This window comes from Rhynchophorus ferrugineus, unplaced genomic scaffold (genome assembly GCF_030347505.1).
Source record: "Rhynchophorus ferrugineus isolate W39M unplaced genomic scaffold, kcgeb_rfMv2 rfM8, whole genome shotgun sequence".
Classification (NCBI taxonomy): Eukaryota; Metazoa; Arthropoda; class Insecta; order Coleoptera; family Curculionidae; genus Rhynchophorus; species Rhynchophorus ferrugineus.
Window position 1 is genome coordinate 23,479,737 of NW_027472587.1, and position 60,937 is coordinate 23,540,673.

At 31.8% G+C, this 60,937-nt stretch overlaps 1 protein-coding gene and 1 pseudogene across 2 annotated transcripts; both read left to right on the forward strand.

Moving 5' to 3' along the window:
- Positions 1 to 4,287: 4,287 nt before the first annotated feature.
- Positions 4,288 to 4,378, forward strand: LOC143201824 (uncharacterized; annotated as a pseudogene).
- Positions 4,379 to 21,287: 16,909 nt separating this feature from the next.
- Positions 21,288 to 59,143, forward strand: LOC143200586 (dual oxidase 2). Of its 2 annotated transcripts, XM_076411056.1 has the most exons (20): positions 21,288 to 21,527; positions 29,378 to 29,503; positions 29,556 to 29,605; positions 29,663 to 29,783; positions 29,842 to 29,960; positions 30,015 to 30,206; positions 34,698 to 34,951; positions 35,019 to 35,221; positions 38,276 to 38,398; positions 40,682 to 40,887; positions 40,945 to 41,453; positions 41,504 to 41,743; positions 46,398 to 46,786; positions 46,836 to 46,920; positions 49,847 to 50,060; positions 50,125 to 50,245; positions 53,493 to 53,747; positions 53,799 to 53,884; positions 58,581 to 58,865; positions 58,918 to 59,143. In XM_076411056.1, the coding sequence occupies exons 1-20, from the start codon at positions 21,299 to 21,301 to the stop codon at positions 59,038 to 59,040; spliced, it is 3,930 nt and encodes a 1,309-aa protein (XP_076267171.1). In that variant the 5' UTR covers positions 21,288 to 21,298; the 3' UTR covers positions 59,041 to 59,143. The 2 variants fall into 2 exon arrangements, with proteins under 2 accessions (XP_076267171.1, XP_076267170.1); XM_076411055.1 differs by having other exon boundaries at positions 53,493 to 53,884.
- The last annotated feature ends 1,794 nt before the right edge of the window (positions 59,144 to 60,937 follow it).

The following is a 60,937-nucleotide window of genomic DNA, read 5'->3' on the forward strand; positions in this document are numbered from 1 at the left end:
TATAAACCAACATTGGACTATTTTTGATTTTATGCTACTTTATCATCAAGTTGAATTGGTTTTTGAATCGCACAGTGGTTATTATTGCGTCATGTAAAAATTATTATCGACAAATATTCAAATTGACTTATATTGAAAAATATTAACCGGATATTTAACCACATATAAAACATATGTAATGTGATAGTCATTGCTAATAGTGACACTGCTGTTCACAAGACATATAATAGTTAGAAACTATACCGCTATATTTTAATTACATGTTATCGTCTACAATAATATCTACATGTAGTAAGGAAGAATCTTTAAATATATTAGTTTTACTATTTTAGAATTGTACTTAAGTATATTTTCTAGGAAAGCTTAGGCAATTTCGGATATGACGGGTATTTCTAGACATGATTTTATCAAATATTTATTTATTCTTTGCATTTTCAAGCAGATCACAAATATTAAGCAGCGATTTGAAATTTACCATAACAAGCAAAGGGTCAAAGCAACGTTTGCCGGCTTATAACCGTTTATCACTAATGTTATGCAGAATTTTAGAGACATTTGACGATTGAACAACTTATGCAATACGCAATATGCAATACACTAAATATCTTGGTGACGTAAGTTCACTACTTCTTTGGATAGACTATAGTTATTCGGTTTTATTTAGTGTATCCTGTATCCCATTCGTGATTCAGCAGACCAGAGAGAGCAAACCCCAGAAGGAAACGTTAAGTTGGTTGATGCATCACCCATCGATTGCTATGAAGAAAAGCGCTATTCGCGAGGCCTGCTTCAGCTATATTGAAATTTTCAAAATGAAGAAATGTAGGCCTTAAGATAATGAGCTAAAAGTAACAGATATCGAAAACCCTATAAAAATTATTATATGTTAGAACCGATTTGTAGAATCGGTTTGGTAAAGGTGCCGGGCAATTTAAAATATTGTATTCAACAGGGTTTTTTAATATATGTAAGAATTTCATATAGTTTTTATCACTATACTTGTATATCCGTTTAAAGGTTAATTGATTTTCTGATTATTCGCGGACTTTCAACAAAAGAAATGTAAGTTATCGTTATTTTGTCTTCATTTGGATCAAGAAATTGACTATATATTATAATTTTTAACTTTATCTTCATAACACATTTCCCTAGTGTAAGCGTTGGAAGCTACGATTATATCCATATCTAGAGGATTACGATTAAAATACAGGAAAGGAGAAATACAGAAAAGTTTTTAATTTGTCTAAAAATGATGAATGAATTATTTTAAAGATAGAACCTTTAAACTGACAACAATTAAAGTCAACTGAAACATTCATTAGCTTTAAGTATATTCTTCTGCCATCTTTTCTTATGTTCTATCTTCTCTCTTCTAAGAAATAACCAATATAATCTGGATCAGTTCTCATCCGTTCAAACTCAATTTATAATAAATTTTGATTTGTTTAATCATCAATTAATTGATAGATATTTTGACAATTGAAATCTGTGTAGTTTCTTAAAAAAATGTTTTAATGATTTGCTATTTCATGTAATCATATATAAATTACAATTATTATATTTTCTATTTCAATAGTACTATCTTCAAGATTATTATAAAATTAGATTACCATTTTGATTTAATTTAAAAATATTTTAAATTTACTCAGCTAAACTATCCGTTTTGTGGCTCTATTTGTATTCATTTGTTCATTTATATCTCTTGTTTTAGTGGTAACATTGAAAATATACTAAAAAAATATTCTGTCAGAGTATTAATGCTGGTGTATAATATTGACTGACTATTTTGCAATCTTCATCAACCTACTTATAATATTTATTCCATCTGACATTTAAAAATTAAAGTTTAAAAGGTTTATTTATGTACATTAATTATCTTTTTTTTAATTTTAAATATTTTTTGTAATTGATATATTTTCTAGTTGAGTGTAAATTTGATAAATTGTATTATTAGCTTACATTTGACATATTGTGATGAAATGCTTAAAAATATTAGAATATTGTATAAAGTTACTAAAGTATATTCTTTCTAAATATAACATAGACCTTAATATAGTAATCTTGGATGTTAACTATGTCTTGTTTCCTAATCTTTGCATTATTCTTGACTAGTATTTGTCATTGGCTAATGTAGTAATAATGCTTAACTCCTATCCCCTAAGGTTTACTCAGATGCTATTTTTTGTAACAAGATCTTCGAAGTATCCCTTCAATAGTTTTCTTCGAATAATTCTTTTTCTTGTGTCCATGTAAATTTACCATATTATTTACTGGTTATGTGTTATTTTAATACCTCTATTTGCTTTCCTATATATATGCAAAATAAAATATTAATTAGTTTTAATCCCAACTTATGTGAACTAACTTCTTGCCTTTTCTTTTTTTGATGCACTTCCAATGATTAAAAACCAATATTTTCTAATATTGCCTCAGTTTATTAATTTTAGTACAGCAATAGGAATGACGATTTTACTTGTGTCAATTATGAGCCACTGTTGACTTTTTTTACTGACTGCTTGAACGGTCTGTTTGTTTAAGTCTACCTTGTTGCGGCCGGTTTGTTGCAATTTTGCTTTTAATAGTCTAAATAATTAACTCCATCATGTTGGCATCATGTTTTTTTACTAACTTTGATACTGCCTTATTACTACTGTCGTTACTAATTTGATGTCCCCCTTATTGGCGGCGTGTCTGCTACCATTTTGTTAGTAACGCGTTCATCTTGATGGCGCGCTTGTTAACACCAGCATGTTAGCGGCTTGTCTGTCAATTTTCATAATCTTAATAGCTTGTTTGTTGACCTTTACCCTATTTACATATGGTTGTTAGCATATATTTTGCAACCCCATTTGGCAGCTCAATTGCGGATTTGTTGGTGTACTACATGATAGAAACTTGTTTGTGGCCAACTGTCTAGTTGGCTATCCATGTATAGCTACTGACCCCCCTCATCTGGTTGACATGGTAGCTGGTGTTGCTCTCCGTGTTGTATCCTAACTGAAGTCTCATTGGTCTAATTATTAATACTCTCTGTGATTGCCACCCCCGTGTTGGTGGGCTGACTGCAGACATCTATCTGGTTGGGTCGCCGGGGTGGCTGCTTAACGGCAGATGTTCGCTTTGTCGACCTAGATGTTAATATTCACTATAATAGTGACTTGATAGACTATCTAGTCGCCATGGTTACGACTGTCCCATGCGGCTTGGTTGCGGATATGATTTTGGTTTGCATATATACTTCCGTCATATCATATCATCAAATAATTAATGATTGTAGATATATTATAAAATCTCGCTATTTTGTCAAAAATAAGGACGGCCAAAGTTTACTTTGATATGCTATAAAACTTAATTAATAAGATTACTCAAAACTAATTTCGCTTTCTTCGAGATAATTCTCTACTACTGTAAATTTGTGTTGGGTATCAATAACATCATTTTTTGAACTAGCATATTATTATTAGTTGTTACTCGCTGCTCTACAATGTATATTTATAGCTTAAAATCTGAATAAAGAACCGTAGAAAAGTGCCAAAATACCCTCTTTTAGTTAACAAAATAAATTTTGAAATAAATATTTAAATAATCATATTGCTAACAGAATGCCTAATTTCTTATCCCTTATTTCGAAAACAGGCTGGCACACGTATTTTATAATCACAACGGCTACTACACTGCGAGTTATTTATTTCCGGAGATCAAAACCGAAAGAAAAATGTCTCAAATCTACAACTAGGCAGCAGGATAATTTTGTGGAAATATTATCGAAGCGAAATCAAAGTTTAACTGTGTCTCAAATTACTGTTACTTTAACTCAAAACACGCAAAAAGCCGGCCTTAATTACAGCTACAAAAAGATGTTTAGTGTCCGCTAAGCTGAGAGAATGCATTACATCCATAAAACCGGGATCTAATACTCATAAGGGTAATAGATTAGAGTCGACTAAAACACATTGAACATGTAAAAAATGTCCTATTCAATATATTAGAATAGACGTGTTTTATTGAGGCACTCAAAAGAATGAATGCATTCACCTTTGGGGATATATGTGATGTTTGGAGTTATTTTGGTTACAATAAGCGCGGCTACATCATTAAAATTCTTAGAAAATTTAACAAAGGCTACTTTAGAAGAAATCTAAAAACATCAGAAAAATCCGATTGCTTTTGAAGTAAATTTAATTGGACGAAGTTAAGACACTAAGGGCGTAAAATTTCCTTAAAGCTTGGTCAGAAGCTAAAACAGAACGAAGAAATTTTAAAACTAATAAAATATCCTTCACAACTGCCAAACGGATTGGTTGGAATGATACTGAGAAAATTAGCATGGTCCCTGCGCAAGGATGACAGACAAAATCGTGAAGCGTTCCATATTTTTATCAAAGGGGTCGATGGATTGTTGAGGTGGTTGATGATAATGATCTGTATGTTATGAATGATCGATCGCCTACATTTTTATCCACTTGGTCAGGCACTTCATCACATTTGGACTTGAACCTGTGCTTTTCCTCATTAGTTGGACAGGCGAGATGGACAACTATGGCCGATATGCATGAGAGCGACTACTTTTCTACACTGGTTTAATTCACTGACTCATTTGACATATCACCTGCAACGATTGGACTTAATATTGGAAGCATTGGTTGGGACCAGTATAGGTCGCTGACTGAAACCACCCCAATCACTGATGTTGTGGATTCAGTTGTAAAAAAATTCACTAACTCCATTATCAGTGCAGCTGAAAATCCACTCCCATTAACACCAAAAAGTAAAACAAATTACCTGTACCGTGGTGTAATGAAGACTGCGCTAAGGTGATAAACGATAGGAAAAGAGCTCTCAACAAATTCAAATTAAACCCTAGGTTCGAACTTTTCCAATATTCGGCAAGCAAGGTTGAGCTCCTGGAAAAAATTTACTGGTAGCTTAACCCCAGAAGCCTCATTACATGCTATATGGAGAAAAGTAAACATACTGAAAAGCACCCCACAATTCAAAAAACCAGTAATGGTTGACGGAAGTCGACGTATTGAGGACTCATGTGAGATGACTGAAATTTTCGCAGCACACTATCACTCTATATCACATAAACATAAGGAGAAAGAGATTAAGAGCAGTGATGAGACAAGCAAGAATGTATATGATTTTATGGAGACTACATTCACAATGGAAGAGCTAAATAAGGCCATAAGTAGGGGCAGGAAATCATCACCCGGGTAGGACGACATCAGTTTTCCATTAATTAAAAATCCAACCCAATCACAACTTTCCCATTTGCTTAATATCTACAACAAAGTTTGGATAAAGGGATATTTGCCTATATCGTGGAAGCAGTCGCTATTGGTCCCTATATATAAGCCAGGTAAACCACGGCATTCAGTATCCGGCTACAGACCCATTGCGCTAACCAGCCACCTACGTAAAGCACTTGAGCCTAGGCTAATACATGTGATCGAAAAGCAGAGATTACTAAATAATTGTCAGAAGGGCTTTATTAGAGGATACTCTACACTTGATCACTTAAACGGGTTTCAGGAGGACCTTTGTGAGGCTTTTAATAAGGGACAAAATGTGATTGCAGTTTTTCTTGATTTAGAAAAGGCCTTTGATTCCATCAATACTAACAGCATCGTGAAACAACTATGTAACTAGAAAATAGGGGGCAAAATGCTCAACTTCATTGCATCCTGCTTGACTAACAGAAGCTTCCGCGTCAGGGTTAATGGAGTAATATCTACAATATATCACCAAACCAACGGTGTACCTCAAGGCTCCTGTATTAACCCATTAGTATTCATAATTGCTATGAACTCCATTAACGAAATCATTTCCACTTGTATCAACGCCCGAATCTATGCAGATGATGTGGTTATCTACCACAAACATACTAGCAATAAGTACTGCCAATCCCTATTACAGAATTGCTTTGATGAACTGCCTGCGTGGGCCGGACGGAGTGAGTTGAAGTTTTCAGCATAGAAGACCGTTAGTGTTCACTTTTGTAGACGGAGGAACTGTTCGCGAATAGCAACATTAGTGTTGGAGGGTAAGAACCTGATAAACAAACCAGAACACAAATTCCTTGGTTTACTGTTCGATCACAAGCTCAACTGGCTCCCACACATAAATTGTCTCAAGAATAAATGTTTGGCAGGCGTAGCTGTACTGAAGACCTTTTCCAACATCAGTTGGGGAGCACACAGAACATTGTTGAGCAATATATATCAGTTGCTGATAAGAAGCAAAATAGATTATGGAAGCCAGTGTTATATTATCGCGCCACCTTCGTTCGTGAAGAAATTGTATCCCAAATAAAATGCCGCTATGAGTATCATCCTGCGAGCATTCCGCACTAGTCCAGTTGAAAATATACAGTGAGAAGCAGAGATTTCATCACTCGAGTTACGGCAAGAGCTCCTGCTACTAAACTATGCAAGCTACCTTAAATTCCGTCCAGAGTTGGATCAGTTCAATACGTTTTCTCTACCTAAGACTAACTGGACCAATATAAGGAAGGGGCACTTAAGCCCCTCGTTAAACTTCCAGAGGATATGTAAACGATTAATGATTGTGATCCCAGATGCAAAATGTAGAATCAAAAATATACCACCATGGGAGTTCTCAAGAATATACATAGACCATTCTATGAAGGCTCTGAATAAGGAAACAAATAGTTCTTCTATAATAAAAAGCTTCTTTAGACAGATAATCGAAGAGAACTATTCAAATCATTTTACCATCTACACGGATGGTTCAAAACGTTGCGTATGCTGCTTATATTTCTAGTCTATTCAAGAGAAACTTTTGGCTTCCATTATTGACTAGCATTTTCACCGCGCAGTTGCTGGATATATATGGCTCTATCTGCGTTGGAAGAATCTCGAATTAGCGAATCCATACTACTAGTATCAGATTCTGTGAGTTCCCTAGAGAGTTTAAGATCGGCAAAGACAGTCCACCCTCTGGCCATATACATCAGAGATACAGACAAAGTTACACTTTAGGAGTGTAAGAATAACACACCTCTGAGTCCCCTCCCATAAAGGAATATCTGGAAATGAAAGAGCCGACCATCTGGTATGTAGGGAAGATGAGTCGATCAAGTTAAACGAACTGTTTAGCATAAAAGATGCCAAAGTCTATATGAAGCGGTTAAATAGGCAATTGAGGCAATTAGAATGGGACCTTCTCATAAAAAACAATAAATTATGGGAAGTCAAGAGGATCTTTTATCAATCTATGGACCATAATCAGTAGACACAAGTCAAGCGTCCTCGCACGACTGCGAATGGGGTACTGTAGACTGACATATCGATATTTGTTGAAGCGACAGATTCAACTTAGCGTCAGACATCCTACTGGACTGCCAAAAATATGATTATTTGAGGAGACTTGAGATACCGACAACAGTGGAACAATTCGTCCAACCTGAGCAACTGAATCTGCTGATTGAATATCTAAAGACCATAGACCTACTTCAAAACTTGTAACATACATTTATTATTATGTAATTGAAAAATTTTATTGTATATATTCTACTGTGTAGTATTGTAAGCGCTGTTAATGTTCATATAATGTATTGTAATTCACCCTAAATAACACCCAAGCGGCTGACGGTTTTAAATAAATAAATATATAAATAAATAAGACGATAATAAATAAGATATATATATATATATATATATATATATATATATATATATAGATATGTATATATATATATATATATATATATATATATATATATATATATATATATAGATATGTATATATATATATATATATATATATATATATATATATATATATATATATATATATAGATATGTATATATATATATATATATATATATATATATATATATATATATACATTAAACTTTTTATTTTTGATGCGTTTAAAATTTCCATATCGAAGACATATAATATCTTTTAAAGATTCATATAGCTACGAAAACTATTTATTTATGTAACAAACATTACTGAAAAGTGTCATGTCTGAGATGTATTGCCATAGGTGTTTGACTTGAATTAGAATAGATTAAGCCTGAGCATATTTCTGCGCTCCGTTTCTGCCATTAAACAGTCGCCACTTGATTTAAACTGTTTACGTTTCACAACTGGTACAGTATGTCCAAGAAAAAGCAAAACTTCAAATCGAGGGGAAACCATCGAAAAAATGGTTTTATAGTTGAACTAAGTGAACCCAAACATTTTCAAAAGACAATTATATCTAATAATCATACCTAACAATTTCTATATTTTAACAATTAGGAAAAAGATTTCGTAATAATATAATTTGAAATTAGAATACATATCAGTTATAATCGTAATCATGTAAATTATATCCCCTTCACGAAACATGAACTTGAAACGCACGTGAAAATATTCCTTTTTACAACTACATATAATATGAAAATACCTGTAATTTTTCTGTGAGAACTTACTTCGAATTTCTACATAATTATCACTCAAAATTAACTTCAATTCATTTTTCTTTTGCTTTTACTTTAGTTTAAAAGAGGCTATGGGTATATTCAATAATTTATGTTCCAACTACATTAATAGAAAACTTTATGGATCATATAGATCTAAGTATATCGAAAGTGTGCAATTATATAAGTATGAGTTATAACGCTGAACAATTAATGGGGAGCCGCAGATTTTATAGCGGGATTTAAAATAAAGTATATAAATTAGCAGATGACTTACTGAAGTGATTTAATACTTTGGATTTTGACTAATAAGAAATATTTGTTTCCCACTAAACAGATAGTTGATACCTAGGCTAACAAACAAACTCTATAACTATTGGTGTTTTTAAAATGATTTCTGATCCTTATTAGTGAAATATTTGTGTTCATTGCAAGTCAAAATTATACCAAGATATATGCCCTTAAAATAGTTAACATAAACAATTTTGAAGAAAGTCTTATAAGTTGTCAAGTAAGAAGGTATTTAAAATTTAATTTTCAAGAAATGAAGAAATATATGTTTAAAATAATCTTCATTAACAAAGATATTTTGAGACAAATAATTAAAAGTATGATATATAATTTACAAAGGATTCCATCCAAAATAAACACAAATTTAATTTGTACCTTTTTAACTGTTTCAATATTTTCTTAGTTTGATGGATAATGCAAACAACGCTGAGTCGTAACGAATTGCTCCACATTCGCAGTCGGCTACGTGTACTTTATAAAATATAATAACTATTCACACTCACAATACACAATAAAACAAATTTAATAATTATATGTACTATTCCGTTTTCACAAAAATAGCTATTAATTTATTGAATTTACTGAAATAGTCGATTTTTGGCAATCTATAGTCCCCTCAATAAAATAGTGAACTCATGTCATCTGAACGACGTAAAAACATCACAATATTGTAGCAACAATTCTGAGCTTTAGGCCGTTTTGGCTCTGACATATAACGAAATTCTAATATAAATAAAATAATTAAACTGTTAAAAATAAAAAATGTATTATCGAAGGACTTAAAACTACAATTAAATATAAACTTATACCACCTATGAGTTTGAGATCCAGGCGTATTTTTTTACATAATGATATCCCCTAGAAAAATAATCCACCTAATTAACAATTATATATCCAAGTAATATATTTTACTTTCATTCGAGAGTATGTTTACATTTTACACTTAGTTCTTGTTTCCTTCGCTACAGTATTTCCCTGTAAATCATTTTGATATCGCTGTATATCACGTTAGTTTGTTCTCTTACTACCTGTATACATCTTGCTTGGAAAAACTAGATTTAATCACTGCATTCTTCCTATAATTCCTATACCATATCTGCAAAAGAGTTACTATTCTTTCTCTCCTCACACATCTTAACCAAATACCCATGTACATTCTGAACAATTACACACATATCTGTGCCCAGAAAACTTTCACCTTTAGTTCTCTCCACTCTCATCACCCTGCCTTGGATATTTCAGCATTGAATCAAAATCCCATATTTTATGAATTGGTTTCATTCAAGTGAATAACTATACTGTTAATTTCCAATCTATCTATCATTTCTTCACAATTCCGTCATTTGTCACTTTCTTATTCATTATCCGAAGGGATTATTAACAACTTCTGTTTCTAGCATATTGAGAAATATATTTACAACGAACTTTTAAAAAATGTTATGACTAGTAAAACCTAATAAATTTTTATTTAACCGTTGACATTTTCAACCTACTTTTGTTTAAATACTATTTTTATTATCATTTTGCCATGAGTGACAACTAGGTATATTAGTCTCCTTCTGAAATATGATTGTCTCATCTGAATACATATATTGAAATAATAAGTCTTCCTTGATTTACTTATATGCTTTCGACTTTGTGGGTTATCTTTACACTATCAAAAGCTGCAAATCTCTAAGCTTTCTATGGATAATTTTTAGATTAACAATTTTCTCTTAAAAAATTGTATTAAATTAAGTTTATGTTGAAAAAACTACTCACTTTTTTTATACATTTCATATATTTGATTTCTGATAGAGCACAAGCATCAAGCTGATCTTGATTCGTCACCACCTTCTAATAAGGACGGTCTTTTTAGACGCTTCAAATATTATATTCTTCATATTTTGAGATATTTCAGCAAGCCTGTCTATACTAATATTCAACACACTAAAAATATTTTCAATAAAAACCGCAACAACTTGATAATTAACCCCGGAAATTCTTTAAATAATATTACTGTCAATTTTCTACCACATTATCTCGTTCCTGTTCGAAGTAACTGATTAGTAACGCAATCTGTCCTGTCTGGCTCCGGCATTTTGAATCATATCTATAATAAGCAGCGATTCAGTTTTGTTAAAACAAGCAAAATAAAACCTGTAGTTATTATAATTAATATTTTAAAGAATATTGCAGACATTTGACAACCGCACGAGTGTGGCAGGTTGATTCGGTTAGATGTTCAAACTTATCAGACAGCATTCTATTTCTTTTTAAATAGAATTAAATGAGAAAAAAATACTGACTGTCTCTAAAACGAATTTAAAACTTGCGACATTAACATATTGAGACTACAATTATAATACAGATTGCAAAATTCCTGATAAACGCTTATAGACTCACCTTATTGTGAAGAAACCAGCATGTTAGAATTCAGCTCAGGAAAAAATACTTGTGTTTGTTGATTAGGTCCAGTTACAACCGGTGATAACAACGGCATGTAAACCGGTGACTGAATTAATTATTATTAAAAGAATAAACGGCTGGTGCAAGAACTGTACCTCATTTGTTAGTAAAATCGGAGAAGGCATTACATTATTTGCTCTGACCTTGATAGAGTCCTTCTTAATGAAAGGCTCTTCCTCTGATATTCTACTTAGAACGAGTATCTAGAGTCAAATGTTTGTTTGATCTCTAGAAACAATGCATGCTTTTACAACATTTATGTTAGTTAAATATACATAATTTCCACACAAGTCTTCCCAATCCCTCATCGGCATTTATATACCTGGCCAACGAATGGTACAATTTGAGAGTCTTTAAACTTGCCGTCACTAACCTTTTAAATAACTAACATTTTCAATCCATTTTAATCTAATCTTTGTAATTAATCAGTTCTATTGTAAATAAAGTCGTTTAAACTATGTTGAAGATATTGTGAATATCCTTTTGGTTTTGGTTCCACTTATATAGTTGATATGAATAAATCCTACCCGCCTTTTGGTCTTGTACTTAGCTATAAACTCTTATTTAGAGACGAAGTATCCTTTATATCTAGGGGAGTAGTCCCAGTCCCAGTTGACACTAGTTAAAGGTGGTACACATTAAAATAATTATTTCATTATATTAAATTTTAAAATAGTTGAATAAAACCTCTCATAAAATCATCTTATTATAAGTATTTGTTACTTATTAATCAGTATTACTTTTTAATAAAATATTATGCACTGAAACGGAAACCCGATGACGAAAATTTGTGGGAAATGGATTATTGAGGACAACAACTTTTTTTTCAACGGCTATTTTTTTATAAAACACTAACTTGAACGCATAACATGACGTATTAGAAAAATGTTCAATAGGCTATCATCCTTACATATTTTCTGTCTTAGGAACTGTAGCACACTTAATCTCAATAATAGGCATTATTCAAATAGTTCCCAAATGATGATCATGCTATTTTTAGTACCTTGCCTTATAGTGTTTTGGAATACTCCCTTCCATTATCAATCCATAAATCTTCCGTCATTCTTTATAAAAATCTCATTTACTATCATTAACTAAATTATGACTATACGGTGGTGGTCAAGATCTGAAATAAATAATAATAGTAGAAATACTTTCATTATAGCTACATTAAAAACTTAACCGTAAACGTAAAATCACTTAAAAAACATGAGAATTGTAATTTAACCATAACAGGGCAGTTGAATAGTAAAGCACATTTTTTTGGCAAAATTCGTTTTTTTTTTATTCAACATATTTTCCTTCAAGGGCGATACACCGACTACAGCGACCCTCCACCTTTTCGATACCTGTTCATTCAACGAAAATGTCTTCCCAGGGAGCATTCTTTTGAGATATGAGAATATATAGTTACTGGGGGCCAGATCTGGAGAATACGGTGGATGAGGAAGCAATTCGAAGCCCATTCACTTTTGCCATCGTTTTCGCTGATTTGTGGCATGGTGCATTGTCTTGGTGAACATCCCTTTTCTTCAAATGGAGCCGTTTTTCGGCGATTTCGTCGTTAAAATGATCCAATACCGTACTATGTAATGTCGCTGTTGATGGTACTTCCTTTTTCAAGGTAGTCAATGAAAATTATTCAATGCGCATCCCACAATACAGACGCCATAACTTTGCCAGCCGACTGTTGCGTTTTCCCACGCTTTGGAGCGAATTTTTCGTGCCCAGTACACTCGGATGACCGTCGATTGAATTTCGGAGTGAAATGATGGAGCCATGTTTCATCCATTGTCACATATCGACGCGAAAACTCGGGTTTATTACGCTTGATCATCTTCAAACCCTACTCCGAATCATCAACTCGTCGTTGTTTTTGGTCAAAAGTGAGCTCGCGCGGCAGCCACTTTGCACAGGGCTTTTTCATACCCAAATACTCGTGAATAATATGGTGTACACGTTCAGTTGACATGTTTAGAGTCTCTGCTATTCCATTCAATTTCAATTTGCGGTCATTCAAAATCATTTTGTGGATTTTTTTAAATGTTTTCGTCAGTAACAATCTCTTCTGGACGTCCACTGCGTTCACCATCTTTGGTGCTCATTTCACCACGTCTAAACTTAGCGTACCAATCCTTGATGGTTGATTTTCCTGGGACAGTGTCCGGAAACTTCGCATCAAGCCAAGTTTTTGCTTCAACTGCATTTCTTTTCTTCAAAAACAATATTTTATCAACACGCAAAATTCCTTTTTATCCATTTTTTTCACAATATTTATCCGACAGCTATCAAATTTATACACGCATCTTTCGAGGATTACGGTTAACTAAAACCATATGGATATAATTTTATGGATATATTTTATTTATCTATGTGTCAGGCTGGGGGCTTTTCAATTGTCCTGTTTTATGGTGTTTTAATTAAAAATTAAAAGCAATATTTACTTAGAAGTCTTGATATCTCGATATAACTGAGCTATAACCACCATTTGATGCAAAGAATGCAATCGTCATCGACTAGATGATTATGGAAATATTTAGATTACTTGCCTTGAAATATATATGTGTTTCGTATTTTTGTGCAGTTTTTCCTTATTTTTATATATTTTACAGATTTATAGAAACAGATTTTGTATCTATGAAATGTATAATAAATTAATATTTACAATACAATACAATTTAAGTTGGATTGTAAACAAATGAACACGTAAATGGTGGTTAGAAAATGTTAACGTTTCGTAACGTATTTGGTTGGTGTTTAACTTTATATAGCGAATTTCTAAATTTAGCAATTCTGTTCATACTAAAATCTTAGTAATCATGTTTATGTAAGAGATAGTTTGTTTTTATTTATATTATCTCAATTTCTTTTTCTTAATGCGCAATACAAAGATATGTACTAATCAAGGAAATCATAAATCATTTCTAGTATTTATGGTACTTATAGTGCCATTCTAATTTAACATTTATGACCTCTTCTAATTTTCGATCATTTATGTTTAAAAGGGTTTGAACAATAATCTAAAGTGAACTAGGTGGTATTGCCTGGCAACATCCTTAATTTTGCAATATTTTTTGGCGCCATGAAACAGTACTTGCCAGCAATGACTATTAATTTCACTTCATATTAATTTCATAATTCATTACATTCTTCCAGACCATCCAGTCCAGTCCATTCAGACGATGTTTTTATAAACAATACTTCTTCCACATAACCAAATAGTTCTTACTTATTTATTATTCTCGACCTACATATACATTGTAGTTAATTTTTCACACTCCATACCAATTAGATTCGATATAATATGCAGTGTTAGGGAGCAACACATAATATTCTGCAACCATCTGATCTACAGTGTATCTTATGTCAGGCATACTTCTAAAAATTAAATTACATCAAATTCAATTAAACCTTTCAATTATATTAACCAAGTAACCATTCGAGTTCATTCTTTAAAATATTATTTTTATCGATCCACATGGTGTATTGTCCGTAACAATAATTTATGATTTCTCGTATTATAATCTAAACTTCTTTAAGAGCTGCTTTTAAAACCAAAGAAACAATATGTTATGATTAATTTATCCATGGTAACTGAGGAAAACACTTACACTGCTCCAGGAAAAAAACACTCCTGTTTCCAGCATAAATAACAATTTATCTGCAATGAATTCTTAAAAATATTATGACCAACAAAACCTAATGAAAGGTTATCTAAATTTTATCTTTGTCATCAACTTTTGTTATCGGTTTCCTCTAAAATCATTGTATTAAATTAGGTTTATAACGAAAAATTGACTCCCTATTTTTTATATATTTGATATCGAATAGAAAGAGCATTAAAGTGATCATAATTCGGCACTAGCTTAGCACGCGGGCGCTTTCTGATGGTGAATCCAACACTATATTGTTTTTCATCTTTTGGTAGATTTTAATCTCAGTGTAGCCCCATGTTAAATTCAGTGCAACTTGCAACACTCTAAATATTATTCACTAATTCAATTCAAATGCATTTACTTAATATGTAATAGTATAAAAACAATGCATTTTACCGTTTTTACTATACAAAAACACTAACTGATTTTAAATGGGCAGTATATTTGGCATCGTAAAAACATGAGTTCACTGTTATTTTGATTATACATTATCTTATGCAGCACATTTTAATTTTCACTGGATCCTACCTTCCATAATTACTAGTTGTAGTTGATTAATTTCTTCTACATCTACGTCGTCGAAATCGTTGTTTCGCCATTCACATGACTTTCCGTCTCTATATATGTATATATAAAACTAGCAGGACGACTAGATGCCATAAATTGCCGAATTAAATTATGAATGAGTAGAAAACTAATACTAAAACAAGAAACATAGAGTTCAACTCTATTAAATCAACTGTAACTCTTTACAGCTAAGATAAAATCAATGAGAAATAGTTCAGTTATGCTGAAAAAACACTAAAATGCTGGAATACAGGATTTAATGACGTTAAATTATAAGAGATAAAAAAGGGTCAATTACTAAAATTTGCCAATGATCCGTTAAAAACAAAACGGTCAAACACATGACTTAATAGAAAGTCTTTATATAAGAAGTTAAAATAAGCAAAATATCAAAATAATAAAGACAGAGAAAGGATATAGAATCTTCAAAACCACGTCTTTCAGCGACACTGATGGTATTTATCATATAAAAGCATACATTTTTAAAACTAGATAATAGTCAGCTAATGGAACGGATAACAAATCTCCCTTATTCAATTCAAAATATGTTAATCTTTAGTTTAACATAGTTTAGTTAGACTTTAGTCCATAAGAAATCAATTAATCATGATTTAGAAAATTGTTATACTTGAATATTGAAAACACGGAAACGTAAAAAAAGATAAATTGAAAAGCAATTTTGTCATCCCAATAAAAATCAATCAGGAAAATAGTATAATTTTTAATAATTTAATGTTTAATTTTAATTTTAATTGTCATAATATTCAATAACATTAAAGAATTGCCGATTTGTAATCCACATTTCATATAAGTAAATGTTTTTTTAGTAGGCATGCGTCAACAGGAGGTATTTTCCACTAAAAATTCCAAATTATTATTATTTTGTAATGATTTATACTAATCGAATTAACAATGTCAAACACTTTGTATGCCTGTTTTTTGTTAAAAATGTTATGCTGAATAAATAAGTAGTCTGGATAACTTAGATAAACTATTTGTAATCTAATTTCATCTTACTTAGATTACATATTCTTGGTTTATACTAGCTTTGGAAACTATCGACTGAAAACAATCGAAACAATTGATAGTCGCAAAACATTCGAAACAGTCGATAGTCAAAAAACTAGCGACTAGATGCACGGTTCGACTTTTTTTCAATTCGTGATATCAGACGAAGATGTACGAATACTTTCCTGTACAAATTGTGAGAGAGGAAAGAATGGAGATTATTGCTTGGGACAGTTATTTTATATGTAGTTATATTTTCAAACTGTAGTATAAGCGAGACCGGATGCATAAATTCCTTCACCAACTGACTTTAAAAAAGGAATGGAAAAAAAATAATTACTGAATACTATTATAACAAACATGCTATTAATAATATAATTTTAAACGACGTAGAATTTCTTTTATATTTCAATTTTCTGTGGATCTGTAAAAAGGAATGGAATTTTTCTATGGAATGGAATACCCAACAAATATTTTATTGTATTTTAATGTGTTAATTACTATTTCTATATAATATACAATATAAAATATAGAAAATACAATAGAACTTAAACAAAACCTAAAAACTAAAGATGTACAATAAACGATAAATAGTACATACAAATTAAACATATACCTGATCATAGAAAAGAAACTGATCCATGACATAATTAAAAATAATTGGATTGAAATGATATAGATGCTTCATTTATTATGGAACGGAAATATTTTTTAACAAAAATCGACCGAGTAATGGACAAATTACCCATTATTGCCATAAAAACAGTCAAAATATTTTACTATTTATCATCCAAATTTTAATCTATTTACCCTATTACATTAACCATCTTGAAAAATATTGTACCAAAATGTTATAATATTAATATACAATATATTATTATTTACAAGTAAACTACCCAAAAAATCATAAAACACATATATTGCATATAAATCTAAGAACGACAGAACCAGAACGTTAAAAATCAGTCGAATGAAACAAGTAGAACCAAAAGTAGTAGCTAAAAGTACGACTGAAACAGTCAATTGTAAATAATAACAAAATCAGTCGGACTGAAAACAGTCGACTGAAATAGTCACCAGGAAAAACTAGTGAAAACAGTCGAACCAAAAATAGCGACTGAAACAGTCGATAGTAAAAAGTAGTCAATTACTAAACAATCGATAGTCAAATTCAGTCGATAAATCTGAACACTAGTTTATACCATAACGTTTATTTCAATATAAAAAATATAAACAGATAAATAAAACAAATTATAAATTGCCATTAATGTTATGGTGTACGTTATAAATATTTGTTATATAATATATATATTTAACACAGAAGATGGACAAAATTATATAAATACCATGCAATGGAGTGTTAAACTCGTAGTACATCTTACTGTAACACCTCAACATGTAAACAGTGCGACCCGTACGTGTCACTCAATTTATATGCCAAGTTTTCTAGGTCGTATTTTATTGTATTATACGCTTTCTTCTGCGGCGACTAGAACAATATTATTTCTTTAATACAATCAAGCATGGAGGAGGTTCAGTTATAATTTCGGCGGAAATATCATAGTATACAGCTGGTGCTCTCATTCGCATCAATAACCGGATTAGTGTAAATGTACACCTTAGTTCACTTAATGATGACATTCTTACTATGAATAGCATATTACTGTCAAATACTGCCATATTCCAAGATGATAATGCGCCCATTGTACATAGCCAAAAAAATTCAGTCAGGCTTTGAAGAGCATTAAAATGTCATCAAACAGCTTCCTTGGTCAGAACAAGTTTCAAATCAGAGAATGGGGAGTAGAATCCCATCTCTAACTTCATTGAAGCAATTGGCTGATGTTTTGGTGCAATAATGGGACAACATTTCGTTGGACATTCTACCAATCTATTCCACGAAGCTGCTACAGCTCTTGTAGCACCATTATAACAGCAAATGGTGACTCATCACCTTATTATTAAATAAAGGTTGTGTACATGTCTGGTTTATATTATGTAGTCCTTGTATTTTAATTCTGCGTAATTTGTCTGCTCCGGACAGTTATAAAAACCAACGTCAACATTCTCAATATTTCCAATTATCGAAATTGTAGTATATACAAATATGACCGATCGCGAGTTTTACTATAATTTGTTTATATTTTTGTTTATATATTAATTATATATTATATATATTTTTTTCTAAAACACATACAAAGAGTTCGATATTTTTGTCCTTTTAATTTTGAGTCCTTTATGTTTTCTTTAAAAAAAAAAGCTTTGATCGTTAATGTAAAGGAACCTGGTGTTATTAGCCTTTCTTTTTCATTTTAAGATTTGTCGCCTTTGAGAATACCTATCAAAATATGTAATTATAATGAATGGCCACATTGTTGATGTTCTTCAAGGGCTCTATTTGTCAAATGTGATATCTTAACACATCTAAGGTACGTTAAAACTTCATAAAAGTTCATTTCTAATTAGGCGATACTCAGTGTCATTATCTTTCTGATTATTTATTTGATTTTAACGTGTTTTGCGACACCCAAGCTGAGTTTCATGAAATGGTGTGTATATTCATAGAGTATTCCCGTTTTCTCTTTTTAACTTCCATTTATTATTTATTAAATCTCCAGTTAGTATGTTCTTATTTATAATTATTCATTTATTATTCTCTGTTTGATTCAGTTCTAGCATGTGGTCGCCAGCTGCCCCATAGCGGGTTGTGGGCATTGAAGTCGCCACCAATTATTTTGGCGGCATCGTCCTCGAAAAGTGCCTCTAATTCGTCCCGATTTTGGATGTTAAAGCATCTCCGATAAATAGAAGAGATAACAACCTGCCTGTCAAAGATGGATATGATTATGGAAGTAGCTTTCGAGACTGCTGTTCTGTGGAGATGGGATTGAAGGATGACCTTTTAATTAGGATTGCGGTGTACCGCTGCCGGAGATACGATCGTTTCTATATACTCTGTAATTCGGAATTGTGAACCTATTCGAGGGTTTCAGGAATAAGCACGATGTTTCCTAGTACTTATCCAGTTTCCAGGATAAGTACAATGTCAATGTTGTGACTTACCAGTGCTTCGATGAGCTCCTCCCTTTTATTGCGCCCTGATTGTGCATCCCAGGACATGATAGTTACAGATCTTGGGTGGTTATTGGCCATTCACAGACATAAACATAGACGCAAATTGCTGTGAGAGTGTTTGGAGACCATTTTCTTTATTTCTTCGAGCTGGGCCTGCGGTATGCAGATTTCTGCTTTTGTGGGTTGCGGTTGCGATTGCATCGGTTCGTTGGTGTTTGCCAATTTCATAATAATTTTCTTTCTCCCGCCATTATCCCGGACAGGTTTGTGGAGCGGGTGGTGGATTGTTGATTTTTGGGCTGGTTTTTGGTTGTCTATCGCGGGTCTGCAACTGCATCCGAAGAAGTTGCAGGTATGTGGTTCTTCGCAGTTACTGCACTTCGCTGGGGTTGTTCTTTCTTTTGTACAGGATCTTGTTTCATCATTGCCTGCACACTTCATGCATTTTGAAGATGCCCGACAATGGTTGGTGGAGTAGGTGCGTCTCTATTTTCACTCTCTGGTCCATGAAATATTTAATGTTGTAGATGTGCTTCTCGTCTCTGGGCACGATAACTTGAATTATTGGTATAGGTTTACCATCTTTCCTGTGCCAGCGTTGGATGAAGCGAGGATGGAACCCCTGAAGTTCCAATTCCTCTTTCGCCTCGTCTGGTTTTATCGGTTCTACTAGACCGCGGAGACTCCTGTCTTCTGGGGGTCAGAATGAATGATATTCATTTTTTTTGCTGTCCAAAATATTTGTGAGCTCCCTGAAGTCTTTGTCTGTAGCTGTGTAAAAGAAGCCACTTTTTTTAGTTTGGGTCCTGTTACAATCCTACTACAATGGTGTATATTTTGCAAATTCTTCAGAGGTCTGAAAAATATACCTTATTCCGCAAGACGACTGGTGGAACTTTGGTGGTGGTTGCTGGCGGTTGTGTTGTGGGTTGGGAACTCTGAGTGATTATGCTGGCTGTATTTCTGGTTGTCAGAGATAGAGAGGCATTGTTCTGCTCTTTTTTGGTTCCAAGAGCCTTAGCGGTTTTCTGAGATTTGGTGGATACTGGCACATTTTTGACGGTGGTGATGGGAAATATTTCTCTATGACTCGTCGTTGTTGTAAAGGCTGGGTTGGCAATGGGCTTTCTGTTTTTATTGTGGATGTGAATAACCTCGGTATCTGATGTGATTATTCCGTCGCTGTTGTTGGATTCCTGTTTTTTGGCAAATCGTTTAGGAGACTACGCCTTTTCCGTTTTGAGGTTGGGATGGTGAAACCTTCATCATCAATGGTGTCCGCCGTAGACTTCATGTCCATATCTTCTGTTAGTTTTCCTTGTTCTGGTTTGGACGGGGCGAGAGATTTCCTTAATTCTGACATTTCAATTCTTAAATCATCAATTCGTTCAACATAGTCGATATTAGTACTAGTAACCATAATGGCAGAGTCTCATGTGTCTGCTTCCCTTGATCTCATTGCAGGTTCATTATCTTAGAGACGTGTAATGCGTCGTGCGTTATCTTCCTATCATGCTGTATGAACTTGTCATACTTCATTTTAGCATAGTTTATCATTACTATCAGCTATCGTATATATATTGTGGACGTAGAGTGAGTAACTTACTTGTTGATAATTTTAATATGTTATTAGCATAAAAGAAAAACAATCGTTGAAAAATACAAATATTTAGATATTGCACATCGTATGAGTCTAAACATTGCAAATTTGGTATTAGTAACTAGCGGATATGTTAACCACAAATATATGTTGCAATCCAAAGTAATTCTAAACAATTCCGTTTTAGTCCAACTAGAGATTCGCATAGCTTGAGAACTATGTTGCTGTGTATTGTTTACTTAATAATATCTCAATGCTTTAAAGTCTTGGGTGAAAATGTGACAGTGCCTTCTAATACAAAACCAGTGTGGAGTGATGAGATAACAGCAAACGATAATATAATAATTGACTGGCTCTTAGCTGACATAAAAGAATCTACCGAAGGTGAAATACCTAACTATGACGGCTCGTTTAACAATTTGAATGGTTTTAATATGGGTTCCATAGGTATATTTATCTCTTATTACTTTTACAGATATAGTATGTTAAGTGCCTTCAGTAATTATTTTTCGTTTTATTTTAAATACACCATTATTAGAAAAAAGTTTTAATATAAGTTAATCAAAATTATTCTGACAATATGGCCGTATCGAATTGAACGAGTGAATCGAGAACATCATTCATATGGCAGAAATACATTGCTTTCAGCATTTCAAAACCAGACAAGTCATGCTTTATGGATTTGAACAGTAGTAATTGATTAATGAGTGTGGCCATATTTCTCATTTCAGCTGCAACAATGTATCCTTCATAACTCGTGCAACATGAAACCGAGCGTTGGCATGCTATAATGTGATTTTGAGTCAGTACTAGATATGGTTGATATTTTTTGGACTACACTCTCGTTTCATTTGTTCAATTAACTTCCATATACATCTGCAGTACCCGTTACTTTCAGTTTGGCAACTCGTAATGCTACATCTTCCTGATCCTATCATATACACAGCAAACATGTTTGGCCATGACTATTGAGCTTTCCTATCAATATGGGTGGTCACTCATAGTCTAACCCATCAGTTTCTGCTCCTAAAATGTTCCATATCGTCTTAATAAAGATTAACAAGGAAGTAACGAAACAAAAATGTTGAAACGGCTTGAAGTAGAATTTCCACAGGATTTATTTAGGTGACGCTTTCCTTATTATTGGATATTTCCCATCGCATGTCAATGTCTGAATACAGTTAATTCGCAATCTGACCACTTTATAATCATTATAACTAACACCTACAGTTGGCATATAACGCAGCCCTATAGCTTTCTGAAAGTATCTGATGAGCCTTAGTAGCCGATTTCTTCAAATACAACAACAAAAGCAATGAATATCACAAATGCCGTTTCAAACATTCTGCAAACACTGAATAACTTATAATATGGCTAGTTAATTCTACCAGATTGTACAACAAATATATTATTAATTTATTTATCAATGTAAAATAATTAATTATGTTTAAAAAAGAATCCGATTGTTATGAAAGTTCATGCATTATAATCATAATTAACTAATGTTTTACGTGAATCTGATCCTTCAAAATCAATAATTTACGGCTGAGCTTGTTGATTTAAAAATGGGTTAGCAAAGTTTAGTGGCGATCCATATAAAAGATGTTCAAAACTTCATGAACACCTGAGATCGTTCCAAGAATACAGCTTGACATTAATACATGACTTTAGCTTTTAGCGATCATCGCTTGGTCAAAAGAGAATTAATAGAAAGTATAAAAGAATATAAATTCACTAGGCACTGTAAGAATGTTCTAATTATCAACTATTCAATAAAAGCATAACTAAATACACTAACTTTTTAAAGTGCTAATGAAATTTAGTATGAGCTAGCATTCAGCTTACAAAAAGGCCCACATAGCTCAAAGATACCATTGCAAAATTAATTGATTAAAGTTCAATTCTTAATATAGGGTGGGGCAAAAGTGCCCCTACCATTTTGATTTCACACTAATGTGGGGGCAAAAGTCCCGCTACCATTTTGATTTAATTCGATTTAACTATTGTATTATGTAGGCTCTGTAAATCTAGGCTCTGGGATATGTTCTAGACGAAATACTGCACGTTTTTTAGTTCCATTTCTGGGAATTTTATACAGAAATCGCCCAGTGATTTGCTAAGGTTGATGTAAACTTTGAAAACATTGGTGATTTCTTTCACCACAACTAGTTAAATCGTTGAATTTTCACAGTCTATTTCGGGCAAATTATATCCAATTCCACTTTTGTTTGGTTTAATAGTATATCTTAAGGTCAGCAAATATTTGCGCTTTTTGTTGATTACTGTGTGCCCAATTTCCAAGTATGTCTTGTTGAACTGTGTAGACATGATCGTTCTAAAATTTTGGTGGCTTTCCCTAGCTAATAGCCTATTTCCGTATCATCTGTTCGATTTCACAGATAACACAACTATATACGGTATTGGCATTGAGCAATCAAAAACTTTTATTTATATGGATAACTGTAGATTACTGTATATGGTAAATTGGGAGGCTGAATCAGCAGCCCATTTATTTAAATTAGTTCTAGTTTTGGAAATATTTAATAAATTCATTATTATACTCGTTCTATTACATTAATAACTATTTATTAAACTAAAAGGTATATATCATAAATAAACAGAATCTTCAAGCGCAGCAGAGGTTAAACTGAGTCTTTTATTCCACTTCACTGCTGCTAGGATATATTTTAAGCATTAGGATCTAACATTAATGGTTCATCATTCATTCCAAGTTCTTTAGTATATCTTGATGTAGCCAGTCTCCTTGCTTGTAACTCATGTCGACGTCATGTGTAGTTTTTCCTGAAAAAAAAAGTTAGGAATACCAAAAATGTATTTTGACGAAACATTCGAGCTCCACCCTTGTAGTAATTTTGCAATAAATTGTCGATTATCTGCTTGTAATATGGTGATATGTGGTTACCAAGAATGATGTGAATAAGTAAACACTTTGAAAAGATGCTTATTCTGGTGCTTCATCGGGTGTTAAACATTTTGTAAGCTTTCGAATAACAAACCAAATCATACATTTCTCTTATAAAAATTAAATGTTTTTCGTCCATAACATAATAAAATCGCTTTAATTGCTCGCCGGTGGTGAAGACGATTTAGTTCTAATGCATTTTTTACACTTACACCTGGACAAATTGACAATAGATTAGTGTCCATACTTGGGATAGGTGGAATTTATACTGTACTATATTTTATATTTATACCGCCAACATTCATAGAGCAACAGCAGCAATCATCTACATGATTTTCCTGTTGGTACAGTAAATGTCTTTTTAATAAACAAACTTTATTTCAAAATACAATACTAATTTTACTGAGACGACAGTAAAAGACCTCTCCATCCATGCCTATACAAGCTTCTATTGGCTAGGACTGCACATGCGCACTTGTTATAATCTAGCCTGACAGTTTCATAATTCGTCCTTTTTTACCACGCCTTCCGTACCACAGTCTTAGTTGTGGTTAGATGTCATTTTTAGGTTAATTTTGTATTTTCATTTTTTTGAGGTAATATAATTATTTCATAGGCAAAATTAGCAGCAGATAATGCAAAAATAGGTGTATAAAGTGTGAATTACTAATAAAGTATTATCATTTTATAACACTAATTTTGTAGATTGTTATGGAACAAAGTATATATTTTTAGGTTAAATAATATGGAAACAGAACTTATCTGAAGATTATAGTAGAGGTAAGAATGAAATATGGTCATGCTTGTATACGTTTTCTATCTATTTGTTATTATAATTATATCTTTATGATTTTATAGATATTTCAAAAGAAGAAAAAAGCTATAACGAAGCTAAAAGCTAACGCAGTGTCATGAATTTTCAGCATAGTTTAAATATAAGGTGTACTTAATAGAAAGTGGTTGGAATAAATTGATAACATAATATCTGATCTATTATTTCTTTCGGGTTATATTAACTCCTCGGAGCCGATAAATACAGACGAAATATTACAAAAAAAAAAGAATATATATTAAAGGAACAATAATAAAAAAGACAGACAGCAGGTTATCCGTTTGTATACTTCTTTATTATATTTAGATTAAACTATCCTCCACACCACCTATGAGGTAGAATTCCAGGCACGTTCTTTTTAAGTTTGGGTAGTGTCCCCTGTAGGCCTAATTCGTTTTCCTTATAAATAACTTTTTTGTTGAAATCTCTGAAGCTGAACCTCAATGTTCTTAAGTATTTGGCTTTGTGATTGTTGATCGATTGATTTCAAAGTTTTAATTATACTGAAAACTCTATTGTCAAAGTCATTTTCTGCCATTGGTTCTTCCGCTTCTCCCTGTATATATTTTCCTTGCAAAATTCTTCTAGTTTCGTCTTTGTTCTGCGATTTAATCACTGAGCATAACAATCTACAAAATTAGTGTTATAAAATGTTATAAAATGTAAAATACCTTCATACACTTATTTTCGCATTATCTGCTGCTAATTTTGCCTATGAAATAATTATATTACCTCAACAAAATGTAAATACAAAACTAGACTAAAAATTACATCCAACCTCAACTAAGATTGTGGTATGGAAAGCGTGGGAGAAAAGGACGCGATTTGTGAAAACTGTCAGGTAGATTAGAACAAGTGCGCATGTGGAGTCTTAGCCAATAGAAGCAGAAATCAGTCATGGATGGCGAGGTCTTTTACTGTCGTCTATTTTACTGCTATATTTATAATATTGATGTGTTAGCAATATACTAAGTCTAAAGGTATATATATATATATACATATTAATTCCTAAATATTAATTCATATTCATCCATGTCATGTTCCAGTCTTCGTACTGTTTATTATTGCCGGTTACCTTTTTGGGCCTCTCAAAAACTGGTATCTCTTCAGGCGTTTCTTTGATCGGTAACTGTTAAAACTTAAATTTTCTTTAAAAACTCGGACTTATCTAGTTGTACTTTCAGGTTATGGAAAATTAAGTGTAGGGACGTCAAGCCTCTTCTTCTTATCTCGAACTGGCCACAGAATAAGATTGACCAAAAACGATCAGGGGCACGCATAAAATAGATAGCCGATGCATTCATCTTTCGACGTCCAAGCATCTTACATTCAGTCAGCAATCATCCATTCATTGATCAAACATTCATACATTTTCATTAGTTAATTATTTGTATAGTAGTTAGTGTTATTAATAATGTATTAAGGAAAACATAGTTTCATTCAATAAATTACACGAAGACCAACATAAGCAATCGAAAAATTGTCTTAGGGATTGTAGGTGTTCTAGTAAGAAACTAGAGAATATGGTTATGTCATCCATGTAAACTAGACATATTTTTCATTATAGACCACGTGACACGTTATCCATTGTTCTTTGAAAAGTGACTGATACGTTTTTTAAGTCCAAGGATATTCGCAAATATATAATGACCTTGTTCTACGTTGAAGACAGTTCTGCGTATGGACTCCGGATCCATTTCAATATGGTGAAATCCACTAGCGAGATATAGCGTAGTGAAGTATTGGGCTCTTCCAAGTTTATCAAGGATATCAGAAATGTTTGGAATGGGGTATCGATCATCTATGGTTTTTAATGAAGTTGTCTCCAGTTTTATGTAAAACTTATTACTTACTTTTGCAATAATAGGTAAATCAGTCATGGATGGCGAGGTCTTTTACTGTCGTCTACTTTACTGCTATTTGCTGTCTATTTTTAGTATAATATTGATGTGTTAGCAATATACTAAGTCTAAAGGTTTGTAAGTATTGAGTGGACATATATGAACATATAAGGCATATAAGAATATGTTCATCCAATAATGGATTATTTACCAGATCGATGCTTAAGTTCAATTTTCTAAAGTCTATAAATTCTAGGATTCCATCGAAGTAATCATTGAAGGAATATAATGCAAAGCCTATGGATTTGTTGTTTGCCTAAGCTAAAAAATAAATGATTATTACTTTTTGAGTTAACTTTTTGGCTGCTTATGTATATGAAGGGTTATCACATGGGGTTCGATTAATTCTGGATAGTAATTTTCAGCAATGTTTAAGAAGAAAAACATGTAAACCTATGTCGATTAGTATTCTTAAATCTAAGTTTGGGATGTAATTATATGGAAATTTTCTTCATGTTCAAGTTCTGGAGAAAAATTTATATAAGGATTATGTTCTTCTTTATATAAGGATTTCGATCATCATACGAGAAAAGATAATCATTTGTTTGATAGCTCGTGTCGGAGTCATCGTCAGTTTCTTTCAACATGAGTTAGTTCTTGTAGTTTAAACCGTTGTTGGCCTGAGGAATATCGATTTTTGAAATAATCGTGATTAAGATTCGACTGTTCTGGTTGGTTACGGTATTGATATTGAGAAATTGGTTGTTGAAGTGGTCTTATGAGGTAGAATTATGCTAACATCTGACGTAGGTTTTGGATACTGGGTTTGATGCTTTTGGAAATTTTTACACAAGCTTGGGGAACGTATGCCTTAACAGGTTGTCACTTAATAGGTATTGGTTGGCTAGGATACTGGTTTCTAGAATGTGTTGGTACATGTGTACGTGTATGTGTTATTGAAGGAAGACGTTATGCGTTCAATAACATTGTGACTTTTCGATTCAAAAATTCTGTATTGGATAATTTTTAAATCGACTTTAACCTATTAATATTTCGTAATTGGTTATAATATCAATAGCGGTATTTAAATTTTGCCGGTTTTGTACAATCAGTAATGTTCTTAAATCATTTGATATATTAGCAAATAAATTTTGAGCGGCTGTTCATTCATTGATTATTCATTGACTTATTAAAACATTGCGTGCTTCTAGGTTCCATATTTCTGTACAAATCTTAGTTTTTATCTGGGTGGTAATTCTTTTAAGCCTTTGTATGTAATCAAGATATATCCTATTTTTGTTTCTCACCGTGAAGATGAGCTGTTATTTAGTGATGAAGTTAGATCTAATGATCGGGTCACTAAATTTCTATTTTAATTCGATTCTTAAATTTTGATTGTTGATCTAGTTTAGAGCTTTCTTCCCTATTTCTAGTTCTAACACTCGGGTACGTAATGCATGCAAAATGTATATACAAGGTGTTTATATGAATTTCTTCTTTAATGAGTAATTGATTGATGATTACGCTCATTATGTATTATAAATAATATAAAATTATAATTTATAAGGAATGCACCAATAAGATTCTACTTTACTGGATAAATTATCTCTGGATTTCCTTTTACAATAAACACTTTCAATGTTTTCTTTCATAAATTTAATTCAGTATAATAATTTTCTAACTTAGTTAATCAGAATTACACCATTAAGTGACTTACTGTAAAGTATTCGTCCCTGGATCGCTCCTGATGTCGAAGTAGTAGAAGCCGTCTGCAATGAGATTTGCTTCTAGACTGGTGTGCTATTCGCCTTTGACACTAGCTATGCCAATTTGTCCTGTGTTCCTTATGCTAACTGCTACTCGTTGAAGTCCTTGTCCAAATCCAAAGCAGGAGTCCGCGTCCAAGTATTTGTAGTAACAGCGTTGAGCAGGGTTCGAACATCTTAATAGTACTAACGGTTTTCACAATTCACTAGGAACTATGTGATAATCTGGAAGTATCTGCGCCAATTATACTTGAAACTCGGAATGCCTTTATAAAAAAAACTTTATTTCAAAATGCAATAAATAATATACTTAACACTATCAACTAACTGATACGTTACAAACGAATGAACTAAAGAATTAAAAGCAAAATTTACTGTTATACTTATAGTATAATATTGACATGTTAGCATTATACTAAGTCTAATGGTTAGTAAAGTATTGAGTGGACATAAATGACCATATAACTGTACTCATGACTAGCGAATCTTTCATTGCAGTTGTCATAATTTTTCCACGTTACTGAGCAAATAACAAAAACATTTTATATCAACTTTCCAATATTGTTTTTGCGTTAGTAATATCAATAATCGTTCTCATCTGCTCGGGATTTGTTTGAATTAAGGCGCATTTTGTTTGAAAATCAATTTCTCTTTTCGTATGTGCAAAAAAATATTTCGCAGAAAACAATTTTCATCGAACACAGAAGAAATAACTGAGGTAGAGTGGTATTTTGCTTCAGAAAAAGCATTATAATATGAGAAAAACAAATCGAAAGAACGTTTGAACAAGTAAATCAACGTTTAACGAAATTATGCTAAAAAATAAATTCATTTAGATATTTTAAAACAAGAGCCGTCGTTTTCTAATTTTCACTCTGCGATCATATTACACATCCTAATATCAGTAGTAGACTTTTAATTTATCAATTTTCTAGGGGAACTTTTGGGAAGTTCTTCTCCATATGCAACAAATTTACCCAGGAATCTTGATGTAAATAAATTAATAAAATTCAAAGATTGTTTCAGTTTTTCTACAAATGGTGTAATGTATTTCTTTTTAGGTAAGAATATTAATAAATATATATTTAGGTATTATGGGCGATGTATTTTCAGGAAAACAAGCACTACGTGAAATCATGGATTTGGATACTTCTACTAGAGCTGTAAGTAAAACCAGGCTTATCAAAATAAATATCTTCGTATTCACTTTAATTTTTTAGCACAATTTAGCAACCCCTTATATAGATGGCGGTATAATTTATGGAAATAGCAGATATAAATGTATCCAATATCGCAAAAACGGAATCCATTTGGATGAAAATGGACAACTCATATCACATGGTAACAGATAAAATAAATCTACAATGTCAATGATTTGGAAATCATCATTCATATCTAGATTTGGAAGAAAAATCATTAAAGGACATTACCCAACACTTGACACGCGTCTGGCTCTTGTGGCATAACAGAGTTGCTTCCAAAATAAAAGGGATCCGTACTAAATTTACTTCCGAAGATGTACGTGTTAATACGTAACATATTGTTAATTACATATTATCATCTTATTTGCAGATTTTCAATGAAGCTAGGAAGTGGACTATAGCAATTCAGCAAAGCATATATTTGTACGAATGGTTACCATTTTGGCTTAATGAAACCATCTCCAATTATAGTATCTATAACTCACTTCTATTTCCTCAAATATCGCATTCCTTTTATGGTGGTATATATGGGCTAAATAATGCTAATTTTTCTGTCCTAATCGTACGTATATGTTTTATTATTCATAGAACATATACTAATTTGTTTCTATATATATATATATATATATATATATATATATATATATATATATATATATACATCAATATATTGTCTATTGGTTTTTATAGAACTTATATTATTATATATAATGTCTTACTATATGTTTGAGCGCTTGAGCATATATAATAGTTTGAGCGTACTGCGCCTCGCGAAATACAATAAAGAGAAATTTCAGTATTTTTTTCCTGTTCTTTCGGCCGGTATTGCTTTCATTATGTCGTAATATACTTTTTTTGTTCATCTGACCTGTTATATATTGCTTTGACAATATATATTGCTAAACATTTATTTCCTTATTTGCTTTTAGCGTGTATGTTCCTTCTTCAGTTTATTGTTAACCTAAAGTGTTTCTGATAATGTTTCTTTCATTCTTTTGAATTTCTACAATGTTCCACTTTCTGTTCAAAATGAGAGTTTCAGCTTCTTAAAGGCAATCCAGCTTGATCACAGTATTGTAGTGCTTCAGTTTTATATATTTAGAGATATATTTTTTGTTGTAAATGTATTTTGTAAGTTTACAAACTGTATCCATTTTTTTAACAGCGCATCATATCAGCGATCCTTTCCTATCCAACTTCTTGAATAGTTCCGCTATAAATATTTGAAAGGATAAACTATTTATGTTCCGTTATATTTAGTTTCTAAAAATAAAATTTATAGACCTAGTCTTTGTGCTATCTTTTTGAACCTGTATTTGTTTTTGAGCTCTATTTGTTTTGGAAGTCCTGAGTCCAAACAGTCTATCGTAATTTTGATTCTCCCTATTTTGATTGGTTGGTCAAACTGTCAGTTTAGCGTAGAGCGTAGAGCTAATGGTTCTCCATTAGCTCTCCATTAGCTCCGTTTCTGTAACCTGATTTTACATTTCTATAGAGCGAAGGGAGGAAAGAAAGGTATCCTGACTTTCTTGACTTTTTATAGAACGTATGCCTATACATTCCCAGATTCATGTTTCAACCTTTTCAAGGTCACCGCAATTTTTCGCTACTTATCTGTTTATTGTTATAATTAGGGATGACCTAGACTCTAGGATTCCGTTCTACAACTACTAAGTCGTTTTAAATTTATTCCAAATCAGCTACTAAGTTAAAACACTAGACTGTGTCCATGCTGAAATGAAATATTATCTGAACGATAAGAGGTTTAAAATTTATTAATGTATTACTACTAGTCGCTGCCGATTAACTTACACATATGTTTTGCTAGAAGGAGTTACTACTACGTAGTTATCTAGGAATATGTCTAGCCACAATAACATGTTATATTTGTGGTATATCACACTATAAATTAGGCAAAATACATGATCAAAACACTACCTTGCGGTACACCCGCTTTAATTTATTTCATTGCTGAATTCTTCTTGTTTAACTCGAATTATCCTCAATGAGATTAAGAGTGTGACGCATTGCTTCGGTTTCATTTAACATGAGTCCGTTATACCGGACTTTATCTACGATTTGACCTACGTCCAAGAGTACAGCTAAGAATTTTTTTCTCCTCATAGAATTTCCAAGTGGAATGTTTGAATACGATTTAACCTTTTTAACTGTAGTTTTTTCAAATACTTTGGATATTACCAATAGCAGTGAAATTTGGTGATAAATTTTTTTCTATTTGGGGGTTTTTCATATTCCAGAATCATAATAACTTCAGCCATTTTACATTTGGCATATTTCCAACATATTTTAATCTCTTACTATAAAACATTTAATAGTTTGGTTTAGGACTTTGTTCTAATGTTATATTGCTTAACATAATATTAATTTGAGTTAGTTTTCTATTTTGCGCCATATTTTCATAGTTTTTGTTTTCATTTGCTTTATTTATTTTGGAATGATTGAATTTTAAAAGTTATTATTTGCAGCAGCTTTCTAGCTGTCTAAAAGAAGTCCTAACTGCTTTCAAATTTAATTGTTCTATTGTCTTCAATAGTATATTCAGCTGAATGTGATAGCCGCGTTCTTCTGAAAATCCTTCGCAGCCTGTTTGCTTATTTCTTAGTGCTAAGTAAAAAGAAATACAACTGAAATATTGTTGCATCTCAATAAAGCCGACAGAGGTTGAATAATCTCACTGGAGATCAAGATTTATCGCAGAAGAAGACAATACTCCTAAGGTTAGAACTAAAATATTACAATAGCGAGATTCTCCAAGTACAAGGATTATAGAATAGAGATTTTTGAGAGTAAGGAGAACAAAATGCAAAAGCCAGAACGAATATAAATTGTTTCCTACCATATTCAAGATTTTAACCCAAAATTACTAAGAAATAATGAATATATTTAATTTATATTTGGACAGGGTAACCTGCAGCAATCTAAAGATCTGCGACCTTTGACCTAGGTTGTGTTCGATTAACAAATTTCACCTTTCAAGTTTCTATATATTTTATTATATTGCATTTTATTCCAAGGACAAAAACTTAGATTAAATTATCAAATAACCTTTAGACTGCTTAACAGTTGATCAATTAACTATTTCCAGACATATATATGCGATGGAAGAAATCCAAAAGAGTGAAAGGCGTCATATCGCATAACTTATCATATATTATATCTCAACATCGCAGTTTACTTGCTTTCCAAGCAAAATGGAGAAGTTTCCTTATGCTACGTACAGACCCAGCCATCGAAGGACAACGAATGACATTCGGCATTGGATACCGAACATTCGTTGGCCCTCGATGAAATGTGCATATTGTTGTTAGAAGCAAACGTTCGTTGGGTGTGAAACCGTACTTTTCAACGGTAACATCGATTATGGTGCATAGCTACGTGACTGGCAGTGATATAACCACTATATAGCGACAACCAAGTGTTAAAAGCCATGGGTTACTTCCGGAGAGCCATCCACATCGAGCCATCGAAATAAAATATTTATCATTATAAAGTTTAGCTATTCATATAGTGGCGCAGCTAGGTTTAGTGTACTACGGGCAACTACAACAGACCGAAACTTTTACTACATATATCAAAATTGAACAAAATGAACTATGTCTAACGACAAAAACCCAATTATTTTACTTCTATAATAAGATATATATAAGATATCGAAGAGAAACATCTAGAATTTGTATTAAGCATCGAATTTCAAATTCATCAAGTTTGATCAAGTAACCAAACCTCGGGGACATAGAGAGGAATTGGTAAGATAAGCATTCGAAAGTGTATTGTCGTATTTACCTAGATGTAAAAAAATAGCAAAATATTAATATATACAGCACCAGTTTTTATCTCTATGCACCTAACATTGAAGTAAAATTAAGTCATACTTTTAAGCAACTAAATTAATATAGCTGATTACAATTTAACATGAATAACAAGTGTACCGGAAAGTCATTACTGGTTTTTCGCCAGGTTTAAGTATACAATGTTATCATTCGACACATATATCATTTTATTCTACTGACATCAAGCTCCAAAGCTACACATGTTATATTTTGCGAAAGTAACGGCATCACAGATTTATACCTTTTTGAAAATGTCAAGTTTCGCACCTGGAATCCTGCATTTGCAGTATTCATTACATTTCTTACTTAATTATAAGAAAAAAGCCGCATAAAGTCATCGTTTGCTGGTAGAAACTTACGGTGGGCAAATTCTAACTTTAAAAATTAACTTAAAAAACTTTTAAAGTAATTTATATGTAATTTATATGCAAAACAAAAAACGTTCTGGTAGACTAAAAAAGTATGAAGATGGGATACTGCAAAACGTGTTGGATGAACACACAAAACAAACTCAAAAACAATTGACAAATGCACTAAATGTGGCCCAACAAACGATTAGCGATCGATCATCAGTAATGAGAAAAATTCAAAATATGGAAAGATGCACCAACTGATTGACAAGCAAATAAAAAATCGGAAAATCGTTTGTACAATGCTATTTCAAAGGTATTATCGAAAATCGCTTCTCCATCAAACAGTGATGAGTGATGAAATGTGGATTTATCATGAATATTCGAAGCACAAAAATCATAATTATCACCTGGCTATGATCGACTACAAATCGTCAGACAATGTTCTGTATTTCATAAGACCATTGTGGAGTGGTGTATTATAAACTTTTGTTATTGAAACCTGGTGAAATAGTTAATAGTGATTACCACCGTCAACAAATGATCAATTTGAGCCATTTATTAATCAAGAAACGTCCAAAATGTGCTTAAAGGCGCGGTAAAGTGATGTTAGAATAGGTATCGCGCCATCTCATAAAGTAAAACCAGCCAAGGAAGCATCGAATGCACTTAGATGGGACATATTATTGCACCCACCATACTCCAGGCCTTGTCCCGCCCGACTATCTAATTTTCGCATCAATGGGACAGACGTTTGCAGCACAGCCCAAAATGATAATGACTTTCCAGTACACCTGTTATAACATTCGATAAAACGGTATTATTTACTTAGGTCTTATTTACTTCCAATAGGACCCATCGGCAGTTGGTGATCTCCAGAAATTAATAACAAATATTTTCCGTACTCCCAGGGTTGACTATTTTGCTTTAAAAAGATTTGATGGAAATCTATTATCATCCGAAGCCTTCCAAACTTTGGAGAAAGGTTTAAAAGAAGATGGGACGAAGCAATGTGGAAATGGGGCATATTTGAAAAAGCAAATTTTAAATCAGTTTTTACGTATTCGTGATGCTGATCGGTTCTGGTTTGAATACGAAGCTAACGGGTAATTCAATCAGTATTACTAAATGTTAACGTGCAACTTATGCAGCATATTTTTTCTATATTTTTAGGTTATTTTCTAAACAGGAAATCGAGAAAATTCGAAATGTCAAATTTAGAGACATTTATTTGAGCGTAAAACACCATATATTAGATAATGCATTTTCACATATGGATGTAAAGAAATTTCATTCCGACGATACACCAAAAGTTGTTGACAGAGTTCATTTACTAATTGCCTTTGTACTTATATTTATTATAGCAAACACTTTGGGTAAGTGTCTACAATTTTTGCATTTTTATATATTTTATGTACCTGTTGATATAAAAATGGTGACTTTTAAAATAAAGGACAAAGGGGTAATAAACTATCCGAAATAACAGTGAACCCATGTCATCGCGATATCGAATGTTTACCTATCGCAATTTGTAAATTCGTTTTAAATTGACACACTATTTTTCCAACTCATTTTATTCTATTTAAAAAGAACATATAACGGAATCATAATAATAATTAGAGGTTACAAACCGTCAAACATTATTTTATAATGCAAATAATATACGTTTGTTGAGTTGTTAAAGAGAGAAAACAGTTTTGTAAATAAAATACCATTTGGTTTCTCTCGTTGTCTCAAAAACGAGTTTGTTTATATAAATAAATAATATAAAAGTATATAAAATGAAAGATGTTAAATCCATACATACTTTACTATGGAAATTACTTACTAAATCGTAAATTTGGCTAATACTCATTCCATCATTGGACCCAACTGATGGTTATGCACACGACCTATAAGAATCGTACTGTTCTTGATTCTTGACTTCCATTCTTAATGCTTTTTCGTTCTTCTTAATTCTTATTAAATCTTGACTTTCGTAGCTATGTCTTAATTCATGTTCTTTAACTAATTCGTCTCTTAACATTTTACTGTTTCACGTATTGATTCTGTAATTCTTTAATTCTTTGACAACTTGTTCTGTTGTTCCTCTTAATTCTTCCTAATGCTGTCTAATCCCATAATATTGTTAGTACTGTAACTCTCTTTAATTATTTTGCAAATTCAAAGTAATTCTCCTTCTCGATGAAGGCTCGAAGGCTGATCCAAGAAACCCTTTTCATCTCCCGATTCCTTCGGAATTTCGGGGAAGGAGAGACTCTTCCAACCAGGAACTTACGCCAGGAGAACACATGCATTATGGACCCTTAAGGAATGCTCGAAGATTCTACGATTTCGGGCGTTCTTGAAGTTTATGGTTATAGCCACCATATGGGGTCCTTTACCAGGTCTAACTTCTGACATGCTTCACCTATCTCCGGTATCTGCAGCCCCATTATCCGTAACACTTGACAACGATCGGATGAGAGATATTTTTTTTCTTGCACCAAGCCTTTCTTATCTTGGCCTAGCTTCAACAGACATTCGATAAAATGTCATATTTATTTTATATTGTCTCAAGGCATAATACTCGTTCCATGTCTCAAAAATTACAAAACGTTAAATGGTCTAATGAACTGAAGCACCAAATTACACAAAATTAAAAACATTATAATTTTTGTAAACTTAATTTTTTTTTTAATATAAATAAGTGTAATTAAGTCACGTCATCTAAATTACTTCTACCACATTATCTCCGAGTTTTAGTTCATTCTGGTTGTGACATAAAAAATTCTAATCTGAATAAAATAATGGTTATAGAAATGTGTTTTATTATATTTGTATTAAAATCTTTTCCACAACACCTATAAGGTAGAGTTCTAGGCATGTTTTTTATGTAGTGGTATTCCTTGGAAGCCAAACCCGCGTCATTAAGAACTCTGTATCCAAATAATAGAATTTACTTTTATTAGGGAGCATATTTACTTTTTTATATTTAATAACTTAGAGTCGAAACTTACGTGGTCAATATGCTAAATTGAAGCAGTGTTTATTGACCAATATTAGCCAATACCGAAACTATATTTCCGAGTTAATATTACTCTAATATAAAACAAAATTCTTATGTTTAATCATCCTTCTTATCACACATTTCAGTCTATATACGTAAACGTACTCTCTGGCTCTTTCTAGTACAAAATACAGTGTTAGTCACTCCGATATATCATCTGTTATACTTAGTTTTCTTGCCTCTGTCAGAATTATTGCTGTCTCCGCCAGCAACCCCCTGTTATAACCATCCCAGATTCTCTTGGTCTCTCATTCGTTCGTCCTTGGTTCTCAATCACAACTCTGACATGGCATTTCCATTTACTCTCCCGTTTCTTTACATCTCATCCTGTCCATGTCCTTGACAATAACCATATCTCACAACACAACGTTAGGATTGATTTATACTTTGCTTTCCACAGATCCATTTTTGTTTTACTTAATAGTCAACCTTTGTTACTGAAATTTTATGGAAAGATGTCAATTCATTATTTTAGTCGATTCTGGCATTTATTATCATTTTGTTCAGCATCATATTCTTCTAGTGTCATATTCTATATATTTAAGATCTTTTGTCGGTCATCTGGTCTACCATTTAGTGTTAATATATAATTCGCGGAATCTCCTACGAATATTTTATTTATCTACTATTAAAACAATCTCTTGTGATTATTGCTATGCATTAGACAAAATTAGACAAAATCGTTGTTATTACAATAAAATCATTATTTATAATTAAAATAGGTTCAAAAATATATAACAAAAAACGAAGCATAAGTAAAAATTCAATTATATGATATATATATTATCCAATTAAATATATTTCCAGTTCAAGTCATATTAATATGCTATTTTTCATAATCGTTAGTTATAAGAATTGTGGTACAGCGATATAGAATATACTCTGCCCCTTAAGGTGTTTTGGAAATATTACATTAATAGTTCCATATAATATCATTTTGTTTCAAATTGGTTTGCCACAAAGCTACAAATGACGATTATAAATGAATAATTGTACACTAGATACTAGTGGTATGTTGTAAGTAGAAGAGTAAAATATCAATGCTCAGAGTCCAGAAATGCTATTCTCTCTTCAACTATAACAAAAATTATTAAAAGTAAATTAAAGATTTATCTCTTTTTTATAGCACCAAATTGGCTTTAATCGCGTCTATAATAAACATAGAGTTTGAGAACATTCACATAGCGAACAATAGAGTACCTCTACGAAATCTACTATTGTCCCTATGATCCTAAAATTTGACACCAAGAACTATTAATTCCCTACGAACATAATAAAAAAATTAATACGATTTGGAAAATCGCACATGATTTAAACTGTCTTACTATTATTTCTAACAATATATAGATTACTAGATACAAACTGTTTGTTTCTTAAATAGTGTTGGTGTTTCCAAGAATTATTTGGAAGTATAAAAATAAGACGACTAATAACATTAACGGAAACATATCTCTCTGTGAAACTGTAACGACCCACGGAGGAAAATTAAATCGCTCATTCTCAGGTAAGTCCAATTATGATTGCTTTATTTATAATTATTACAAACATTAGTGATCAGTATATTCTGCCCTAATTAATATGTTCAATAAGTTAGGGGTAATATAAAATACGACTTATTTACCTCTTAATTTGATATGTATTTTATTGATGGAAAATATTTTTTTTTATTCTGTTAAGATCCTTAATCATGAATTTTTACCCAGTAGAAGAACCTATTATATTACTTTATTAGACTGCCTTAGTAAAAGAAGGAGAACGAACACAATTAATCGATATGCAAAAATTGCTATAAATTAAATAAATATGCAGAAACTTAAACTATAAAGATAAGCTAAAAAGAGAAGGAAAGGTATAGATGGCAATTTGAGATATATTGTATATGTGTATGATTGGCAAAATTGCTGGCAAAATAGGATGTTTTATCAAACATTTCGAATATTGACCGGTAGTGTAGTAGTTCGAATTTTCTTTCATGAACAGTAAATGTTTAAATGTACGATCAAACAAACAGCCTCTTGTTAGGCAATAAATCAAACCTGCTAAAGAAAACAATCTTTCTATAAATCCCGATGAGCACAAAATTTATTATTTATTATAACAAATATTGTATAAACAATTTTTTATATTTGTATGGGGTTCATAGCTTTCATTTTTAATATCTGTGGTTCACGCTCTGTGCAAAAACAATACAAACAAAACAAACAAGTGGCCATTTTCTGCATTAGTATCGCTATTCAAGTTACCTCCATGTTTTTTTTAATATGCCTCAAAACCATGAATTTCTAGATTTTAAATTATTTGTCTCTGATCTCTTGTAAAGCTTTCTGGTAACCAACGCATTTTGCAACTAAGGTAGTAGTAGCATAACGCCAATATGGACCCATCTATTTCAGGTGAGTTTTCAATTTTTATCAAACCTTCTTTCTTACGCTTTCCTTTAATTATAATGCAATATTAGTAAATTTTCTCAAATTACAATACTACAGCTGATCTAACCTTGTTCTTACAGACATTATAATAGATGGACATAATTATTGCCGTGAATGTAATATAAAGCTATAGCAATTGGTTTCAATAATTCACCTCGAAGTGGCCGAGGTAGTTTTGGTTTAACCCAATTAATCAAATAAGTCAGTTGATTCTGATTCACATCCTATAAGTTGCATTATAGTCATAGAATTCCACTTTGTAGGAGTAGATCCAAGACAGTGATTCAGTTCATCGCCGCCTTGGTCCATCATAGACGTACAAGTGTAATGAATTTGAACATCCATCATGACATTTGAGCTAATAAACTTAATTAATACACAAAAGTTTTTTGAAATGTATTTTGAAGGTATAAGCAATTGAAATATCAAGCGTATCGGAAAATCATTGCCGGTTTTTCTAATAGATATCGCTAGGCTTATATATGCAATATTATAATTGGGCACATATGTCATTTTACTCTTCTGGCATCAAGCTGTGTATGTTTTATTTTGCAAAAGTAACACTGACATAGATTTAACATCTTCGAAAATGTCAAGTTTCGTGACCAAAAACGTGGACATGCGGCACGCATTACTATTCTTATTTAACCAAAAGAAAAAACCGCTGAAAGCCGTCGCTTGCTGGTAGGAACTTACGATGAGCATATTTTAATCTTAAAAACATGTGAGGCCTGGTTTCGATAATTCAAAAGTGGTGATTTCGACGTGCAAGCAAAAAATGCTCTGGTAGATCAAAAAAGTTCGGAGATGTGAAAGTGCAAGGGTAATTATATGAGTACCGAACGCAAACTCAGGAAAAATTATCAAAAACGTTACATGTGGTCCAAGAAACAATTAAATACCGATTGGGCGTAATGGGGAAAATCCAAAACATGGGAAGATGGGTGCCACATCAATTAAATGACATCAATGATATGATGCCTCAAAGGTATGATCTCGTATACACAATAAATCATGGTTATCATGACTCCAAGACCAAATCATTTTGGTCGCAAGACATCGTTTTTGGTGGCCAGAGTAGCGTAGTGTTGTACGAACTGTTGAAACCTGGTCAAACAGTTAACAGTGATCGCAACCGATAACAAATAATCAATTTGAATCATCTATTAATCCAAATATGTTCAGAATAGGTCCGATGGCATGATAAAGTGATTTTAGAACACGATATCGCGCCGTCTCATAAAGCAAAACCGGTCAAGGAAGAGTTGGAAGTTGTCTCATTTCCGTAAAAATATAAAAGATGAAATTCTCGCCAATTTAAGTCAAATTCCTATTAATAGTTTATTATTTCGTTTCAGCTAGAGAATACGGCGGTAAAAATCGTGAAGCACGGAAAGTACTAGTAACATTGAAAACTGAGGAGCAAAAAATTGTGCTGAATTCATTTTCCGGAGACATTATTCGAATTATTGATTGCAACATGAATTTGAAAATATCCATGCAAGTCTATATTGTCAATGACAGACCAATTATGGTTATAAAGTTTCCCAACAACTATGATCTGGTAATTATCCGAAAAAGTTCTACTCCCTCATATAGTAACAATTTGTTTTTCTTTTAGGTATTAATTTTTGAATCCAACTTTTTGCGACAAAAATTCCTCAACGCATTCGACAATTTTAAAATTAAAAATAGGCATTTAGAGAAGGATCTCATCAGGAATTTTACTTGGAGGGCAGCGAAACGTGTTATTGTATCTAAGGAACATCGACAAGAGGGTCTGGAAATGTTTTTTCGAGTTGCTATCGCACAGGCTTTCAAGATTGAACATTCAAAAAAGGAAATGTCATACGTGGGCACTGATTTGGCCACTAAAATCATGAATATGAAATTGACTAAATATGAGTTTGCCGATGCCTTGAATATGAATTTAAATAGTCACTTTGTAACTAGAATGTTCGCTTTAGTTGACAGGGATAAAAAGGGTTTCGTATCTTTTCGAGAGTTTATTGACCTTATTATACTCTTTGCAGATGTTAATAAAGAGAAAAAAGCGAAACTATTATTTGACATGTACGATATAGATAGGACAGGATCGTTATCTATCAAGGAATTCTCACACATGATGAAGTAAGCTCTAGTACTTAATAAATTTGCGTAAACAATCTTATCAATTTCAGATCTTTTTTGGAAAATACCGTTCAACAAAATAAAAGAAACATCAACCAAATAATAAGTTGTATATTGGAGTCGGTTAGAATGCATAATGATGAAATTACGTTTGAAGTATTCATAATTATATTAGGAGATTATATAGAATATCTGGATGACGCTAAATTGGGACTTAACATAGGAATAGCTGGCAACGAACCATTGAACTTGCCATATTTCTTGTTCGCTAAAAGGACATTAGAATCAATGTAAGTTATAATTATTCCCAATAGTTTTACTTATTCATATATACTAATTTGATCTTCTTTTAATTGAGAAACGTATTTATTTAAAAAATATTACCGATTTAAAAATTAATATTGATTAAAAAAATTACGCTTTTGGTTCAAGGTATTAGATGTTGCCATATATTTTGCAACTGTAAATATCAATGTAAAAAATTGTTAAATTTGATGCTTTTCACACTCTACATAAAATAACAATATCGCTTTTAGTATCATTAATTTATTTAATGATTACTAGCGCTAAACAGGTGGTAAATAGGCTCTAAACATAACTAAATAAGGTGTGAAAGCGTGTTTTAGAAGCTTATGGTGATGTTTCCCCATCATATTCTAATTTTCGACTTTGACTAGAGTTATTTAAAAGCATTAGCTCTGATTTTCATATCCGAATGACAAAGAAAGGCTTGAAGAGCCAAACCAGCTCGAAGACAAACAAACAACAATATTTACTGAAGGAAAAGTTAGCTCAATCTCTCAAAAAACTTTCTGGTAGCTTGGAATCAATTATGGTGAACCATTTATTTAAGAACCTTTCTATACGATAGTTAATAATCAAAATGAGGTAACCTGGCTGCCCAATGAATTGATTAGAGGTTTGATGGCTTAGCATACATAAAAAATTTCGGCTGTATATTGTGAGTAATCATAAAAACTGCATTTACTATAATCCTAAGAGCAAATATCGTATAGTCCTTTCAGCAAATAAATCAATGCCCGTCATTAAAATGTATGACGTTACAACGTCGCAATGGTAAAGATCGAATTTAAATTTTGGTTTATTTTGACTCCGACATAACAAAATACTAATGTAAATAAAATAATGAAACCAACAAAAAATTACAATGAATAACTTTATAAAATATAATTTATTTTAACATTATAGTAAAATAATTAAACAGCCACAATAGTTTGTAGGTAATAGTTGTTTTAATATATTTACATTAAGCCCTTTTCCATACCACAAATGGGTTAGTTTTAGGTGAGTTTTTTATGCAGTGGTATCCCCTAGAGGCCTAATTTACAACTGAATATCGAAGAGATGTATTTTAGTTTTATTAAGAACATATTTACTTTTCACGTTTAGTTCTTATTTCCTTAGTTCTTATGTTTCCTTCATTCAAGTCATTTTAATATCATCGTATTTCTTCTTTGTTACTTTTATTACTGGTTGTGTAAATTCTGTTTCATAAATGTGATAAAATTTTATATTACAATTACATTATCTCTAATTAACATAATTAGTGCATTAGTCATATATGCAAAAGAGAACTAATTCTCTCCTCAGAAATTTTAACCTAATGTTCATATATATTTTGAACAATTACAAACATATCTATGCACAAAAATCTTTCAGTCTCTACAACAATTTTCTACACATCTGTAGTTGTTTCTACTCTTATCACCCTGTGATTCAGGGTACACAAAAATAATATTTTATTCAGTCACTGTCACTTTCTTATCAGAATCACTGTTCAAGTTAATTACCAAATTATTAATTTTTAGTCCATCAAACACGTACTCAACATTCCACTATTTGTGAACTTGTACTTATGCCTGTCTAATTGAGTTTATACAAACCGAAAGTGTGATTGTAGAGAATACTTCTTTCTACAGATTGTCTTTTATCAAACTTATTTATAAAAGAAGTAAGTTACATAAAACACACACTGTTAATATATATTTACAGAGTCTCCAAGCATTAACTCATCTTCAGCAGTAAATCCGTACCTGCTTCCAACATGAACAATAATATAAATGCAATGAATTATTAAAAAATATTATAACTAACAAAACCTAGTACAATGTTATTCTAACCTTTAACTTTTTCCATCAACTGTTGTTGCACTCTTTATTAGCGTTTTGCCGAGAGTGGCCCAATGTTCCACTTTGAATAATTAATAAATATTCCTCGCTTTTGTTATATACTTTTATAAACGGTGTTGCGACGCAAATTTATTATTAATAGTTGAGACAGTCATGTAAAATTTAAGTTACGTTAATTGCAGAATTCTTTCGGTTCTATTGTTAGAGGATCTAATTTATTAGACCTTTTAACTGAAGTTAATAATATTTATGGCATGGGAAAAAAATTATAACCTGATACAAAACATAAAGTCGCATTATATTGAACTTCTGGTGAAATTAGACAGACAAAAAGATACCAAGTAAAGAGAACATATGTGTTCAACAAAGAGGATTCCAATCGGCCCGTTGTCGAGTGTTTCGGATAACGAGGGTTGAAGTACCGAGGATTAAGGCGAAATTTGTCAGAAGTGAGACCTGGTAGAGGACCCCCTTATTGCGTCTATAACCATAAATATTAAGGAGACCCGAAATCGTGGAATTTGCGGGACTTCCTTGAATCCGAAACACATATGTTTTATCAGCGTGAGAAGTTTTTAGCTGGAAGAGTCTTTCACATCCCGATATTCCCAGCCAATTGGGGCACAGAAAAGGATTTCTTGGACCACCCTGTCCACCACTACCAAGAACCTGAGCGAGGAGCTTCAGCGATAAAATACTGTGCATTAACAGCAAGAAAATAGAATCTATATCGACAATAAAGAATTTACAGCGGCAATAAAGAAATTGCATCGACAGTGAGGTAAAAAATTTATTGAAAAGAAATACGTATTGAACCGACATTGCAGAAAGTATTGAATTAATTGAATAATTATTGTATTGTAGCACTGAAGAAAAACATTGAAATATCCTGTTAATATTAGCCAAACTAGACTTTCGTTATTAGTAATAATACCTTAAAGTCCGCTCCTCATGGGTTATCCTTATACCATTTAAATCGTATTTTTCCTAGCAGTGTATGTAGGGATTACTTACTTCATTCAAAGAGCTGCATATCCCCAAATTTTCTATAGATAATTTCCTGACTAACAGTTGTCCCTAAATTAATTATGTTAAACTATGCTTCAAAGACACTATTCACTATTTTTTATATATTTCACAAATTTCATTTCGAATAGAGTAACATGAGTGGGAACAGCAAATTGGTTATTCCTTGGTCTTTTAAAGAACCTTCTGGATCTCAACATTCCATCTAAACTTCCGTTCGAAGAGAATAGAGAAATAGGTGGATTGATCCGACCACGCAATGAGGGTCTTCTCGATTTTATTTCTCGATTTTTTTCTCGGTCTTCGATTTCTTATGAAAGAAAATGTCTGGGGTTTCTGACGGTTCGTTTGTATACTCCGAAAATCTAACCACTGGACTATTAATTTGAACTGCTTCTGAACTTTACCCTGGATATTCATTGCTCCTCTCGAAGAAGCGAGGTAAGCCTTATCGTCTGCATAAAATGCTGTATCAGCTTTGGGTGAAATCAAAAAGGTGAAATCGAAATATCAGCATTCTGAAACGATCGTCCTAACAAAAATAACTTAACAAGTGCCGTTACATCCCCAGGTGAACTTAACCGGATGCATTTCGCCACTAAGCCTTCAATCCAAACATTGTCAAAGGCTTTCAGAGCGTTGGAAAGTTCAGCGAGCTGTTTGTGTGGGAACTTGTTAAGTTGGGCTATCGAGATATTATCGATACACGGGGCTTTCTTGTTTGGAATCTTGCTGATCATTTGTGACACTAATTTCGGAGTAACTAGGTGACTTAGTAAAAAATAAATAAATATAATAACTCTAATAAATCTAACAAAGCAGCTAGGAGGCACTTGAGAATGAACGGAGTTGACCTCGTAGCAATGCTGACGATGATTAATAACAGAGGGTGGCATTTCATCTCGGCTTCATGGATTTTGACATGGAGCTCAATTTCTAGCGATCAGTGATTGTGAAAGTCCCTGTTTCCGCTGACTTCAGGAAGGATGACATTTTACGTCTTACCCGCAAGACATCTAGAGAGATACCAGAGATAGATAGAAAGATAGCACAGATACACAGAAACAGAAAGATATAACTTTTGGTCGGCTAGAAATATCCGCTTATATCAAGAATACCACAAATGCGAACTAATTTTATTTTAAAATTAGGCGTGTTCAGTTTCCGGTATACCTTCCATTCGCAATGGCAACTAATAAATCACAAGGCAGTCATTACGAGTGTGTGGAATAATCCCTGAATTGACGTGTTTTTTCGCAGTCAGTTGTACGTTTCCTGTTCAAAATCCGGTAAACCATCGACGCTATTTGTTTTCTCACTAAATTAATAAACCACAAATATTGTGCACTATAGCATTAGAATAGATTTAATATTTGAAATTGTGTCTTTAACATATCATTAAATGATAACTATAAACAGATTTATTTGTATCATTATTTTTATCAGGTACGCTAAAATACATATAAGTAAAGTATATTTTCTCATATATTTTGCATATGCAACGCTACCTCTAGTGTATCACATGATAAAAATAAAATACATAGGTGAACTTGGCTCCAATTACTGCTTAATGATAAAAAAATTAATACAGCTAATAACGTAACACAACTACTTAATTCTAAATCGCAACGAAGTTTCCCGGGTCAGCTAGTAAATTAATAAATAAAAAAGAAGCAATGAATGTCTAACAAAACAATACATTTTTCCATAAAATGCTTTATCCGTGGATTTTAAATAAAATAAACTATATTATATTTTCTATTTGCAGGATTGAAGAAAATACCCAAAATATCATCCAAGAAATAGAAATTCAGAAGGAGAACTATTCGACTAAAAGAAAGAGATTTGTATTATTGCAAAATATTCAGATTAATGCAGCACTCGTTTTTTGCATGATTATCTTAACTATATTAGTTTTATTTATTTTTATTTTAAAGCTTCAAAATAACTCCTCGAATATGTATCAAACAAATATGTTGAACGTAGTATGCGTAAGTTCTGCTGAGTCTTTGTTATTTATTTACTCCATTTTGTTAATTACGCTATGTCGAAATGTGTGGTCGGCTCTCGACAATGTAAATGGAAGAAGATATTTTCCATCAAATTTCTTGCATATTCTTCACGGGTATTTTTTTATACTCTCATTATGTTTTAACTGTAAGTCGAGTCATTTCTTTAATCACAATTTAATCAGATCTATTTTTAGTCTTGCACATAATTACAGCTTTAATTATGCTGTTCACGGATGATGGTATATCTAGTTACCTAAAACTTAACAACAACTTGATACTGTAAGTATTAAATATTTATATATAACCTAATTTAATTTTAATAATTTAATAATATTACTTTAGCAGTTTACTTTTTAATTACATTTTATTTTGTTTAAACATTGTTTTTTCACATAAAGTAGTTTTTTAAAATTAATAATATTATTGGAAATACAAATTAGTTCGCAAACGGATTTCTTTCAGATGAAAATAAATATTCAAATTAACCAATATATTTTCTATCACTAATGTAAAATAAAAACAATAAACAAATATATATCAGCCAATTTTCCATTGCGCAATGCAAATGAACTAATAGCTTACCTAATGAGAATATCCAATAATAAGGGCCACTTGGAAAAAGTGTTGAAAAAGAAAAAAAATTCGTTGTCATGTTGCCATTGCTGATAGTACACTTCATAGTGTTTCTGAATAATAGAAGAATTGTTGTTTCTCTTAATACTCAACTTGAACTCATAAATTTATATTAAAAATTAATAATATGATAGCGATAATTAATATATTGATGTATCTATTATAGAGAAGATGTCATGTTCTGGTCAAATTTCCTTTTCTGCCTCTTCATGTACTTTAAAGTCTGCATCTTCAACCTTATATTCTTGTTATAACCATTCACAATAAGCCCAATTTTGTTAATCTTATCATACTACTGCATCCTTCTACAAGATATTTCTATAAACAGTACATGTAACCCGATGTAAGTAGATCCGATAACTTCCTCCGGTAATTGCCTAGAACTCTAAAAAGTCGTACAATACCGAAATTTTACATCAGATAATTTTAACACATTATTATGTATTAATAATATTTTGTATTTCTCTAATTCTTAATAATCTAGTAACAAATATTATTTATCGTATCATCCTATCCTGTATAGCATTATTAAACATATTCAAAGAGACATCATTGTTCAAGAACGCGATATCTAATATTATCTAATTCTACCAATAACATTAAATATATTTCATTTTGGCAAAAAAGTATTGGTTAAAGGTAATTTCAATTTTACATTTTCTGATGCATGTGCAACATCATCAGTGTCTTTTGTTTTACAGCCAAAGGCGACATAAATCAGTAATACTAAAGCCTTAATAATATATAAACAATTAGGATCATATTTTTCTGCTGAAACCAGCTACACTCGAGATGCACAAATTCTAACTGAGGAACCATTGTAGACCGAGCAGTGCTATTCAATATTTACTTATTATCTATTTTTATATTATACTTGTAGGACTAATTGTAATCCTAGGACGTAAAATAAAAATCATATCTAACAAAGCCATATAAAACAATTTGACGTCTAAAATAAATAAATACAAATAAATGAGATCTAAATAAATGATATGACAACTACTAAATTAAAAAAACAAATAAAGCAATTTTAAGCGTCAGAGATGTTTATGTCGTGGTAGTTGGATGACAGTTCTGAAAACAATAAAAACATACCTGAGTAACCAATTTTCAATGACAAGGGTGAAGTTATAAATATACATTAAATATAACGATGATTAGACATTATCATTATATATATATATATATATATATATATATATATATATATATATATATATATAACGGTACTGACAGTTATTTATTGATAGCTAAAAGTACGAGTAATTAATTTTGCTAGCATATCATAGTATTGATAATGGATACCATTGATAATCTCAATAACAACGGTAGTAATAGTGTTGATGGAAGGTCAAGATGGCTGACAACAATCTTAATCTATAGTAGTCAGTAACATAAAGGACAATCATAACAGGCAATAACGATAGCTGATATCAATAAACAAACCACGCTAGGATGAATTGACAATAATACATGGCGTACCAGGTTATGTCCTAACATTAGTAATAATGAACATGCAATGCGATCAAGGGAAGCAAACGTAAAAAAAAGAAAAGATCCTGCTACTAAGATTAGTAGGTCCCGCTAGGAAAAGAAAATCTCAAATCAAGCTTAAAGAAATAAATAAGCTATACTCTTGCTACTGAACACTCACTTCTCGAACTCCAGCTATGATGAAGTTGCAATGCGCACAAGGGAAAAAGCCATAGGCCACACGCTAGATACGCTGCCACCAAGAGTCAGCAGAAACTACTTAATTTACACAAAACTAAAAGTTCCTAAATCCTAAAATCCGAATTATCAAACGGAATTCTAAGTAACATAGATATTCGGAGCGATTTATGATATCCTTTGATGGTACATGACTTTGTCTCTGTTTTAAAAAACAATATATCAAAAAAATATAAACAAATAAAACTCGCTTTTACATACTTTATAATAATAAAATAGATTTTGGACCTTAGCAACCCTTCAATAGTGGCATTCCTTTCTAGTCCCAATGCAAGTAATTGGGATAAGTAATACAAGAGAAAAGCGGTATATATGGCTAAAATGAAAAAGCCGAATGGACCAAACTGCAGGAGCTTTTATTTCTTTAAGTTTTAGTGTGGCAAAAGTGACGAAATTTGATGAATAATATTTAAGAAAATTAAGTCCTGCGTCAATTTTGGAAGCGTACTATTTAAAAGGTAGATATTCTACACTAACGCTTGCTACACTACACTTATTTCATCTTAGTCTTTAAATTGAACTTAGAAGTAATATAGAAAAAAATATAATATAGATACAAGATCGCAAATACACTAAGGTAATAAAAACACTTTGAATCGACTTTACAATGTTGTCTCTACATTTTCACACGTTCTAAAGTACAAAAATAAGTTCCTAATGATGTTTAATGCAACAGCACCAGCTGACAGTCGTTATAACTAGAACTAGAACCAATCTTAACACACACATGGAAGATCTGAGTTAAGGACATCTATTAACGTTATGAATCGGTTTCGAATGTTCGGGTTTAAAACTTGACACGAATTTGTTAATTTGTGTAATATGAAGTAATTTGTTTTAGATATGAGCCTCAATATAACTGGTATCTAATTTTCGATCTGACTATAATAACAGGCATCTTGTTGACCGCTTTAAGCTTTATCCCTTATATGTTCATAAAGCTAAAAGACGTATACAAAAATGGCTTACAATTAAATTTGACTAGATTTCCAGATAAATATTTAATTATCGCTATAACAGCGTTGATCTTCCACGGTTCACAAAGGAAACTACAGGTACGCATTGGTAAAGTAATTTGTATTATTTTCACTTTCTCAGAGAGTCGTTTGTTTCATTTAGGAACCCCAGTTCTTCAATTACATGTCAGGTCCTTTAATATTCTATTTCATCGATATTTTCATAATGTTAAATAGAAAGAAAATTGATATTCCAATTTTGAAAGTGGAGATATACCCTTCTGGTAAGTATTACATTTTTGTTTTCATATTTCTATGAACTAAATACTAGTGAAACTAAAAAGCACCCAATAAATATAAGTATTGATTTATGTATGGATGAAAACACATTTTTACTTCACTTAAACCATTTAGTTTCAAGAAAAATACTGACAAAACTACAAGACTAACAATACTGCAGATATTTGTTGGGCATTTTAATCTAACCAGTTCACTTCCCACATTTGTAGTATAAAGATGTATATTACGTATTATTACGATAATTGTAGCTATGGTTTAAAAATACATCACAAATGTAATTATCGTTATTTCGATCATGGTTACGTGTTCAAAGCTGAGTAATAATAATAAGGTAAATTATAGATAAGGAATTAGATAAGGGAATAGGCAACCCAAATCTCACAAAATATTTGTATTACCATACCATTTAAATTATTAGAAGTACACCATACTACGGAGTGCAACACCATTAAAGCAGCTCTAATAATCTGAACAAGACCATGAAGTTATATATGTATAGTCTATTCAAAGGTTTTTTTAGTAATCACAGCACAAGGAAACACAAAACATTTTGTCGAAAATATTTTCGATCGTAAAACGCACAGCAAAACATTCAATTGCCAACTACAAATAAATTACTACCACCCAGTCCCTCAGGCGAATGCTAACCTTAGCATACAACTAAACTAAAATATGTTTTTAATAAAATTAATATTATAAATAAATATGAGTTAAAATTCTTCTTTATTTACTTATAGTACTTCAATTTATCATAAGTTTAAAATCATACGTGTCACAAAAAAATCCGTTTAATTTTTCGTCTGTTAAGTGTATTCAGTAGGTACAATTTGACAAAAAAGCCATTTTATTTAATGTTATAGAACAAAAACAATTTAAAACACAGTATAATTAAGACAAAATGCAAAATAAGTACGTAATATCTACCTCTTAAAGAAAAAGACAAACCTCTGGAGGAAAAAACTTCTTCATCCAAATTTTAACAGTTGAGCAACCTTTACAACTGCAAACTTCTGCTGATATTCCAGTATAGTATGTTAAAATATATTTTAGTAACTTACAAATGTCCAAATATTCAATAGTTCGTGACTAGGAATACTTTCAACCACTTTATTCTGCCTTTGGTGACCGTACACACTAGTTTAATGCGTTCTTACGCTATGAGAACAGAAAGTCTACACCATATCTCGACTGGAATAGATACCAGGAAGTGTAGAGCAAAATCATGCCTTATTCTGTCGTCTCAATCGATCGATCCAGTAGCAGTATTTTCAAAAAATATTAATCTTCATTGTCTATGTAACAATAGAACTAAATTTTTAGTTACTAGAGAAAAGCTAGATAGAATGACTTACCTAAGATGTTTTAAAATTCAAGTAGACACAAAACAAAAAATAGATCTAACCAAAAATTTTCAGGAGAGATAACAATGGAGAACCTCAAAGATGATACCATGCAGATTTCCACATAGAATAGCACAAAAATCTGCAAAAAGTAACAGTAAATAAGAACAGTAAAAAGCTACAGAAATTTTAACAAAATTATAAAAGAATCGGTCCATAATGAACAAAACCAAAACAATAAAATATGAATAGCACTATGAAAAGGAAGCAATAAATATCTAAAAAGGTGCCCACAGAATAAACTTATTGGCCATTAGGCAGGTTATTTTAAACCAGTAAAGGTAGCAAAAACATTAAACAAATATTTATAATGTATGAACTTATCATTACTTAGAAACAAATAATTAAAACTTATTGCACAAGCACGTAACATTTACCTTTTGAAGAACAATACCTGTCTGTCTAGAACTTGTCTAGGAAGAAACCTCTCCATCCATTTTTTTAAGTACGATTTAGTTTAAATACTTGTTATTCTCAAATTATTATAGTAGAGCAAACTTTAGAACTGCAAAATTCTGCTTAAATTCGAGTAAAATATGTTAAAATACATTTTCGCAACTTACAAATGTCCAAATATACAACAGTTCGTGGCTAGAAACACTTTTAGCAACTTCATTCTAGCTGTTGGGGCGCCATTATAATTATTAGCATTTAAGAAAATTGTTTAGTTTTAAGTTCAGGGAAAATATAATGTCTTTTGTGTTTGTATAACTTAGAGATATAATTCATTAGAATATTTAACTGTTTTTTATAAGATTTGTAACAAATGGGAAGATAATTATAACTTGAGAAAATAAAATATCGTGTTGTATCGAATGTTTGGTTAGGCTAGGTAATTATGGGTACTATTGAAGGGAACCGCGAGACACGGCAACCATATGACTAACAAAAGACATATCACGTCGACTGCTTTGGATTATAGGAGTACAGGTACCAGTAGTAAACAATGGGTATAAGGTATTAGACCTGACGGAACATCCCTAATTCTCGCAATAACTATAAAACTCCAAAAATCCCGAGATCGTTAAATACCCGAACATTCTTAAGAGTTATTAGCGGATATTCCATCTGTATGAGAAAGTCTGGCTGATAGGTCTTCCCTGTCCCAACAATGTGAACAAATCAGGTTGCAGGAAAGAACTTCTTGAAACAGCTTTCTTAGCGACCACCAAGAACCCGTCTGCAATAAAAATACGATACGTCTACAGTGAAAAGCAAGATTATCCAGAAGATTCAACCAGAAAAGATAAAACAGAAATAAGAGAAAAAGAATAGTCAGAACAGAATTAGCCAGAATAACGGAATTAGACAGAATTAAGAACAAGAGAAAATACAGAACAGTCAAGAAATACCGAGAGTACGAACAGTCAAAAGTCGAGATTTGGTAGAAAATAGTCAAGAAGAGTCAAGTTGAATGTGTATTCATTCGTGTGAATAATCATCAGTTGGGTCAGATGACTGAATCTGTATTATGCCAAACCAAACACACGATTAGTAAGTCATTTCAATTCAATTCATAATTCTTTTCACAATTCCATTTTTATATTATTCCTTTAAATAAACAAACTCATCTTTGTGTATTAATTTACGCAGAGGAGAGAAAATAAATTTAATTTGTAATGTTATTGTCTCTCCTTAACAAACTATATTTTCTACGCCAAAAATACTGCTAATTTGTTTATTATTTAATCTAAATGAAGACTTATAAACTAAACTCCCACTGCTATTTAAGAAAAAGAAAAAGTGGTGAATATTTCCCACTTTTTAAAAATATTAATAATTGAAAACAAAAGTTCAAACCCTCTTTAATCAATAATTTTAATTATTTCAGATGTGGTTTGTATAACAATGCGACGACCAGAAAATTTTCAGTACACAATTGGACAAACCGTCCGCCTATCAATACCAATACTGGACCGAAGAGACTATCACGAATATTGGTTATCATCAGCCCCAAGTGAACCCAATTTACGGATTTACATACCTGTTGTAGACCGATGGTCACATAAAGTGTTTTCACTATTTGATGGTACCGAAACTAGACAAGGGATGGCACCAGTTCGCATTCGCTTGGAAGGACCCCTTGGTAATGGGATCGAATATTGGGAGCGATATGAAGTTACCATCTTCATTGCAGATGCTACCGGAATATCCCGATTTGCATCAGTTCTTAAAGATATAATTAATTGTCTTAACGTTAAGCCACAAATATGTTGCCAAAAGGTATAAATATTGAAATAATAATTAAAAATGTCTAACGTTAGTATCTTGAAAATATTACTGTTGAAAGAAAAATTAGCAGGAGATAAATGATTGCTTACTCTTAGTTCAGGAAAATATTAATTTAATTTTTAATACCCATTATGAACTCTATTAACACTCGTGTTAAAAAACTGCAAAGAGTATGATGTTAAGAGTACAAAAGGCGTTGCACTCTTCAGACTTCGAGTCTTTAATTATATATGTTCCATTTAATATTTTGGTACAATCGTTATTTATCACTCCTTTGTATCTGTCTATTGTCTATAAAATCTATCAGAAAATATCAATAAAGAAAAATCAATTTCCCCGGCACACCAACAATGTTGACTTTAACCTCATCATAGTGATCAGTCCATAGCTGATACGATAAGAAAGTGTCTCCTTTTCTACTTTTGCGCTGCGTTTGAATATAAAAAATCGATCTCGCCGTAGCAGCCCGTGAGAAATTCGTTCATTCTACAGACTTGCCTAAACCATTGTAATTTTGAATTGATAGTACTCTTGCTGGTACATCATCAGACAGTTTTATACCATATAATTCCAGGTCTACGAATATCTTTATGTAATATCGAGGACTGTGTAATTTCTTTTTTTAGATAACTAACAAATATCTAGATTAATTAAATTTAATTATAAACCAATCTCTTTGATTTTATGTCAAGTTGAGAGTATCTTGCGACTAACCAGTACAATTCTTTGACTGTGAGTCTAATCTACTGTATTTTTTGTATAACGTGGTGTTTCCAGCTTAACCTACCATCGAGATATTTTTCGAGGTATATAGCTGATTCTGCTTGATGAATCGCACATTCTTCAAGTTATATAATTAGGGTTTAATCATTTCGCCGCAACACAAAATTAATATGGACAGATTTGGAACTCTTAAGATGTACTCTCCATTATCTAGTCCCTTTTTAGATTTAGTTCACAACTAATTGCTGTTTTTCGACAGCCTTAGGCAGACCCATCTTGTGCCATGATAACTATGTCGTTGCTTATGAGACGTCCAGGCATATTGTAGGGAAGTATTTCATTTATTCGAATACTTTTTTAACAGCCGCTGTTACTCTGTGCACTTGGTCGATTGTCGAGTAGTAACTTCAAAATCTAAACTGGAAATCTGGTATTTCTATAAATGCTTTAATACGTTTTAACAGCAGTTTCCCATATTACTTTTATATCGCAAGTAGCAGCGAAATAGGCCTGTCAGATCTAACTTGTTTTGCCGGGTTGTCAAATTCGTTAAGCATAATTATTCGAGCAACCTTAAGACATTTCGGAACATAGTTCAGTATTAAACTAGCATTGAATACATAAGTCAACATGATTATTTTGTTGCAACTCTTTTAATAACCTATGTGAAATATCGTGAATTCCAGGAGCCTTTTTAGAATTAACGTTGTTGTCAATTTAGGTGGCAACTTCCATTGAAGAAGTTTTTTTAATTTGCTCTGGTATATTACACATTACTACCTATTATATATTACTACATATTACACACCTATTATAACTGACAGGTTGGGCGTTTGTGCATTGGGAAATATTATTATTTTTCTTTGGGGGTTCTACTTTTATTTAAAATCTATTAGGTGTTTTACATCATAAATCGTTTTATTTTTCTCATTTCTACGAAATTGTCATAAAACAGAGGGAAGGCATTAATAAGTTCTTCACCATTTAAGTTAATGGTTTCTTTTCACTATAGGTTTAACGGTCGCGATTTCATGTACGTGCCTCTGACAGTTCGCATTTAATGTCATCCCGACTTGTTGTTGATGGTAGTGCCCTAATAACTACTCTGTACCACTTATCGCTTTTGAATTAATAGCGTGGAGCTCGTATTTATTGAATGGATTATCTGTCGTCTCTTTATTATGTTTCATTTGAATCAGAAGTTTCTTTATATTTCGATAATCTATTTCATTTGTACAAGTAACGTTAATGTCACTATTTGATAGATCTTTGAACTATTCGTGGCTATTCTTCTCGGAAGGTGTCATCTCGGATGTCTTCTTCTTATCTTTTTACTTAACTTATTAGTTGCTTTTAGCGGATTGTTACCATTGATAAATGCAGTTTAATCCAATAACATTGTTGATAGATTATTGTAATCTATTTGCATTTATCTTAATGTTATTATTTGTTAGGAATAAAGCAATAAAACAACAGAGCAACAACAGCATTTTTGAAAATACTTGTATAAAAATTAACAATACCATTTTTACTTATTAACTTTATTAATCCAACTTACCTTCCAACCAACTTATCTTCTTTATTAATAACAATTTTCTAGTAACAAAATGATCATGACTGACAAAAACAAGCAATGAAAGTATACTTTGGCATATATACTATTGATTAGTTTATTTTTTGAGCAATTGTTCGTTATTGAATTATTATTTCTTCATTATTATAATTTATATAACTGTTACTAGCCGTTGCCGACTAACATACAATTTGCCGTTATAATAGGCCAAATTTAAGTATATATCTGGAAAAACTATCGGTCTTAAGTCTAATAATGTTTATATATTAACTCTGCTATTTCTATAAAATGTACCTTACTATACTACACTACACAAAATCAGATAGTTTTATTCTTTTGTGTCGTATTCTGGTGCTATCCAAGACTTGCAATACTTTGATATTAATATAAGAATGGAGTACCTCCTTATCTATCCTTGCGATTCTCTTGATTTTCAAAATGATAGTCGGCATCTGAGGATTTCGGTATAAGTCATCAATCCTACAGTATCCGGACCCACTTATTATGCTTCTTAGGTAATTGTTCTGGAAAACGTGTATAATGTTTACATTACTTTTCAGAGAATATCCCCATAAATGAATGCCGTTGTTTATATAAGTGTTAATATTTGTTTGTAACTTTTATATATTGAAAATTGATGGTGTTCTTGCAATTAACCATTTCATTTATTTGTATATCAGCTCCAACTATTTCCTTCCCTTTTTAGCATTTTATTTCTAGATTTGCATCAAGTGTTAGTTCTAAATACTCAGCATTGTGGCAATATGAAATTTATCACTTATTGGTCTGCACATACAAAGATTCACTAGCTTAATTTTTATAAATTTATATTTTTTGATCCAATAATCCATATAGGGTGAGTGTAATAGTCTGTCATCCTTTCTTTTTGCTTTCTTATAACATGTATTTTAAACATGTTCAAAATATTAAATACTTGCATAAACTCTAAAATTTAAAAATAGTTTATTGAGAGAAACTGATACAATATATATTACTTTTTTCTATTTTTTCGGATCTTTTCAGACTTCGGCATTTTGAAACCGTATACCAGCGAAACCATACTTTAATAAGTTATAATCTTCCACTATAACACTTCCACCATAATCTAACCATTATATTTCTGAAAGATTTTCCAACTGAGATTTTGATGGCAGATCCACTTTCCTCATGACCAATCACAATACGAAAATTTTTATTTTTTAACTGGCAAGTAATAAAATCCTGACGATGAAATGGCATTTTCAGTGAATTTGTATCGTACACCTTTTGGATATCTTCCATAACTCTGAACGTTTAAAAATGTCGTCAACTTTAAATTTCGTCAACTGCTGCTGCTAAGTTGATGAACATGGTTTTTGAGGGTTTAAACAGACTTATCTTCTTGAAATTCATCGTCTTCGACTTTGTTGGTCCCCCAAGTCATTCTTTATCGTTAACATCAAAATCACCACTTTTAAATCATTAAAACCAAAACCGACCACTAAGGCCTTGATGTTCTTAAGCTGTAAGAGAAGTGTCAAAATCATCGAAAATAACAGTTATTTACATTAATTCTTCACATTTTCATCAACAGATATGACCAATCAAAATGCACAAATTTTTCACCATTTTGAATGCGCGCCATGTTGGTTATGTGGCGTTTAGCTCATTTTCTCTTTATCCATCGTATTGTCTGGACGTCCAAATTTTATTATGGATAAGTCCACAAGAACGAACAGAAATATTTATTGAAAATAATCGTTGCATTATGGCCACTCAACGAAATTGCGTCAATGGTAGCGGGCTTTTGCCCCATGTTGTATTGTCTCATACTGACCTGTTATAATTTTCAGTTCACTTCTTGGATATTACCTCCTAGAGCAAGATTCGCAGTATCACCAGCAAATTTTATAGACGTAATATTTTTCATTTGTGGTATATCACATATGTAAAGTAGATAATGAGTTGACCCCAATACATTTACTTGAGGTACACCTGCTTTAATCTCTTTTATAATCTAATAAGCTTCCTCTTGTTTCACTCTAAAATATTCTTGCTATGATGTAAGGTTTTAGTAATTCACTGTCTTGCTTCAGTAACATTTTCTGTAATTTATGGAAGAGACCTTCATGCCAAAATATCATTCTTTATCTTCATAGACTTTTTCAATAACATCTTTTATTATGTGCCCCCGATCAATTGTTGATATTTGTAAAAAAATAAACGAATGTGTTGGTATTAGGTTTTTCTCTCTATAACCAGTTTTATTATGTTCAACAGAAATTCTTCAAATACCTTTACTATTACCGGTAGTTTAAGAGACGTCTATAGGTTTTTACTTCATTTAGCAATTTTTCAAATTTTGGAAGCGCCTTTTAATAGGTTCCAAACTAACTAAAATATATGTTTTAGGTTTACTTCATCTGGATGTCCGACACCCATAAACAGTTTGAATGGCTGGTCGATTTGATCTATGAGACAGAAAGCAATGATCCAAATGGATTCTTCAGTTGTCACATATTTGTAACAGGGCTTTATGAACAATTTGATTTGAGGACGCTACTGTCGTTCGTATTCGAAAAATATTATCGAAGAAGCTTCGGCAAATCCATATTTACGAATCTAAGAGCCTTAAGCCACTACAGTCATCCATATTTCCCTGAAATTTTCCAAACCGTAGGCGCAATGCATTCAAGTGTAAGTAATCCTAAAATTGAAAAATTCCGCTAATTATTGCTTTATTTTATAGGCGAAATTATTTGGAGTTTTTAGTTCCGGATCTAGTAATCTCGTGAACTCTATAAGCAGTGCTTGTAATAAAATAAATGAATGTAGTAGCAGAAAGTTCCAACACCATCCATATATAGTTTAGTGAATGTATATTAATATTTAAATTAATGTACAATATTCACTATGTGTTATAACTACTTTAAGTTAAATATAGTTTTAATGTTTAAATAAATGCTTGGTTCATCTATTTTTGTTTTTATAATACTAAGAAATGCAATATGTTCATTTTACGAGATTAAACCCAAAACACTAATTACGCGAAATTAATTTGATGGATGTTCAATTAGGCATAAAATATGTTATTCATAAAAAAATCAAAAATCTAATTCCTAGGAAATTGAAGCACAGAGGACGAAAAGGATAATTCTAACAAATACTACTGTTGAAGTCTAGGAGAGAAACACCACTTCTCTTCTTAGTGCAAATTGATACGCAAAGGATTTAGTTTGAAAAGCTTATTTATTAAAACCTTAACTTATATTACAATTCGAAACTTTAAATTAATGGCAGGACTATATAATGAAAATACAACAGACAAAACAATACAAGATAAAATTGATAAAATTAAAATACTTATAAATGTTACAAAATGCTGAAGATTAGGATTGTAACAAGTTTAACCTACGACGAGTTTAGATGTTATGCCTGCTTGGAATCTACCTTTTTGAAATTAACATATATACTAAAGTGACAACTTGTTAACTTGACTAATTGTAACTGAGATTCTGCTTGTATACTGGTGATACACGGTACGCTTCTTCGTGGTGCAGTCTGTATACTTTATTCTGAGGCTTAATGACAGCACTCTTCTTAAGTGTTTGCTATGTGCGTGGTACTTTACTGTTTATTTTACAAACTTGGTATATGTACGTGTTGCTCAGCTAACTATTAAGCTAATAATCTGTCATCATTTCTTTTGCTTTCTTAGACCTATTTTAAATATATCCAAATTTTAAATACTTGCATTTAGTGTAATATTTAAAAAAGGTGTTTATTGAGAGAAGCTGATACAATATATATTAATCAAAATATTCTCAGGCATTTTCTATAACTTTTTGATATTTGAAATTTTTTTTAGCGGATCCACTTTCCTCATGACCAATCACAATATGAAAATTTTTATTTTTAACTGACGAGTAATGAAATCCTGATAATGAAACGATTCGAAGCGGCATTTTCAGTGAATTTGTGTCGTACACCTCTATGATATCTCTCTACTCTACACGTTTACAAATGATTGATTCGTCAACTGCTGCTAAGTTGATAGAGAACGTCCTTGAGAGTTTGAGCGAATTTATCTTCTTGGAATTCGTCGTCTTCGACTTTGTTGGTCCTCCAAGCCATTCTTTATCGTTAACATCAAAATCGCCGCTTTTAATTGATTAAAACCAAAACTGACTACTGAGGCCTAACATCATCATCAGATTTTAAATGTGCTTGATGTGCTTAAGCTGTAAGAAGTGTCAAATCATCGAATTTAACAATAATTGACATTAGTTCTTCGCATTTTCACCAGCAGATATCGCTAATCAAAATACATAAATTTTCAATAAATTTTCTTAACTTTTAATGATAATAATTAGATTACACAAATTCTAACATACTTGAATGCATACGTTTAAATCAATTCAATTCAATTAATAAAAATGTTATTAAATAGGGCATATTTAGACAGGACCTACAGCTTAATGTCGGCTCAAAGAAACAGTTAAAACTTAGGCACCATCGCAGAAGACATATCTAGTATGGGTACTGACATAATTGAAATACCAGTTGATCTATCATATAGAAATATTTTTCACCTCAATCTTCTGATTTCCTCCGTGTTGTCCAGTAGCTGTATTACTTCCACGTTGCTTTGACTCAGGAATAGTATTTCATGCTTTTAGGTAAAATCTTAAATCACTTCTTATATCCATTTGATTACGAGGTCATCGTGCAGATTTTCGTTGGTTACGTAGCCATAAACATTGGTAGTT

Coding starts and splice junctions, on each gene's coding strand:
- LOC143200586 (XM_076411055.1), top strand. CDS start 21,299: ATGTTGCTGTGTATTGTTTACTTAATAATATCTCAATGCTTTAAAGTC. Junction 21,528..29,377: donor TTTTAATATGGGTTCCATAG/GTATATTTATCT, acceptor TCAATTTTCTAG/GGGAACTTTTGGGAAGTTCT. Junction 29,784..29,841: donor TGGACAACTCATATCACATG/GTAACAGATAAA, acceptor ATTCATATCTAG/ATTTGGAAGAAAAATCATTA.